Source organism: Oncorhynchus tshawytscha, linkage group LG23, assembly GCF_018296145.1.
Source record: "Oncorhynchus tshawytscha isolate Ot180627B linkage group LG23, Otsh_v2.0, whole genome shotgun sequence".
Taxonomy (NCBI): Eukaryota; Metazoa; Chordata; class Actinopteri; order Salmoniformes; family Salmonidae; genus Oncorhynchus; species Oncorhynchus tshawytscha.
Window position 1 is genome coordinate 26,059,772 of NC_056451.1, and position 70,832 is coordinate 26,130,603.

The 70,832-nt window shown below is 43.0% G+C and overlaps 1 protein-coding gene, 1 long non-coding RNA gene and 2 pseudogenes across 3 annotated transcripts; 1 reads left to right on the forward strand and 3 right to left on the reverse strand.

Moving 5' to 3' along the window:
* Window positions 1-1,887: 1,887 nt before the first annotated feature.
* LOC121840630 lies at window positions 1,888-4,757 on the forward strand. Of its 2 annotated transcripts, XR_006079747.1 has the most exons (4): window positions 1,888-2,219; window positions 2,494-2,554; window positions 2,702-2,734; window positions 3,161-4,757. It is a non-coding gene; the product is annotated as an uncharacterized LOC121840630 (long non-coding RNA). The 2 variants fall into 2 exon arrangements; XR_006079746.1 differs by having other exon boundaries at window positions 1,888-2,554.
* A 15,723-nt stretch (window positions 4,758-20,480) lies between these two features.
* On the reverse strand, window positions 20,481-24,455 carry LOC112236425 (annotated as a pseudogene).
* Window positions 24,456-34,624: 10,169 nt separating this feature from the next.
* LOC121838758 (L-rhamnose-binding lectin CSL1-like) lies at window positions 34,625-58,165 on the reverse strand. Its single transcript, XM_042305128.1, has 19 exons — window positions 58,025-58,165; window positions 56,115-56,208; window positions 55,752-55,787; window positions 53,926-53,979; window positions 53,707-53,842; window positions 53,378-53,487; window positions 53,197-53,241; window positions 51,264-51,402; window positions 50,965-51,065; window positions 40,839-40,891; window positions 39,872-39,974; window positions 39,513-39,548; window positions 37,865-37,918; window positions 37,649-37,784; window positions 37,320-37,429; window positions 37,141-37,185; window positions 35,447-35,585; window positions 35,089-35,196; window positions 34,625-35,015 (listed from the first exon to the last, which is right to left on the reverse strand). The coding sequence occupies exons 2-18, from the start codon at window positions 56,143-56,145 to the stop codon at window positions 35,091-35,093; spliced, it is 1,434 nt and encodes a 477-aa protein (XP_042161062.1). The 5' UTR covers window positions 56,146-56,208; window positions 58,025-58,165; the 3' UTR covers window positions 34,625-35,015; window positions 35,089-35,090.
* A 6,700-nt stretch (window positions 58,166-64,865) lies between these two features.
* LOC121838838 lies at window positions 64,866-69,545 on the reverse strand (annotated as a pseudogene).
* Window positions 69,546-70,832: the final 1,287 nt, after the last annotated feature.

Consider the following 70,832-nt stretch of genomic DNA (forward strand, 5'->3'; position numbering starts at 1 on the left):
ACACCAGCCAGCTGCTCTGCGCATGCTCTGAGGACGCGGCTGGGGATGTCGTCTGGGCCTGCAGCCTTGCGAGGGTTAACACGTTTAAATGTCTTACTCACGTCGTCTGCAGTGAAGGCGAGTCCGCAGGTTTTGGAAGCGGGCCAAGTCAGTGGCACTGTATTGTCCTCAAAGCGAGCAAAGGAGTTATTTAGTCTGTCTGGGAGCAAGATATCCTGGTCCGCGACGGGGCTGGTTTTCGTTTTGTAATCTGTGATTGACTGTAAACCCTGCCACATATCTCTTGTGTCTGAGCCGTTGAATTACAACTCTACTTTGTCTCTATACTAACGCTTAGCTTGTTTGATTGCCTTGCGGAGGGAATAGCTACACTGTTTGTATTCGGTTATGTTTCCGGTCACCTTGCCCTAGTGAAAAGAGAGTGGAGCTGAGGAACATGGTGGTGGAACAGAGAGTGGAGCTGAGGAACATGGTGGTGGACCAGGGAGTGGAGCTGAGGAATATGGTGGTGGAACAGAGAGAGGAGCTGAGGAACATGGTGGTGGACCAGGGAGTGGAGCTGAGGAACATGGTGGTAGACCAGGGAGTGGACCTGAGGAACATGGTGGTGGAACAGAGAGTGGAGCTGAGGAACATGGTGGTGGACCAGGGAGTGGACCTGAGGAACATGGTGGAGGAACAGAGAGAGGAGCTGAGGAACATGGTGGTGGAACAGAGAGTGGAGCTGAGGAACATGGTGATGGAACAGAGAGTGGAGCTGAGGAACATGGTGGAGGAACAGAGAGTGGAGCTGAGGAACATGGTGATGGAACAGAGAGTGGAGCTGAAGAACATGGTGGTGGAACAGAGAGTGGAGCTGAGGAACATGGTGGTGGAACAGAGAGTGGAGCTGAAGAACATGGGGGCCAGAGTGACAGCTAGTGACAGCCAGGTGGACAAATTGAAAGGAGAGTTGGAGGGGTTGAAGAGAGAGTATGCAGGTGAAGTTGCTGTACTAAATGACTGCGTAAAGGTATTTTATTTTTCCAACATGGTCCATATAAGTGTTGGCATCTGAACATGAAAGAGCATTTCCTGTAATTCCAGTCCACGCAGCTGAACTGTCAGCCATGGGGGCTAGACTGAACGCCAGTGAGAGCCAGGTGAAGGAGCTGAAAGGAGAGGTGGAGGAGCTGAAAGGAGAGGTGGAGGAGCTGAAAGGAGAGGTGGAGGAGCTGAAAGGAGAGGTGGAGGAGCTGAAAGGAGAGGTGGAGGAGCTGAAAGGAGAGATGGAGGAACTGAAAAGGTGGAGAGGTGGAGGAGCTGAAAGGAGAGGTGGAGGAGCTGCAGAAAGGTGGTGAACCAGAGTGGAGATGAGTCAGAGAGTGGACTGAAGTCCACGCAGCTGAACTGTCAGCCATGGGGGCTAGACTGAGCGCCAGTGAGAGCCAGGTGAAGGAGCTGAAAGGAGAGGTGGAGGAGCTGAAAGGAGAGGTGGAGGAGCTGAAAGGAGAGGTGGAGGAGCTGAAAGGAGAGGTGGAGGAGCTGAAAGGAGAGGTGGAGGAGCTGAAAGGAGAGGTGGAGGAGCTGAAAGGAGAGTTGGAGGAGCTGAAAGGAGAGGTGGAGGAGCTGAAAGGAGAGATGGAGGAACTGAAAGGAGAGGTGGAGGAGCTGAAAGGAGAGGTGGAGGAGCTGCAGAAAGGTGGTGAACCAGAGAGTGGAGATGAGTCACTAAGGACTGAAGTCCACGCAGCTGAACTGTCAGCCATGGGGGCTAGACTGAGCGCCAGTGAGAGCCAGGTGAAGGAGCTGAAAGGAGAGGTGGAGGAGCTGAAAGGAGAGGTGGAGGAGCTGAAGGTGGAGAGCTGAAAGGAGATGTGGAGGAGCTGAAAGGAGAGGTGGAGGAGCTGAAAGGAGAGGTGGAGGAGCTGAAAGGAGAGGTAGAGGAGCTGAAAGGAGAGGTGGAGGAGCTGAAAGGAGAGGTGGAGGAGCTGAAAGGAGAGGTGGAGGAGCTGCAGAAAGGTGGTGAACCAGAGAGTGGAGATGAGTCACTAAGACTGAACTGGACTTCCACACACCCAGAAGTTACCTCTGGCCTTATTACTTTGATGTAGAAAGAAGCTGTTTGTTTCATCAACACTTCATTTGCATTTTCTTTACATGACATTTTAGCACTAGATGGCAGATGGACAGCCAGTGAGAGCCAGGTGGAGGAGCTGAAGACAGAGAACAGAGGGAAAGTAAGACAGCTACATGTCATTTGATTACTTTCATCAACAAAGACATGGTTTGTTGAAGTCATCAACAGTTTATTTGTATTGTTACATGATATCCTTGACTTGGGACCAGAGTGACAGTCAGGGGAGGAGCTGAAGACAGAGAATGCATGAAAGACATGGATATTCATATACTTATAAAGGGATTTGAAGGCTTGTTTATGTGAACTATTTACAACAAGTTTTTGTGTTTTATTCAATATCGGTCAGAAAGTCTATATTTTTTATATTGTTGCAGTTTTGGGGGGTAGAGTGACAGCCACAGAGAGAGGTGGAGGACCTGAAAACAGTAAATTCAGGTAAGATGAACGCAGTCTTGCAGAACAAGACATGTTACTATTTTCTGTCATTTTCTTCATCATTTTATTAACGATGTTGTCATTGTTTATGTAATACATATTTTGTGTATGATGGTGAAAATCATTAACACTTTCCTGTGTTCACAGAGACACCAAAGGTGGCATTCTCTGCTGCTTTAGGTAGTACAGTGGGACCCTTCTGATCTACACCAATGTCATCACTAACATCAGCCAGGCCTACTGACCTCACCCTGATCTCAACCAATATCATCACTAACATCAGCCAGGCCTACTGACCTCACCCTGATCTCAACCAATATCATCACTAACATCAGCCAGGCCTACTGACATCACCCTGATCTCAACCAATGTCATCACTAACATCAGCCAGGCCTACTGACATCACCCTGATCTCAACCAATGTCATCACTAACATCAGCCAGGCCTACATTCCAGTTACAGGTAGTGCACACACATCAATCTACATGTATGAACACACATGTCCATAGGGACCAGATACAGACACTGAGTCCAACATCACTAGCAGGCTGCTCCAGTGTCTATGAAAGACTGAGTGTTTATCTCGCTCTGTTTCCTCTGATGCAGGTTGCTTCACAGCACCAGTGAGAGGACTCTACTTCTTCAGATTCACAAGCCATGGTGACAGCTCATCATCTTACGTGGGTGCAGCCTTGTACAGAAATGACCAGATAATGATTTAGGTGCATCAGTATAACTATGGATGGGATCAGGATGTATCCAGTGCTGTAACTCTAGAGCTGGAGGAGGTGGATTTGGTCTACCGCGCCTCTACTCTACTTACAGATTACATGATGACTCAAAAAAACACAACATCTTCAGTGGTCTTCCCTATGTAATGATGCAAAATGATGCCTGGACATGGGGTACTCTGAGCTCCGATTGTTTCTGTATACAAAAAAATGAAGTATTTTTGTCATTTACTGTCAGTGTTGAATTTCGTTTAGGAAAAGATCTGCTCATTTTAAAAATTCTACACATCTGATGAATGGTGTTGAGTAAGTGAGGGAAGAGGATTTTGAGTTTGCACTTTTGAAGAAAGAGAGAAAGAAATTTTTAAAAAGAAGGAAAGAGAGAGAGAGAGAGAGAGTTGGGGTGAGAGGGGGGATGAGAGAGAGGAAGGAGGTAGATTTGTAAGAGCTCAGCTGTGTCCTTCAGATGTAACTCTGTCCCTCTGTGGGGAGCAGCTGCACCATGGCACACACACAGGCCTGGGCTAGATTCAAGATTACAACGCTCTGCAATGTTTCTATTTTCTGTTTACCATAATACAGAGGAGGCTGCTGGGAGCAGCTAGAGGAGGACGGGTGCACTGGAATGGCTGGAATGGAATAAATGGAACGGAGTCAAACGTGTTGTTTCCATATGTTTGACATGTTTGATACCGTTCCATTAATACTGTACCATTTCAGCCATTACAAGGAGCCCTTCCTCCTATAGCTCCCCCCACCAGCCTCCTCTGCCGTAAAGCTTAGTAACATTTCGCTCTGTAGCACTATGGTTTAACTTAGACAACCTTACGAAAACCACCACTGACAGATGCTCATTCAGTAATAGCATACAGTAGGCCTGTATACAACACAAACACCATAATACACAGTTATGTTGTGACTTTTGGCTAATTAATATTCAAGATAATGTATTGATTAATTACTGGAATAATTAAATTAGCTGATTTATTTGGTTAATCCTATCCAAATTATTATTAGAGGGGCACCATTAAGGGTTGGATGTAGAGAAACCCTTTAATTAACTCTATCAGTAGTAGTTGTTAAACGTTATACCATTAATTGCTATATCAACAATATAATCCAGTCAATTTGACTATATTCTTATTCTGAATAGCCGATAAACTCTGGCGCCTGGAAGACTTGCTGATAATCCCACGTAACACGTGAGTCAGGAATGATGATTGGCTGAGAGTGTCAGTCTTTTCGTAACACGTGAGTCAGGAATGGTGATTGGCTGAGAGTGTCAGTCTTTTGACACTCAGAGTGGTAAAACGGGAAGAAAGAGTTTAGTTTTTACCTTGTGATAGGGCGTAAACTACTCCGTGAAAGGAAGGTCTGACCCCCTTTCACCCCATTTAATGCAGGCAGAGGGAATATCTGTTCTCCAACACTTACCACTGAAGGGCCTTTGTCAATAAAAACCTGTAAATGTTGGTCTGTGGGTGTGTGATTTCACTCGTGGGCTCTTGTTACACCAGTGACTAAAAGTGAGTTAAATATGAATGTAAGTGTGAGTGGAGCTGCCAAGACTGTAACCACCTGTTGTGAACTAACAGAGAGGTAGACAGATGGAGAGAACCGAGGGGAATAGAATCACCTGTAGCTAGCTGCATTGAAGCATTCGGATATCCCAAAGTCATGCGCTCGCCGTGCAGCTGTCCCCGGTTGGCCTTCAGGGGAAATGAATGTCTCATCACCCTTCCTCCTGGTTTATTCTGGCTGTTAAATGGATAGTAAGCAGCCTATGGCTCTGCTTCACTCAGGGACATGATAAAAGAAAGAGGAGCTATAGCACAGACAGTGGTATGGGGAGTTCTGGCACTGAGAATCGTCTTATTTTTGTGATTGGCTAGCTGTCTGAACTGCGGAAAGCTGAAACTTTACATTTTCCACAACGTCTATATCCAAGTTGCCAAACGTTTGTTATGGCATACTTTAAAATGGTATGTTATGACACCTTTTTTTTGAGTAGGCCTAACTTGTGTTTTATAACAATTTTTCAAATAATGATTTCCTGTTAAACTAGTCCACTGGGATTAACATAATCTAACAGTTTTTCATTAGAAGTAAATGTATACAACCTAGGTTGAACTGGGATGCAGGTTGTTGAAGCGGCCTTCGAATACGCTTGAGATTCTATTGCCGATTTAAATGGGCAGTTTTATCATATTCAATTGCTTGAAGATCCATCTTTCCCCTAATGCGATTCTGATCAATTTAACCCCTTACTGTCCCCTCACTATAGGTATCAACTTCAGCGGATTGCGATTCATAGCACACACTCTATACAATCTGTGGCTGCAGTGTCCTACCGTGCCTGGGTGTTGTGTGTGTGTGTGTGTGTGTGTGTGTGTGTGTGTGTGTGTGTGTGTGTGTGTGTGTGTGTGTGTGTGTGTGTGTGTGTGTGTGTGCGCGTGCGTGCGCGTGTATGGTTTATACAGGCATAGATATCCATTTCACTTAGCCTGCTGATTGTGTGTGAACAAACCCAAGGGAAGGTCTTCAGAGAAACAGTCTTCCCTCTGACGGAATCACACAACAGAACAGTTTATTTATTCAGTGTTCATGGGACTGCTTTCAATAAAGATTGAATGACAGAGCAGAAAATACCCTAATATACTGCAATAAGGACACATGTTGGTTTATAATAACAAAGAGGCATTTTCTATGTAACCTCCATTGTCCTCCAAGAGTGGCTGAAAACACAGTATCTCACACACAATATCATAGCTCAATAAGTCATTGTCACGTCCTGACCTTAGTTATCTTTGTTTTCTTTATTATTTTGGTTAGGTCAGACTGTGATGAGGGTGGTAAGTGTGTTTTTGTCTTGTCTTGTTTTTTTTGTATATCTATGGGGTTTTGGTTTGTCTAGGTAAATGTAGGTCTATGGTGGTCTGAATTGGTGCCCAATCAGAGGCAGATGTTTATCGTTGTCTCTGATTGGGGATCCTATTGAGGTTGCCATTTCCCATTTTGGTTTTGTGGGTTATTATCTATGTGTAGTTAGTTGCATGTCAGCACTCGTGTTTATAGAGTTTTGTTAGTTTGTTTAGCGTTCTTCGTTTCATAAAAGACGAATGTATTCATCTGACGCTGCGCCTTGGTCTCATCAATACGATGAACGTAACAGTCATCTATATTTCATTCGCAATGATCCCTTTTGGGGCACTGAGCACATTTTTAAGTCTTGTGAGCAGAATCCTGAACATTGTGAGAATTTTACAGTGAACACTGAGGATGTACCCTTACAGGTTTAGACAGTAGCCAATAGGCTAGTGTGGCTATTTGAGCATAATGTAGGCCTACCAACCAAACCAATGGAGCAAATCCCATAACATTATTACATAGAAATAGCTTTTGAGTTCTATGATATAGCCTACAGTATGTGGTGTTTAATGCAGGCCTACATTGCATGAGACTTCTAAAATATATTTTTACATTATCAAGGGCTTGACATGAATGAATGATTTTTACTTGGTCTGTAACACCATGTACCAAATAGGTGAGTGTAAATTGCATTGTATTGTATGATGCAAGAAAACACTTTACAAAATCAAATGTATTATTATTCCCATAAAGATTTAGACAATGGAGACCACCCCTCTGCCCATTGGCATAGATGCATATTCAAGCCTTTCTCGAAATACAACACTGCCCCTTTAATTAAGACTTAAGCTTTTTACATGACTGGCTTTCAAAAACATCTTGAAATGTAGTCTACACGTTTTGTGCTCTTGCAAGAAGTAGTAAAAACGAATACAACATAATAATAGAATATTGCACCATATCAAAGAAAAATAAATAACAATGTGCAAAACTGCAGCATCCCACTTAAAACATTAAACTGGTCCCTCTTTTCTCCCTCTTATTTATTGCCATGTTATAACCAGCAGCACACAGCAATGCTAACCAGATTTGGCTTTTATGAGAGATTTGCATTCAGAAATCCAAGCTGCCTCACTTTCGAGGAGCTGATGCGGTTTCTTCTCTCAGTAATTATTTGTACCGTTTTCGAGAAGACCCTCTCAGAGGGAACGGATGTGGCCACTATGCAGAGTCTCCCTGTCATGACTTTAGTAAGCCGTGGGTAGACAGAGGCCTTGTTCTTCCACCAGCTCAGACAACACAGTCTCACAATCAATTCGGGCTGCAACAGGATCTGCAGATCTTTCAGAAAGCATGTGTGTGCGCTTGAGCATTTAGGCCTATATTATTTTATTTATTTTTTCGTTCTTTGAATTATTTAATTATATTAATTTAAATATTTTGTTTATTCATATCTTTATTTTTATATATATATTTTTATAAATAGACTCAGCTCTTCTGATATGCGAGCTGGCTCCCAACGTTCACCTACAAGAGCCTGGTCTTAGAGCCGACTCGTTCGCGAACGACCCATCACTAATTGAAATACTGCTGGTGGTCTACCCCCACCAATATAATTATACTCCGTTGCGCTCTGGTTCTGCCTACAACAAAATCCCAGACTCAATCTTAAAAAGTCAGATTTGTTTTTCTTTGTTGCGTTGAAAAAGGCCTGATGTAATGTTGATTCAATCACAGAAAAAACGTTGATCTATAGTGCAAACTAATGGGGCGAACTCAGTGAAGTTCAATGTCTTGCATCTCTGCGCAGCATGGCATTTCTTCTGTGCTGCAGTCCTGGAGGAAGAGCGCGGCCGCGCACACACGCAGCTTAGAGGGAACATCGGTAATTAGCCTAATTAGCCTTTGGATCTTAGCCACATTTACACAAAGAGCATCCCACAGAACACCCTACCTGTATCTCACACATAACTAATGTTTAAGTAGAGATAACCTGAGGCTAGTGAGATACTCAAGGGCAGAGCTGGAGACCTGGAGCCTTTCTGGTCACAGGCAAGCTAGAACCTTCTTTTTACATTGGCCTATCTACAGTATGTTAAATTGGTACACTGGATCGTTTTTTAGAATGTTTAAAGGTCTTTCCTCCCCAAGATCAGAACAGAAGAAAGTTTAAAAGTATTTTCTCCTCAAGATCAGAATAGAAGAATGTTTAAAGGTGTGGTCTTTCCTCCTCAAGATCAGAACAGAAGAATGTTTAAAGGTGTGGTCTTTCCTCCTCAAGATCAGAACAGAAGAATGTTTAAAGCTGTGGTCTTTCCTCCTCAAGATCAGAATAGAAGAATGTTTAAAGCTGTGGTCTTTCCTCCTCAAGATCAGGAGAAAAACTCTCCAGGATCCAACATGTGGAAGAGGCCGTCAGGATATTCTTTATATATGCAGTGCTAAAAGACATGTAGTCTGGTTAGTGCGGACAGTGCTGCAGTGTGATATCCAGGACAGTTTGATATCCCAGGACAGTGTGATATCCCAGGACAGTGTGATATCCCAGGACAGTGTGATATCCCAGGACAGCGCTGCAGTGTGATATCCCAGGACATCGCTGCAGTGTGAAATCCCAGGACAGTGTGATATTCCAGGACAGTGTGATATCCCAGGACAGCGCTGCAGTGTGATATCCCAGTCCAGTGTGATATCCCAGGACAGCGCTGCAGTGTGATATCCCAGGACAGTGTGATATCCCAGGACAGTGCTGCAGTGTGATATCCCAGTCCAGTGTGATATCCCAGGACAGTGTGATATCCCAGGACAGCGCTGCAGTGTGATATCCCAGGACAGCGCTGCAGTGTGATATCCCAGTCCAGTGTGATATCCCAGGACAGTGTGATATCCCAGGGCAGCGCTGCAGTGTGATATCCCAGTCCAGTGTGATATCCCAGGACAGTGTGATATCCCAGTCCGAGCTGCAGCCAGGGCAGGGTGAGCTACCGCTGTCTCTGTTCTTTCAGTCAGCTCAGCATTTTCCTCCTCTGCCACAGCTGGACAGGCCAAGCAGAAGGTCAGGGGTCAGACAGACGGACATTCCAAAGGCAACTCTCCCCTCAGAACAGCTGTGTTTTGTCCCCCGGACAATGATACAGTATGTGTTTTCAATATGGCTAAGGCGGTACCATGTACAATCTAGGGGTCAGGAATGTCATTCGGAGCCCTGAAGAGTAATCAATATTATTCTTGAATGGTTCCATAGGGACTAGAGGCCATAGTATAGCAACAAGAGAGGATCTGGTCCATTAGATCATAAGACACATGCTACTGTAGTAGTGAACCACCATTCTGTGTGTTAAAGAGTATTGATGTGGACTGTTTCTATTCCATAAGGCCATATGATACAGGCTACTCAGCTACTGATCTGCCATTCTCTACCCTATAGAGTAAAGAGTATTGATGTTGGCTGGCTGTAAGATACAGACTAGTACAACTGTGGCTTTGAGCAATTAGCCATCCTCTTGCTTCTCCTCCCAGGGGTTATAATTGCACAGCAACCCTCTCGCTGGAGCGCCACAGAAATCGAACCGCAGCGGCCTTCCGCCAATGATCAAAGCCTGAGCCCACATCTTACCAGTCCCCGAAGAGAAGGAAAGAGATAACAAAGAGAGAAGAGAAGAGAAGACAGAAACAGAGTAAGGGAGGGAATCCACGCAGTTCATCTCCCATCTCGACAGCGCTGGCTGCTTTACATATGAAGCACCTTTCTCTTTTTAATTCCCATGACAGGAAACGGTTATCACAGGATGCCCAGAGGGAGAGCACAGACGAGAGAGGCCATATTCAAGATCCTTCAATATCCATCATTACACCCTGGTCACGGCTTTGGTCTTACCCATGTGAATACACACAATCTCTCAAACGCTTGCACACACACGTACACACGTACACACACACACACACACACACACACACACACACACACACACACACACACACACACACACACACACACTTCTACCCCTGAATGGATTAGATGTTGTCTAATTTCATTTATTTTTCAATAGGTCTTCTTTCTAGATGCTTCTAGGGTATGGTTGAGTTTCAGTGGTGGTCAGTGCCGTTTAAGATGAGGGAGGACCATTTTTTTTCTTATTTCTTTAACAGCATATTGGATGTCTGTCATTCGTATTCCATTCCCCCAGTTCAATGTTACAACGATAGGTTTAGGCCACAACTTGGTACTCAAATTTTCCCTACACCCATCATGAGGTTGCTACAACCTAGCCTATAAAATAAAGTTTACAACATAGGTGCACACAGGTCGAAAAAATTTGAGGTGACAGACAGTACCACATGGACAGACAGTGACACATTCAATAGCCCCTTGTATCTAACTGATATAGGGTGTAATCATTAGTCCAACCGTTGCAAACAAGAGTTTCTATTGAACATATTCAGGTATGTTTATCCCCGTTTTGTTCCGTTTAAGAAACCTTTCCAAGCCAAACCATATCATAACCGCTACACACAGCCTACATCGTTGTCACCAAATTAACCAAAGTAACGTCATAGTCAACATAGCTAATATAACTAATGTGTTAGTAAACCCACTTCAGTCATGCAGTAATGTTACAGTGTATAGTCATTAAGGAGTTTAGCACTTACACCGGTGGGCCCCGGTGGCAATACATTTGTAAAACCAAAAGCTTACCTTGACTTGGAAGAATTCTAGTGTTGGTTGGATAGTCATAGCCAGCTAGCTAACATAACATCTCTCTGTTTGAGCAGGGTGTTTCAGTAGGCTAAACTAGCTAGCTGCATTTTCTAGTTAAGTAAGTGAAACTGAAAGTGATTTTTAAAAATAAAATCTCTCCATCTCTCTCTTGCTTCTCCTTTGTTTTGGAAGAAATACATTTGTTCAAAACTGTTCAACTATTGTCTTTCTCTCTCTTTGAGTCAACTACTCAACTAGCTAGCTGTAGCTTGTGCTTTCAGTATTAGATTAATACTCTGATCCTTTGATTTGGTGGACAACATGTCATTTCATGCTACAAGAGCGCTGATAGGTTGGAGGACGTCCTCCGGAAGTTGTCATAATTGCTGTGTAAATCTATGGAAGATGGTGAGAACCATGAGCCTCCTAGGTTTTATATTGAAGTCAATGTACCCAGAGGAGGATGGAAGCTAGCTGTCCTCCCGCTACACCATGGTGCTACCCTACAGAGTGCTGTTGAGGCTACTGTAGACCTTCATTGCAAAATAGTCTGTTTTAATAAATTATTTGGTGATGTGGTTATATTTAGTATAGTTTTATCTAAAAAGGATAACGTTTTTTAATGTTTTACAATTTTTATGAAAGTCACTGAGGAGTATGGTCCTCCCTTCCTCCTCTAAGGAGCCTCCACTGTTGAGTTGGACTTCAACAAAAGGCTTTGACATGTTAATGCTTTAGAAGCGGTGTGTGTGATACAACATATGGTGGCGTTAGCCTGTGATCTGCAGGCTTGTAAATGAATCTATAGACAGAGGTTGTGGTTGTATCTATACACGCATGGCGTTGATGGTTCAAACTGTAATAATGTTGGATCTGCACTAGAGATGTGCAGTTTGCGAACGATTTGTTATTTTTACTGACTCCCAAGTCATGATTAGTTTTTCTAAATGAATTGTTTATTTTAGTAATTCATTTGACTTGCTGGCCGCAATGAGACCTACTGTCACGTCCTGACCATAGTTCCCTTTTTACGTCTCTGTTTTAGTTTGGTCAGGGCGTGAGTTGGGGTGGGCATTCTATGTTGTGTATTCTAAGTTTTGTATTTCTGTGTTTGGCTTGGTATGGTTCCCAATCAGAGGCGGCTGTCGATCGTTGTCTCTGATTGAGAACCATACTTAGGCAGCCTGTTTTCCCACTATGGGGAAACAGGAACACTGTAAGAACACTAAGAATGGCCCATGTTCTGAGTTCTGTCGCTGTACGTTTCAAAAGTGCTAAACAAATAGTTATATTGACTAACGTCATGTCCGTCCTAGCTCGATCATTAATGTCTTAATCGAAATTGCAGATTGCCTCTTATCCACTTGTTTAACTTATCCATAGTTTGTATATCTCAAATGTCAGTAGAAACCACATTTGTTTAACCAAGTCAGCCATATCAGCTATGTATTTTTAAAAGGCAGTAAATGAGGCTGAATGAACTGTTTTGCTGCCAGACAAGGCTCTGCTGATAGCCAGGTGTAGCAGTGGTAAGATGTTCGGACTGCTGTTGGGACAGCTTTATGTAGGCCTTAACAGTTTGTGGGCACCGTTTGTCACAGTTATAGTGCAATTCATGTATTGTTTAGTGTTGTGTTGTGTAGTGGCTTTGCTGGCATACATCCCACTTTCTTTCTTTTTTTGCTCCACCAAGATTTACATACTAAAATCACCCCTGCTGAGGGAGTTCTGTTAACCTGAGCTGCGGTGCACCAGTCTATGGTCAGTGAGAAGGGAGGAACGCCATTCTCAAATAGAACAGTAATCTGCACCGCTTGGTCATGTTGTCAACAAGGTGACATGGCGCATCATTCAGAAAAATATATTTCCATAAAATATAAGTTTGCATTGTCAAACTATTTTTCATTGGGAAGGCAGATCACTTTTGCATGTGACAACACAATCCTACCCATTACTTAATTTAGGCTACATCACTTTTGTTTTGAGCTAACTTCTAGGCTTTGACATGGCACTTGGCAAACAGTGGAAACTCCTCCCACCAGGGTAAACCATGCCAGATAATCGAATCCCCTCAGAAGTTGGATCCAAACAAAAATCACATAGGTTGAGTAGGTTTCTGTTTTCACATGCAAAAGTGATTGCTTTTGATTAAAACACTTGGCATGCCTTCCCAAAGAAAACTAGTTAGAAAAGGCAAACATATTTTATGGCAAAGAGATGTATGTTTCTGAAACGATGCACCATGCTGCCTTGTTGAGAACATGACTGAGCTGCGCAGATTAGGCTACTGTTCAGTTTTTGCCCGTTCACGTCATGGGCCATAGACCTGTACACCGCGACTCAGGTTAATAGAACTCCCTCCTTGAGATGTGTTCAAGCCTCAATTCCGAAGCGTCTCTATTCCGTTTGTTTTTGTAGTATCTGAGATCTACATCTGTTTATATTAGTTACTGTGCTGTTACTAAGCAGTAATGCATTACGGCAGTGTTACGTTACTACACCTAATAGGAAATGCACAATGCGCACTGGGGTGCCGGGAACTGTAGAGCACGAGGGGTTTTGACCAAACGAAAACTAACTGTACTCCCGTCTCCTGCCTGGTCATTTCTCCACAACACAAATATCACAGTGGCGACGAGGTGATTAAACTACATAAACGGACATTGCTTGAAGGGAAGAATGTTGATGTAAATAATTATGTAATTCGTCAGTTATTTTTTATTTTCTTTCGCCAGTAGAGAAGGCTAAGCACTGCTAGCACTGCTAGTACAGTATTCAGGAGCTGCCAAGTAGCAAGACTATTGGAGTCCAGAATAGCGACACTGCCCTCTGGTGGTTAAATTTAAAAAAAAAAAAAAAACTGTCATTGAACCCATTGAAATTCGGCGATCTCAGTGGAGAAATATTGTCAAGAAAAAAAAGGAAGAAGGAACGTAACACGGTGTGTACATTATTACAATTGAGTGCAGTGAATGAAGTAATTGCAGAAACTTCTGAAGTGAAGAATTAGATGAAAATTAAGGAATACAAGGAACACGGAAACTGAACAATTAACTGTGAAAATGGCAACCATTGGTGGAGTACCAGAGTTTGAGGCTACAAAAGAGGATTTTGATTCCTATTTGGAGCGTTTTGAGTGTTGGCTGGCTGCAAATTAAATCAAAGATGAAAAGAAAGCAGATGTATTTCTCAGTGTTTTGGGTCCAACTGAGTATGGATTGCTGAAAGGTCTCATTGAACCAATAAACGCAGTGGAGTTGAACTATGCAGAACTGACTGAAACTCTTTCAAGGTATTTCAAGCCTAAGCCAATTCTCATTGCAGAACGTTTCAGATATTACCAACGTCACCAGAGTCAAGGGGAAACCGTGGCTGACTACATCCTTGCTTTAAAAAGGCTGGCAAGTACATGTGAGTTTGCACGATTTCTTGATGATGCTCTCCGGGACAAGTTTGTATGTGGTCTCACAGGTGAAGCATATCACAGAAGGCTCCTGTCAGAGAAGGACCTGACCTTTAAGAAGGCCTGTGATATAGCACTTGGACTTGAGGTTGCCCACAGGGATACTATTGAGCTATCGGGACATGCAGAATGTCAGAAAGGTGTTCACAAGGTCAGTGATGCACGTGGTGAAAAAAGCTCACAAAAGTCAGACTTTTTTCAGTCCTGTCCTCAAGGTTACACAAGAACAAAGCAGCCCACATCTCAAAGGTCTAAGCCAAGTTGCTTCAGATGTGGGGGAGATAATCATCAGCACAGTGAATGTCGATTCCAAAAGGAAAAGTGCCACAATTGTGGAAAGGTTGGACATTTACAGAGAGTGTGTAAAGCCTCGAAACGCACAGCAAGAGAGCACAAAGTGTCAGACGCAGCACAAGAAGAGGAAGGTACAACTGAAACAGTAGTGGAACTGTTCACAGTGTACACAGCTCAACAACAAAAAGATTAAATCTATCTCAACATGGAGTTAGTGGGAAAACCAGTAAAAATGCAGCTGGACACCGGAGCGTCTGTATCTCTGGTTCCAGAGAGACTCTACAAAGAAGAACTGAAAGAGTGTCCTCTTCAGCCCGCGTCCATCCGCCTTTCTTTATACACTGGTGACACTATTCCTGTGTTAGGGCAGATCCAGGTACCAGTCCGGTATGAGGGAAAGGAGTGGACGCTACCGCTTTTCATTGTTAAAGGAGAAAAATCAGCCTTGCTAGGCAGAAACTGGCTACAAAAGATCAAGTTGAACTGGGGAGAAATCTTGAGTCTGAGAAATGACAAACCAGTGAGTCAGGCTACACTCACTAACATGCTGGAGACGCACAAAGAACTTTTCAAAGATGGCTACGGTGAAATACAAGACTTCACAGCAAAAGTCAGAGTGCAAGAAGGAACCAAGCCTATATTTCACAAACCACGTTCGGTTCCCTATGCTCTTAAGGAAGCAGTAGAGAAGGAACTGGAACGCCTAATAATAACATAATCACGAAAGTAGCGAGGAGCGACTGGGCCGCTCCGATTGTTGTAGTCCCAAAGAAAGACAAGACCGTCAGAATGTGCGGTGACTACAAGGTCACAGTAAATCACTGCATACTACCAGAGGAATATCCACTACCAAACGCTGAAGATCTGTTTGCCACTCTAGCTGGTGGGAAGGTTTTCAGTAAGCTGGACCTGGCATTCGCTTATCAGCAACTGAAGCTGGATCCGGAGTCAGAACAGTATCTGACCATCAATACACACAAGGGGCTATGGAATGGCCTATGGAATCTCGACAGCTCCAGCAATATTCCAACACACAATGGATCAGATCTTGGACGGTATAGACCATGTTGTGTGCTTCATGGACAACATCCTTGTGTCAGCACCAACCATTGGAGAGCACCTTGTAGTGCTGGACAAAGTGATGTCAAGACTTGAGGAAATATAGAGTGAGAATGAAACGCAGCAAGTGTGAGTTCCTCCAGGACTCAGTGGAGTATTTCGGATACAAGATTGATGCACAAGGCCTGCACCCAACCAACAGCAAGGTGGAAGCAATCGTAAACGCACAAGCACCCACAAATAACTCAGAGCTGAGGTCATTTTTGGGGCTCCTGAACTATTACGGAAAGTTTGTGGCAAACTTGTCCACATTGTTGCATCCGCGTCACCAACTGCTGCAGGCCGATACAAAGTGGAATTGGTCCCCACAATGCGAAGAAGCATTCAAGACTTGCAAACAGCGTCTGCTAAAGAGCAAGTGGCTTGCCCACTACAACACAGAGATGAAGCTGAGACTCGCGTGTGATGCATCTCCATACGGAGTAGGAGCCGTCATCTCACATGTTCTACCGTCAGGTGAAGAACACCCTATTGCATTTGCATCACGGACTCTGTCACCAAGTGAGAAAAATTATGCTCAAATGGAGATGAAGCCCTGAGCATAATATTTGGAGTGAAGAAGGTTCACAAATACCTCTACGGAAGGAAGTTCCAACTGCTGACAGATCACAAGCCTCTGTTGGCCATCCTTGGACCAAAATCAGCTATACCAACCCTTGCTGCACTTCAAATGCAACGTTGGGCTCAGATATTATTAGCCTACGACTACGAGATTGAGTACAGACGATCCAGTGATCACGCAAATGCCGATGCACTATCGAGACTACCGTGCAATAGTGACTCCGACAGTGTAAATGATAGAGCAGTCTTCCAGATCTCTCTCATTGATGAACTGCCCATATCTGCTTCTGACATAGGAGAGGAAACAAGGAAAGACCCAGTGCTTTCCAAAGTCTTGGACTTAACATTAGGTGGTTGGCCAACCTTCGTAAATGACGATAACCTTTGTCCATTCATCGACAAGAAAGACCAGTTGTCCACTGATCAAGGGTGTGTTCTGTGGGGATCAAGGGTGGTGGTACCTCACAAATTCCAGAGGAGACTGCTATCTGACCTGCATGAGGGACATCCAGGGAATCACTCGAATGAAAGCACTCGCTCGCAGTTATCTGTGGTGGCCTGGACTGGATCAGGACATTCAACAGCATGTAGGCCACTGCTCAACTTGTGAAGCTGTTCGCAACAAGCCTGCTGCTGCACCTCTTCATCCATGGTCCTGGGCTGCTACACCTTGGGAACGCATCCATGTGGATTACGCCGAAATTGACAAGCAACATTTCCTTGTTGTCGTCGATGTCCATTCCAAGTGGATGGAAGTGTTCCCTACTCAACTGAGCACAGCTGAGAAGACCATCAATCTTCTCAGACACCTGTTTGCATCCTTTGGACTAGTCAAGGAGCTAGATTTTGAAATGTTTCTCAAGAACAACGGAGTAAGGCACATCCTGTCACCACCTTACCATCCGGCATCAAACGGAGCAGCGGAGAGAGCCGTGCAAACCTTTAAGAAGGCCTGGACTAGACTCCAGGTTCAGTCTGTGCCCATCCACCAAAGGCTTCCCCGGTTCCTGTTTACTTACCGTAACACACCACACACAGTAACGGAATGTACACCAGCTGAACTGTTTCTGAAACGCCAACCACCTTCCCCGCCTGACATTGTTGAAACCAGACTTGTCAAGCACTGTGGCAAAGCACCAGCTACAGCAGAAGAAAGCTCATGACAGACACTCAAAGACTGTCAGAGAATTCAAAGAGGAAGAGAGGGTGATGGTACGTGATTTCAGACACCCTAAGCGCCTGTGGAACTCAGGTGTGATCTTGCAACGCAGAGGACCTTTGACTTACCAAGTCCAAATTGGTCATCGCCAGGTCAACGTTCATGTGGATCATCTACTACGGTCCAACGCCCCAGCAGAGACATGCCGAGAGAACAAGAACAATAACGACCCCCAGGACTATTCTCCTGACTGTGGACGTACGGGAGAGACAGCGCCTGACCTTCCACCCGAACCTGGCCCACCACAGGAAGCCCAGGAGGAGCGGAGATACCTATTCGACAGCGAAGGGCACCTCAACAGCTTGACCTGTGAGTTGAGCTGGTTAAGGAGGTAACGGACAGTAAAACAAACACTTTAATATGTCCTAGATAAAAGGAAAGAAAAAGGACATTACCTGGGTTAGTTATTAGGACACAAACTCCATCTTCGGGGAAGAATAATCCCTGGATTTGTGCTGGGCTCTGAAAAGTCTGCTTCAACCCAGTAGTTGAAAAATGTTTAAGAATGCATTGTTCAGATATTGCATTAGTAGTTACCCAACATATTTACCTTGTTCTCTGGGAGTTAAACACTATGGGGGAGGAGTGTAGTATCTGGGATCTACATCTGTTTATATTAGTTACTGTGCTGTTACTAAGCAGTAATGCATTACGGCAGTGTTACGTTACTACACCTAATAGGAAATGCACATGCACACTGGGGTGCCGGGAACTGTAGAGCACGAGGGGTTTTGACTAAACGAAAACTAACTGTACTCCCGTCTCCTGCCTGGACATTTCTCCACAACACAAATATTACGGTTTTGTTGTATTTAAAAGTGTGCCTTCTAGGCTAATAACAACTGTACCCAGGATCGGATCCACTCTTTGCTTCCGTTGAGATCTGTTGGCGGATTGGCGGATTGGGTTGTTTGACTGACTACAACCTTTTTGTATACGGTATTTCATTTGTTTTGGTGTGATGTATACCGTGATGATATGTGGTCAGTTGTAGTTGAAGACGTGTTGAGATTTGATATTCTTTATGGTTGTGTGTTAAAATAGTTTATATTTTGATTGAGACTGGGTTTACGCTACACTGGTATAAACGGAAAAACATTGCGTGACTAAGGTCACTTGAGTTCCCTGAACTCCTTTACCGGGCTGGACTCTTTTAGGCCCGAGGTACAGGACTTTTCTGGAGGAACCAGAGCTCATTCTTTGTTTTATTATGTGTGTGTGATCATTTATGTTGGTAATACAACCCATGCAAAATAGTTGTTTTGAAGTTATTTCCAATGTTTTAAGGGTTTATGAAAAGCGCATGTCCATCCTCACTTTAACATGAATCCTTTGTATTGGTGTAGACTTGTGGGGACTGAATCCCTCCCAAAACCAAATATTTTCTCAGGTAGGCACAACCTACCTGGTACCCCTATAAACAATAACCTCAAGTCAAAACCGTTACAATACGATCACATACGTCTCTCTATGTGTGGGAATACGTGGGAAGTTTTTTTCATGTATACATTGAATATTAATTTATCGTACAACATCCCTGTGATTCAGCCCAGGTTTGTGGGGGGAGACCTTACTATTCAAGCAGACTAGTCTGTCTCATGAAGATCTGTGAATGGAACAGTGACTTTTTGCTCTGTCCTCCTTGTGTGAGAGTCAATTAGAGCATTTCATTTTGGCCTGCTTTTGGCTAAATTAGTGTCACGTTTATGAATGTCTATTTTATTTTTGTCAAGTGTAAATATGAGCACCCCATTGCTTTTGCAACTGTAACTTTGCCCTTGAAGTCCTGCGTCCACGTGTATGTGTAGACTACCATCTTCTTTGGACGCCAGGTCCCGGTAAATTCTTAATAGCGCAAAGAATTGAACATTGTCTTCCTCTTCTGTTCATGTCGCTGGGTTGGACAGTGAGGTAGTGACAGATGCTACAGTAACTCAGGTCTCAGTGTGTGGAGACTTGCTGCTCTGGACCCATTTCTTGTACCAGAATGATGCTATGGGTGAAGAGATTCTCACCTTAACAGTAAAGGCTGCAGGCTCTACCAACAAAATACACAAGCACTCTGATACCCTGTAAACCATGATCCATTCTGTATCTCACACACGGAGTCAAACGTAAATGGTTGCTGTTCCTACAAAGTCCTGTACATTGTTAAACATGACCCGATAGCCAGCGAAGTAAGACAGGTGCGGGGGGGGGGTCTCATTTTGAAAGTGTGCTGCTTATTTGACTGTTACAGATGGAGCAGACCTTCACTGACTACCAGCCCCTCATATCACACTTGTACATAAGTTAGTGGTACTGATATTTGGTAGTCTGGGCCACATATAGACTTGACAGTACCTTGGCTTCGAGATTGCAGGCCTGCCTAAGACTAAAGCAAAGTAACTAGAGAGGTACTACTCTGTTTCAGCTGTGATTGGCAGCCTAGCTGTATGGATAAGAATGTGCGTTTTGTATGCTTTAGTATCCAAGACCTTTGAATCCTTCTTGATGTAATGCAATTTGTTTAAAAAAAATGTAATGTTTGTGTGATAGTAATACTGAACAAAACAGTCATGTTCATGCTATTTAATTCAGATCAACCACCTCAATTCAAAAAAATCAACATTATTTTGAAGAAATACTTTAGTACAAACCTATTATATCAGTGTTATTAGAAGAGTTTATTTTGGGTTTAATGTTTTATTTCTCCATGTGTCCTTCTGACCGCAAACTTTCCTACAAAGTGTTGATCGTAAAAACCTATGCCAAAATACAGAGTCAATGTGATTGACAAACCTTGACAAGAAAATTATAGATTTGACTCAATTTTGAGATTCATGAGGAATAGGAGAGAGGACAGGAAAGACACCCATCCGATGAAGATATCCCAGAAGCATCTGGTCTTCATGTTCAACAGAGAAGATCTCCTGCAAGACAAAAACAGTCAGCCTCGGCATTCTACTTCCCAGTCATGTGAGTGCGTTAGTGTGTCTGCCTCACGTTTAGCCACAGGTGTAAGCCACTACCAGGTACTTGTAGGTTCCTACACAGGGATCTCCATACAGAGAGTTGGACACCGGGACGTCACACTGTCTCTTCCCATCATAACTGTGTGTCAACAACAGGTACAGGTTAACATAACCTGTACTGTAGAAACATGACTGTAAACAGTACAGTAACGTGTTTACAGTTTTTTTGGATTGCTTACACACTAAAATTAAAAGTAGTACACTATTAGCAAAACCTTACACTCAAGAAGCAAAACATCAGCCCATATTTGCACAACTATAAGCACATTGTCAACCTCACACTTGTTGCAAAACTCTACACACAGTGATTTGCAAAACACTAAACACACTTAACATACATTACACACAAAAATCTATCATGAAGTCACATCCTTGCAATACCAAAGCACTGACTGTCAAATTACCACACCCTCCAACCTATTGGTTCAACACAGTCATCAGGTGTGCAAACACTCGTTTGCTTAATTGTAGACACATCAATCAGGTGTATTGGCACTATAGCAGGTGAGTTCATCGGCCTTCAAGCACAATGGAAAGAGTCAGAGAAAGAGGAGGAGGAGAACGAGGAGGACAAGAAGGACGAGGAGAACGAGGAGGACGAGGAGGAGGAAGAGGAAGACAAGAAGGTGCTCAAAGAGGACCGAATCTGACAAATGAGATCCGCGCAACACTGGTTGACCACGTTGTCAACCACGGCCTGATGCTGAGGGAGGCTGGACTGCGAGTACAGCCAAATCTAAGCCGATATACAGTGGCAAGTGTGATGAGAACATTTAGACTGGAAAATAGGTATTGTAAAAATATCATCATATCAAAAACATCTGCACAGTTTCAGTAACTGCTTACAGTACTGTATTCTATGCACTATCAGCACTTCTGTTACCTTTTCCTGTGAAATTACTGTACTATTGTATACTGTTTTTTTCTACATAGGATTGAGGGTCAGGAACAACAAGGGGGAAGGCCTCCTATGTTCACAGAACAGCAAGAGAGGGAGATATTAAACATGGTTTTGGCCAACAATGCTATAACACTCAAGCAGCTCCAAGCTAACATGGTCAATAACCACGCCATGTTCAACGACATCCATCAGGTCTCAACAGCAACACTGTCACGCATCCTAAAGAAAAAACATATTCAAATGAAGCAAATTTATCGAGTGCCTTTCGAGCGCAATTCCGAAAGGGTGAAACGACTGCGGCATGATAATGCAGAGGTATGTATTCACTTTAGCAGTGTGATCTTGCATACTGTCTCATAATCTTTTACTGTACTGTAATATGTATACTAGATCTACACTGAACTACACAATTTTGCCTGACACTGTTTTTCAGAGTTTTACGAATGGATGGAGAGGAGATCCAGCATCAGTTCATTTACGTAGATGAGGCTGGGTTCAACCTGACGAGAACACGAAGGAGGGGAAGAAACATCATTGGCCACAGGGCTATAGTCAATGTCCCAGGGCAACGTGGGGGTAATATAACACTCTGTGCAGCCATTACACAGAATGGGGTCCTCCACCGCCATGCCCATATGGGCCCTTACAACACAGCACTCATACTTACATTCTTGGACCAATTGCACAACATAACAGCAGCAAATCAAATCGATCATATGCAATACATTGTTGTCTGGGACAATGTGTCTTTCCACCGCTCTGGTCTGGTTCAGAACTGGTTTCAGCAACATCCACATTTCACCGTCCTATATCTTCCACCATACTCTCCATTCCTCAACCCTATAGAAGAGTTTTTCTCGGCATGGCGGTGGAAGGTATATGATCTCCGTCTCCAGGCTGAGGTACCCCTCATCCAAGCCATGGAGGAGGCCTGTGACCAGGTGGAGGTAGCAGCAATGCAAGGATGGATTCGTCATTCAAGACGTTTCTTTCCAAGGTGTCTTGCTAATGACAACATCAACCTGCGATGTTGATGAAATTCTCTGGCCAGATCCAGCTAGGCGAAGAGACAATGTCTAGTTATTTTTTATTTTGATCTTACAATATGTAAAGTGACGTTTGGTTACAGTATTATGAATCTCCATGTCAACATTTTGGGCGTGTTGAGAAATAAATGAGTTTCTTCAGTCTGCAACATTGGTCTTGTGTAGTGTTTGGTGAATTGACATTATATTTGTACTTTGTTGATAGTAGCCTACTCTAATCATAGGGAAGTAGAAGTGCTGAAAGTGTTTTAGGTTTATCACAGCAGAGTGTAACTCGTGCAAACAGAGCATAGTAATGTGAAACGTGTGTGTTTCATATGGTAACAAAGTGTGGTTTTTAAAAAGAAGTGTATAGTTTTTACAAGAGTGTTTAATTTTGCAAAGGATCTGTAGTGTTTTGCTAATTGGGTGTGTGGTTGTGCTAATTGTGTGTAGTGTTTTGAAAACACGGGCCCTGTTTTGAAAATCGTGCTTAAGCAATCAAAAAAAACTGTAAAATGGTACACTGCAGGTTTCAGTAACTCTGCCACCTTAATGCCAGTTGTGGATTGGATGAGGCACTTGGTGTTGGTTAGCGGGCCGATTAAAGGAACACACTAGCTGGTCACGGCGACCATAGTTGGCACTGTGGATCTGGATCGTACCTTCATCTGAGGAAGGAAGAGAGGTAAGGCCGGATGTCTGGTGTGTGCTAGTGATGGTAATATAAACCATATAATATATATCATATGACATAGAATACTGTACAGCCGAGTTGACGAGCTTTACCACATTCTAATAGAGCCTTCCCACATTCTAACAGAGAGTCAGAGCCTTACCACATTCTAGTAGAGCGTCAGAGCCTTCCCACATTCTAGTAGAGCGTCCAGAGCCTTCCCACATTCTAGTAGAGCGTCAGAGCCTTACCACATTCTAGTAGAGCATCAGAGCCTTACCCCATTCTAGTAGAGCGTCAGAGCTTTACCACATTCTAGTAGATCGTCAGAACCTTACCACATTCTAGTAGAGCGTCAGAGCCTTACCCCATTCTAGTAGAGCGTCAGAGCCTTTCCCCATTCTAGTAGAACGTCAGAGCCTTACCCCATTCTAGTAGAGCATCAGAGCCTTACCCCATTCTAGTAGAGCGTCAGAGCCTTTCCCCATTCTAGTAGAGCATCAGAGTCTTACCCCATTCTAGTAGAGCGTCAGAGCCTTTCCCCATTCTAGTAGAGCATCAGAGCCTTACCAAATTCTAGTTGAACATCAGAGCCTTCACACGTGATGCTGCGTGCTGCCAAGACAAACAAACAGGAATTACACACCACACTGGCCACTGCTGGGCAGACATAAATAAAAGACATACATTTTTATAGCAGACATTAGCCTAGTTTAGTATTTTGTATTATTATACATAGAAACAGACTGACTTGCTGGGAGGCAGGTGTAGGTGGTTTCCAGGTATTTGTAGATTCCAACACAGGGGTCAGAAGTACGGAAGACTTCAGTGTTCACTTCAAACACCTGTTTCAGGAGGTAAGATGAGCTATGGCTGGGATTTAATCAAACGCGTTGTCGACAAGCATGTGTCGCTTGACATTTAAAGCAGACTTCTGCAGTGTTTACTGGGAACGTCAGGACAATTGGCTTTTAAAAAAAAGGCACATTGATTAAACTGCAGCATGTCTTTATCAAATAAACACTGTGTGACTGAGTGTACCTCTGAGAGGAACTCCAGGGTGCCTGTCTTTGAACACTGTGTGTCGGTCAGCTGGTTGGCAGGTCGTCCTTCTCTGCAGGTGGTTCCGTCAGTCCTTCCATACAGAGCTCTCTCAATGAAGATCACTCCAGAATCTAGCAGGGCAAGAAAAACAATGTAAAGAAACAGACAGCACTATGGAGAGACCATCAGGATAGAATGTGTGTGTTCTTACCACAGATCAGGAACTGGACGTTTTCTCCATTGTCACAGGTGACCACTCTCGTCGCTGAGTGAGAAACAATTACCATCACATTAACTGAACAAAACATATAAAACGCAACAAATAATGTGTTGGTCCCATGTTTCATGAGCAAAAATAAAACAAAATCCCAGTAATTTTCCATATGCACAGAAAGTTCAACTGTTGTGCACAAATTTGTTTACATCCCGTTTAGTGAGCATTTCTCCTTTGCCAAGATAATCCATCTACCCACCTGATAAGTGTGGCGAATCAAGAAGTTGATTAAACAGCACGATCATTACACAGGTGCACCTTGTGCTGGGGACAATAAAAGACCACTCTAAAATGTGCAGTCACAACACAATGCCACAGATGTCTCATTTTGAGGATGTGTGCAATTGGCATGCTTACTGCAGTAGTGTCCACCAGAGCTGTTGCCAGAGAATATAATTTTAATTTCTCTACCACAAGCCACCTCCATTTTAGAGAATTTGGCAATACATCTACCCGGCCTCACAACTGCAGACCACATGTAATCACGCCAACACAGTACCTCCACATCCGGCTTCTTCACCTGTGGGATTGTCAGAGAGGGGAGGGGGGTGCTGAGGAGTATCTGTAATAGCCTGTAATAAAACCCTTGAGAGGAAAATATAATTATAATTGGCTGGGCCTGGCGCCAATGAGTGGGGGCCCACGGTGGGTCATGAAACTGCCCTTGCCCAGTCGTGAAATCCACTGGATAGGGCCTAATGAATTTATTTCAATTGACCGATTTCTTTATATGAACTGTAGCTCAGTAAAATCTTTGAAATTGTTGCATGGATATTTTTATTCAGTGTAGATGTGCACAAACATACACAATAACGTACCTGCAGCTAGTAATGTACTTCTGTTCACCTGACTTAGAATTCCTCACAAACAAATGTCGACCGCATTATCTACCAAGGGAATCCTCTTCGATTATAATCACAGCCGTATATATTCCCCCCCAAGCAGACACATCGATGGCCCTGAACAAACTTTATTTGACTCTTTGTAAACTGGAAACCACATATCCTGAGGTTGCATTCATTGTAGCTGGGGCTTTTAGCAAGGCATAACAAAACATTCCCAAACCAGAAACCATGGATTGATGGCAGCATTCGCGCGAAACTGAAAACGCGAACCACTGCTTTTAACCAGGGCAAGGTGACCAGAAACATGACCGAATACAAACAGTGTAGCTATTACCTCCGCAAGGCAATCAAACAAGCTAAGCGTCAGCATAGAGACAAAGTAGAGTTGCAATTCAACGGCTCAGACACGAGGTATGTGGCAGGGTCTATAGTCAATCAAGAATTACAAAAAGAAAACCAGCCCCGTCGCGGACCAGGATGTCTTGCTCCCAGACAGACTAATTAACTTCTTTGCTCGCTTTGAAGACAATACAGTGCCACTGACACGGTCCGCTACCAAAACCTGCGGACTCTCCTTCACTGCAGCCATGAGTAAAACATTTAAACGTGTTAACCCTCGCAAGGCTGCAGGCCCAGACGGCATCCCCAGCCGCGTCATCAGAGCATGCGCAGACCAGCTGGCTGGTGTGTTTATGGACATATTCAATCAATCCTTATCCCAGTCTGCTGTTCCCACATGCTTCAAGACGGCCACCATTGTTCCTGTTTCCAAGAAAGCTAAGGTAACTATGCTAAACGATTACTGCCCTGTAGCACTCACTTCCGTCATCATGAAGTGCTTTGAGAGACTAGTCAAGGACCATATCACCTCCACCCTACCTGATACCCTAGACCCACTCCAATTTGCTTACCGCCCCAATAGGTCCACAGACGACGCAATCGCAACCACACTGCACACTGCCCTAACCCATCTGGGCAAGAGGAATACCTATGTGAGAATGCTGTTCATCGACTACAGCTCGGCATTCAACACCATAGTACCCTCCAAGCTTGTCATCAAGCTCGAGACCCTGGGTCTCGACCCCGCCCTGTGCAACTGGGTACTGGACTTCCTGACGGGCCGCCCCCAGGTGGTGAGGGTAGGTAACAACATCTCTACCCCACTGATCCTCAACACTGGGGCCCCAAAAGGGTGCGTTCTGAGCCCTCTCCTGTACTCCCTGTTCACCCACGACTGCTCAATCATCAAGTTTGCGGACGACACTACAGTGGTAGGCTTGATTATCAACAACGACGAGGCTGCCTACAGGGAGGAGGTGAGGGCCCTCGGAGTGTGGTGTCAGGAAAGTAACCTCACACTCAACGTCAACAAAACAAAGGAGATGATTGTGGACTTCAGGAAACAGCAGAGGGAGCACCCACCTATCCACATCGACGGGACAGTAGTGGAGAGGGTAGTAAGTTTTAAGTTCCTCGGCAGACACATCACGGACAAACTGAATTGGTCCACCCACACAGACGGCGTTGTGAAGAAGGCGCAGCAGCGCCTCTTCAACCTCAGGAGGCTGAAGAAATTCGGCTTGTCACCAAAAGCACTCACAAACTTCTACAGATGCACAATCGAGAGCATCCTGTTGGGCTGTATCACTGCCTGGTACGGCAACTGCTCCGCTCACAACCGTAAGGCTCTCCAGAGGCTAGTGAGGTCTGCACAACGCATCACCGGGGGCAAACTACCTGCCCTCCAGGACAGCTACACCACCCGATGTCACAGGAAGGCCATAAAGATCATCAAGGACAACAACCACCCGAGCCACTGCCTGTTCACCCCGCTATCATCCAGAAGGCGAGGTCAGTACAGGTGCATCAAAGCAGGGACCGAGAGACTGAAAAACAGCTTCTATCTCAATGCCATCAGACTGTTAAACAGCCACCACTAACATTGAGTGGCTGCTGCCAACATACTGACTCAACTCCAACCACTTTAATAATGGAAATTGATGTAAAAAAAAATGTATCACTAGCCACTTTAAACAATGCCACTTAATATGTTTACATACCCTACATTACTCATCTCATATGTATATGTATACACTGAACTGTATCATCTACTGCATCTTGCCATCTTTATGTAATACATGTATCACTAGCCACTTTAAACTATGCCACTTTATGTTTATATACCCTATACCCTCATCTCACATGTATATACTGTATTAGATACCATCTACTGCATATTGCCTATGCCGTTCTCTACCATCACTCATTCACATATCTTTATGTACATATCCTTTATCCCTTTACACTTGTGTGTATAAGGTAGTAGTTGTGGAATTGTTAGGTTAGATTACTCATTGGTTATTACTGCATTGTCAGAACTAGAAGCACAAGCATTTCGCTACACTCGCATTAACATCTGCTAACCATGTGTATGTGACAAATAAAATTTGATTTGATAACCTATAATGCAGTATATACAGTTGAAGTCGGAAGTTTACATACACTTAGGTTGGAGTCATTAAAACTTGTTTTTCAACCACTCCACAAATTTCTTGTGAACAAACTATAGTTTTGGCAAATCGGTTAGGACATCTACTTTTTGCATGGCACAAGTAATTTTTCCAACAATTGTTTACAGACAGATTATTTCACTTATAATTCACCGTATAATAATTCCAGTGGATCAGAAGTTTACATACACTAAGTTGACTGTGCCTTTAAACAGCTTGGAAAATTCCAGAAAATGACGTTATGGCTTTAGAAGCTACTGACAGGCTAATTTACATCATTTGAGTCAACTGGAGGTGTACCTGTGGATGTATTCCAAGGCCTACCTTCAAACTCAGTGCCTCTTTGCTTGACATCATGGGAAAATCAAAAGAAATCAGCCAAGAACTCAGAAAAAATTTGTAGACCTCCACAAGTCTGGTTCATCCTTGGGAGCAATTTCCAAATGCCTGAAGGTACTACGTTCATCTGTACAAACAATAGTCCACAAGTATAAACACCATGGGACCACGCAGCCGTCATACAGCTCAGGATGGAGATGCGTTCTGTCTCCTAGAGATTAATGTACTTTGGTGTGAAAAGTGCAAATCAATCCCAGAACAACAGCAAAGGACCTTGTGAAGATGCTGGAGGAAACAGGTACAAAAGTATCTATATCCACAGTAAAACAAGTCCTATATCGACATAACCTGAAAGTCCGCTCAGCAAGGAAGAAGCCACTGCTCCAAAACAGCCATAAAAAGGCCAGACTATGATTTGCAAGTGCACATGGGGACAAAGATCATACTTTTTGGAGAAATGTCCTCTGGTCTGATGAAACAAAATAGAACTGTTTGGCCATAATGACCATCGTTGTGTTTGATGGAAAAAGGGGAGGCTTGCAAGCCAAAGAACACCATCCCAAGCGTGAAGCACGGGTGTGGCAGCATCATGTTGTGGGGGTGCTTTGCTGCAGGAGGGACTGGTGCACTTCACAAAATACATGGGATCATGAGGAAGGAAAATTATGTGGATATATTGAGGCAACATTTCAAGACATCAGTTAGGGAAAAAAAAGCTTGGTCGCAAATGGGTCTTCCAAATGGGTCTTCCAAATGAACAATGACCCCAAGCATACTTCCAAAGTTGTGGCAAAATGGCTTAAGGACAACAAAGTCAAAGTATTGGAGTGGCCATCACAAAGTCCTGACCTCAATCCTATAGAAAATGTGTGGGCAGAACTGAAAAAGCGAGTGCGAGCAAGGAGGCATACCAACCTGACTCAGTTACACTAGCTCTGTCAGGAGGAATGGGCCAAAATTCACCTAACTTATTGTGGGAAACTTGTGGAAGGCAACCTGAAAAGTTTGACCCAAGTTAAAATCTGTTATGGCAAGGGAACTCCACCCCCCCATTCAGCTGAAAAGGTGGCGCAGGGAATTCAAAGATATTCTTTAGAAATATTTAACTTTCACACATTAACAAGTCCAATACCACAAATGAAAGATTAAACATCTTGTTCATCTACCCATCATGTCCGATTTTTAAAATGTTTTACATCGAAAACACAACATATATTTATGTTAGACCACCACCAAATCAAAGGGAAAACGCAGCCATTTTTTCCAGCCAAAGATAGTCACAAAAGCAGGATTAGAGATAAAATGAATCACTAACCTTTTGAAAATCGTCATCAGATGACACTCATATGACATGCTACACAATACATTTATGTTTTGTTCGATAATATGCATATTTATATCCACAAATCTCGGTTTACATTGACGCCATGTTCAGAACTGCCTCCAAAATATCCGGAGGAATTATAGAAAGCTACGCCAGATAACAAAAATACTCATCATAAACTTTGACTAAAGATACATGTTCTACATATAATTAAAAATACACTGGTTCTTAATGCAACCGCTGTGTCAGATTTTTTTTAAACGTTACGGAAAAAGCCGAACATTGCAATAATCTGAGACAGCGCTCAGACGTAAAAGTATTTCTCTGCCATGTTGGAGTCAACAGAAATACGAAATTACAACATAAATATTCCCTTACCTTTGATGATCTTTCGTCAGAATGTAGTGCAAGGAGTCCTAGTTCCACAATAAATCGTTGTTTTGTACCATAATGTCCAATACTAGTGTCCAATTAGCTGCATTTGCTATCACTTTCAGCTCACGTGCCCAAAAACTGACTGCTGGTCCAGGACAACTCGCACGATAACTTCAAAAATATATATTCCAGGTCGAATAAACTGGTCAAACTAAGTAGAGAGTCAATCTTCAGGATGTTATTTTCATATATATCCAATAACGTTCCAATCGGATCATACGTTTTCAGCTGCAGCCAAATGGAACGGCGGTGGCACCCACAGAGAAATGCGCCACAGGAAAATGGCATTCTGTCGGGACACTGACTATTTCCCCTCCCATTCGGTCAAAGTTCACAGCAAATGCTCCATTCCACTTTCTACTGAATGAGGACATCTAGTGGAAGGCGTAGGAAGTGCTACCAGATCCATATCTTGTTGGGAAAGGAGGGGGCAATGAAGTCAAAGTTGCCCCACATTCAGAATTTCACTTCTTGTTTGGAAGATTGCCTGCCCTATGAGTTCTGTTATACTCACATACATAATTCAAACAGTTTTTAGAAACTTCAGAGTGTTTTCTATCCAATAGTAATAATAATATGCATATATTAGTAATCTAGGACAGAGTAGGATGCAGTTCACTATGGGCACGCAATTCAGCCAAAGTGAAAATACTGCCCCCTATCCTCAACAAGTTAATTAAACCATTTAAAGGCAACGCTACCAAATACTAATTGAGTGTATGTAATCTTCTGACCCACTGTGAATGCGACAAAATAAATAAAAGATGAAAGAAATCCTTCTCTCTACTATTATTCTGACATTTCACAATCTTAAAATAAAGTGGTGATCCTATCTGACCAAAGACAGGGTTTTACTAGGATTACATGTCAGGAATGGTGAAAAACTGAGTTTATATGTATTTGGCTAAGGTGTATGTAAACTTCCGACTTAAACTGCACATCTGAGATGAGTATTGCAAAAATATGTAAACAAAGTGACTTAAAAGAGGCCAGTGATGATTTCAAGACAATGTATATAGGGCAGCAGCCTCTAATGTGCTAGTGATGGCTATTTAACAGTCTGATGACCTTGTGATAGAAGCTGTTTTTCAGTCTCTCGGTCCCAGCTTTCGGGCACCTGTACTGACCTCGTCTTCTGGATGATAGCGGGATGAACAGGCAGTGGCTCTGGTGGTTGTTGTCCTTGATGATCAATTTTAGCCTTCCTGTGACATCAGGTGCTGTAGGTGTCCTGGAAGGCAGGTAGTTTGCCCCAGATGATGGGTTGGGCAGACTGCACCACCCTCTGGAGAGTGCTGCGGTTGCGGGTGGTGCAGTTGCCGTACCTGGAGGTGATACAGCCCGACAGGATCCTCTCAATTGTGCATCTGTAAAAGTTTGTGAGGGCCTTCAGCCTTCTGAGGTTGAATAGGTGCTATTGCACCTTCTTCACAACACTGTTTGTGTGGGTGAACCATTTCAGTTTGTCAGGGATGTGTACGCCGAGGAACTTGACGCATTTCACCTTCTCCACTGCAGTCCCGTCGATGTGGATCGGGGAGGGCTCCTTCTGCTGTTTCCTGAAGTCCACGATCAGCTCCTTTATTTTGTTGATGTTGGGTGAGAGGTTATTTTCCTGGCACCACACTCCCAGGGCACTCATCTCCTCCCTGTAGGCTGTCTCAGCATTGTTGGCTAGGGATGCCTTCTTACATCAGCCACAGAGAAGGAGAGCCCACAGTCCTTGATAGCGGGCCGCATCTGTGGCACTGTGTTATCCTCAAAGCGGGCGAAGAAGGTGTTTAGCTTGTCCGGAAGCAAGACGTTGGCATCCTCGACGTGGCTGGTTTTCCCTTTGTAGTCCATGACTGTCTGTAGGTCCTGCCACATACTGTACGTCTTGTGTCTGAGCCGTTGAATTGCGACTCCACTTTGTCTCTATACTGACGTTTTGCATGTTTGATTGCCTTACGGATGGAATAACCAAACTGTTTTGTATTCGACCATATTCAGAGTCACCTTACCATGGTTAAATGCGATGGTTTGCACTTTCAGTTTTGCGTGAATGCTACCATCTATCCATGGTTTCTGGTTAGGGTAGGTTTTAATAGTCACAGTGGGTACATCATCTTCTATACACTTCCTGATAAACTCAGTCACCAGTCATCAGTGTTTTCGTCTATGTTGTTCTCGGAGGCTACTCAAAACATATCCCAGTCTGCTTAATCATAGCAATCTTGAAGTGTGGATTCCGATTGGTCAGACCAGCGATGAATAGTCCCTGGCATGTGTACTTCCTGTTTGAGTTTCTGCCTATAGGAAGGGAGGAGCAAAATGGAGTCGTGATCAGATTTCCCGAAGGGAGGGCGGGGGAGGATTGTGTTGGCATCCCGGAAGTTGGAGTAGCAGTGGAAGTGTTTTAGCAGCATGAGTACTGCAGTCAATATGTTGATGGAACTTCAGTAGCATTTTCCTCAAATTTGCTTTGTTAAAATCCCCAGTTACGATAAATGTGGCCTCAGGATATGTGGTTTCCAGTTTGCATAAAGTCCAGTGAAGTTCTTTGAGGGCCGTCGTGGTATCGGCTTGAGGGGGAATATACACTGCTGTGACTACAACCAAAGAGAATTCTCTTGGGAGATAATACGGTCGGCACTTGATTGTGAGTTATTCTTGGTCGGGTAAACAAAAGGACTTGAGTTCACAATCACACCATGAGTAGTTAATTATGAAACATACACCCCCGCCCTTCTTCCCAGAGTGATATTTATTCCTGTCTGCGAGATGAACTGAGAACCCGACTGACTGTACGGACTCAGACAGTATATCCCGAGAGAGCCATGTTTCCGTGAAACAGAGTATGTTACAATCCCTGATATCTCTCTGGAAGGAAATCCTCGCCCTGAGCTCATCAAATTTATTATCCAGAAACTGAACATTAGCGAGTAATATACTCGGAAGCAGTGGGTGGTGTGCTTGCCTCCTGAGTCAGACTAGACGTCCACTCCGAGTACCTCTCCTCCGCAGGCGGTGTTTTGAGTCAGCCTCTGGAATCAGTTCAAATGCCCTGGGAGGTACAAACAAAGGATCCGATTCGGGAAAGTCATATTCCTGGTCATAATACTGGTGAGTTACCATTGCACTGATATCCAAAAGTTCTTCCCGGCTGTATATAATAACACACATTTTCTGGGCTAATAATGTAAGAAATAAAATTTCCTAAGAGCTAGAAGCACGGCAGCGGCATTTTATCGGCGCATCTAATGTTCTTGGTATTTCCTTTTGTGAGTTGGGGATGCATGAAGTGATGTTTGCCTTTTTACATTTAATAACTTACCGTCCAACATCCCTGTGTTTTGGCTTTGTAAGTATAGCCCAGGTTTGTGGAGGGAAACCTTTCTATTCAAGCAGACTTGTCTGTCTCATGAAGAGCTATGAATAGAAGTGACTGTTTGCACTATCCTCCTAGTTATGTGGGAGTCAATTTGAACATTTAATTTTGGCCTGATTTTGACTACATTCTGATCTAAAGTGTGATGTTTTGTCTACTGTAAATATGAGCACTGCTTTTGCAACTGTACTTGTAATTGAAAAGTGAAAGACTAAAGTTACATACATGGGATGCTTTAGTGAATTTCAGAATGTCTGGAATAGAAAAGGCAGAAATAAAACAATTCAATAAACATTCGCAGCCAGTCATCCAAAACATAGCCCTATGCAGTCGTTAAATTCCTATAGGTGGCAAAGGCTAAGGATGTGTGTTCAACAGGCAGACAAGTTTCAGACCATTTAAATCATTTTTGATTAGAACTTTAGTCCTTGAAGTCCTGCGTCCACGTGTATGTGTAGACTACCATCTTCTTTGGACGCCAGGTCCCGGTAAATTCTTACTGGACAACTGGAAAGAGAATGTGGTAAGTTGAAGTTGAACATTTTCTTCCTCTTGTTCATGCTGCTGGTTTGAAGTGACTACAATAACGCAGGTCTGTGTACAGTTCCTTCAGAGAGCATTCATATACTGATTTATTCCACACTGTTACAACCTGAATTAAAATCTTAACCATCTATATTTTCAATAATTCTATTGAAAATGAACAGAATTTAATTTACACAAGTATTCACAGCTGTAGTCGCTGCCAAAGGTGATTCTAAGAGCTTTGCCAACCTGGACCGTACAAATTCTGCACACTTAAATTCTTCAAGCTCTAAGTTGATCATAGCTAGACAGCCATTTAAGTCAACTTGGCCACTTGAACATTCAATGTAGTCTTGGGAAGCAATGCATGTATATTTGGCCTCGTTTTAGGTTATTGTGCTGCTGGAAGTGGAGTCTTCCAGTGTCTGTTGGAAAGCAGACAAACTGGTTTTCCTCTAGGATTATGCATGTGCTTTGCACTATGCCTTTTATTTTATCTTCAAAAACTCTAGTCCTTGCCAACGACAGGCAAACGCACATGCTTCAGCCACCACCAAGCTTGATAATATGAAGACTGGTATGCAGTCATTTTGTGTTTGCCCCAAACAAAACACTTCGTGTTCGGGATATTAAGTGAACTTCTTTGCTGCATGTTATGTGGTATTGCTGATACGGGCAGCGTAGCTGTATGCAGAATACTGCTTTTTGTAGCCTTAATGGTCCATGTATCCAAGACCTTCGAATTCTTCTTGGTGTGATGTAATTTGTGGATTAAAATAAAGACTAAATTATGTGAGTGGACATGTTTCATAATATTGAACAAAGGACACCAAGTCTATGCTGCTTAGTTTAATTCAGATCAAACAGCACAGCTCACAAGATCATTGTTTTGAAGAAATACTTGAGTACACAAAGTGCACTAAGTATTATGGTAACAAAGTTATTTGAAATAAAGTTCATTTTTTGGGGTTAATGTTTTATTTCTCCATTCATCCTCTTGACCGTGCCTTGCTGCAGCACCAGGGATAAGGATCCAGAGGGGCCTCATTTCAAAACATGTTACTACACACAAATTATGCCTATGACCAAATACACAATGTGATTTACAGATTTTACACTCAATTGAGATTTCAGAAGGAGGCGAGAGGACCGGAAAGAAAGACATCCACCCAATGAAGAGGAAGATATCCAAGAAGTCTCTGGTCTTTGTTCCTCAGAAGATTGCCTGCAAAACAAAAATGGTCAACCCCAGCATTCTATTCCCCAGTTGTGTGAGTGCATTAGTGTGTGTGCCTCACGTTTAGCCACAGGTGTAAGCCACATCCAGGTACTTGTAGGTTCCTACACAGGGATCTCCATACAGAGAGTTGGACGCCGGGACGTCACACTGGCTCTTCCCATTACACCTGTGTCAACGACAGGTACAGGTTAACACTACAGTCCAGGTTAACACTAGTCATGCATTTCTACAGGTACAGGTTAACACTAGTCATGTTTCTACAGTCCAGGTTAACACTACAGTACAGGTTAACACTAGTCATGTTTTTACAGTCCAGGTTAAAACTACAGTCATGTTTCTACAGTACAGGTTAACACTACAGTCATGCATTTCTACAGGTAGAAGTTAAAACTACAGTACACTGCAGGTTTCAGTACCTCTTTGCCACCTTACTGGTGGTTATGGATTGGCTGAGGCAGTTGGTGTTGGCTAGTTGGTTAGCTGGCCGATTAAAGGAACACACTAGCTGGTCACGGCGGCCATAGTTGGCACTGTGGATCTGGATCGTACCTTCATCTGAGGGAAAGGAGGAAGGAGAAAGGGGGATAAGGTAAGGCTGGATGTCTTTGGTGTACAAGTGATGGTAATAAACAGTGTATAATACTGCTCCACTATATCATCATATGAGATGTGACTACACTGTACAGCAGTGTTGACCAGCTTACAACATTCTAATAGAGCAGCATACTACCCTGCATCCCACTGCTGGCTTGCTTCTGAAACTAAGCAGGGTTGGTCCTTTTGAGTTCCTGGATGTGTGACCAGATGCTGCTGGAGGTGGTGTTGAAGGGCCAGTAGGAGGCACCCTTTGCTCTGGTCTAAAAAAGATCCCATAGCCTTGTGTAGGGTGCAGTCTTTCCGATGGGACGTTAAACGGGTGTCCTGACTATGGTCACTAAAGAGCCCATGGCACATATCGTAAGAGTAGGGGTGTTAACCCCGGTGTCCTGGCTAAATTCCCAAATCTGGCTCTCATACCGTCATGGTCACCTAATCATCCCCAGCTTACAATTGGCTCATTCAACCTCCTCTACCCTGTAACTTTTCCCCAGGTCATTGCTGTAAATGAGAATGTATTCAGTCAACTTAACTGGTAAAATAATGTATAAAAATAGAGCCCCACATTCTCGTAGGGCATCGGACGAGCCCCACATTCTCGTAGGGCAACGGAGCCTCACCACATTCTAGTAGAGCAACGGAGCCTCACCACATTCTAGTAGAGCAACGGAGCCTCACCACATTCTAGTAGAGCAACGGAGCCTCACCACATTCTAGTAGAGCAACAGAGCCTCACCACATTCTAGTAGAGCAACAGAGCCTCACCACATTCTAGTAGAGCAACAGAGCCTCACCACATTCTAGTAGAGCAACAGAGCCTCACCACATTCTAGTAGAGCAACAGAGCCTCACCACATTCTAGTAGAGCAACAGAGCCTCACCACATTCTAGTAGAGCAACAGAGCCTCACCACATTCTAGTAGAGCAACAGAGCATCACCACATTCTAGTAGAGCAACAGAGCCTCACCACATTCTAGTAGAGCATCAGAGCCTCACCACATTCTAGTTGAACATCAGAGCCTCACCACATTCTAGTTGAACATCAGAGCCTCACCACATTCTAGTTGAACATCAGAGCCTCACCACATTCTAGTTGAACATCAGAGCCTCACCACATTCTAGTTGAACATCAGAGCCTCACCACATTCTAGTAGAGCCTCACCACATTCTAGTAGAGCCTCACCACATTCTAGTAGAGCCTCACCACATTCTAGTAGAGCCTCACCACATTCTAGTAGAGCCTCACCACATTCTAGTAGAGCCTCACCACATTCTAGTAGAGCCTCACCACATTCTAGTAGAGCCTCACCACATTCTAGTAGAGCATCAGAGCCTCACCACATTCTAGTAGCGCATCAGAGCCTCACCACATTCTAGTAGGGCATCAGAGCCTCACCACATTCTAGTAGGGCATCAGAGCCTCACCACATTCTAGTAGGGCATCAGAGCCTCACCACATTCTAATAGAACATCAGAGCCTCACCACATTCTAATAGAACATCAGAGCCTCACCACATTCTAGTTGAACATCAGAGCCTTCACACGTGATGCTGCGTGCTGCCAAGACAAACAAACAGGAATTACACACCACACTGGCCACTGCTGGGCAGACAAATAAAATACATACATTTTCATAGCAGACATTAGCCTGGTTTAGTATTTTCTATTAATATACATAGAAACAGACTGACTTGCTGGGAGGCAGGTGTAGGTAGTTTCCAGGTATTTGTAGATTCCAACACAGGGGTCAGAAGTACGAAAGACTTCAGTGTTCACTTCACACACTTGTTTCCCATTGCACCTGGGGGATATCAGGAGGTAAGATGAGCTATGGCTGGGATTTAATCAAACGCGGTGTCAACAAGCATGCAGCGCTTGACATTTAAAGCAAACATTTGTAGTGTTTACTGTGAACATCAGGAAAATTGGCTTTAAAAAGGCACATTGATACTGCAATGTGCTTTTCAACAAAGTGCCTCTGAATCCCAGCATGTCTTTATCAAATAAATACTGACTGTACCTGTGTGAGAGGACCTCCAGGGTGCCCGTCTGTGAACACTGTGTGTTGGTCAGCTGGTTGGCAGGTCGTCCTTCTTTGCAGGTGGTTCCGTCAGTCCTTCCATACAGAGCTCTCTCAATCAAGATCACTCCAGAATCTAGCAGGGCAAGAAAAAGAATGTAAAGAAACAGACAGCACTATGGAGAGACCATCAGGATAGAATGTGTGTGTTCTTACCACAGATCAGGAACTGGACGTTTTCTCCATTGTCACAGGTGACCACTCTCGTCGCTGAGTGAGAAACAATCACATATACACTGAACAAAAATTAAAACGCAACAAATGTGTTGGTCCCATGTTTCATGAGCAGAAATAAAAATCCCAGACGTGTTCCATATGCAAAACAGCTTATTTCTCTTAAATGTTTTACAAATTTGTTTACATCCCTTTTAGTAAGCATTTCTCCTTTGCCAAGATAATGTAGCCACCTGACAGATGCGTCAAATCAAGAAGCTGATTAAACAGTATGCTCATTACACAGGTACACATACTGGGAACAATAAAATGTGCAGTTTTGTCACAAGACAATACCACAGATGTCTCAAGTTGAGGGAGCGTGCAATTTGCATGAATGTCTACCATAGCTGTCGCCACAGAATTTCATGTTCATTTATCTACCATAAGCAGCCGCCAACGCTGTTTTAGAGAATATGGTAATATGTCCAACCGGCCTCACAAACGCAAACCACGTGTACCACCAATCCGGGACCACCACATCCAGCTTCTTCACCTGCGAGATTGTCGAATATACCCTCCGACGAAACACATGCAAAGCGGCAATACAGAGTGAAGCCTTTAAACAGGTCAACATTCACAAGGCCGCAGGGCCAGACAGATTACCATTACGAGTATTCCGAGCATGCACTGACCAACTGGCAAATGTCTTCACTCACATTTTCAGCATGTCCCTGACTGAATCTTTAATACCAACATGTTTCATGCAGACCACCATAGTGCCCAAGAACACTAAGTTAACCTGCCTAAATGACTATCGACCCATAGCACTCACATCTGTAGCCATGAAGTGCTTTGAAAGGCTGAACACCCTTATCCCAGAAACCCAAGACCCACTCCAAAAAGCATACCGCGCAAACAGGTCCATAGATGCAATCTCGATTGCACTCCACACTGCCCTTTCCCACCTGGACAAAAGGAACACCTATGTGAGAATGCTATTCATTGACTACAGCTAAGCATTCAACACCAGAGTGCCCTCAAAGCTCATCACTAAGCTAAGGACCCTGGGACTAAACACCTCCCTCTGCACCTGGATCCTGCTCTTCCTGACAGGCCAACCCAGGTGGTAAGGGAAGCTTACAAAACATCCACCACACTGATCGTCAACGTGGGCCCTCAGTGGTGCAGTCCCCTCCTGTACTCCCAGTTTACTCATGACTGCACGGCCAGGCACGACTCCAACGCCATCATTAAGTTAGCTGATGACAACAGTGGTAGGCCTGATCACCAACAACGAGACAGCCTATAGGGAGGTCAGAGACCTGACCGTGTGGTGCAAGACAACAACCTCTCCCTCAACGTGATCAAGACAAAGGAGATAGTTGTGGACTACAGGAAAAGGAGGACTGAGCACGCCCCCATTCTCATCGACGGGGCTGTAGTGGAGCAGGTTGAGAACTTCAAGTTCCTTAGCATCCACATCACCAACAAAGTAACATGGCCCAAGCACACCAAGACTAAAAAGACTTGGCATGGGTCCTCAGATCCTCAAAAGGTTCTACAGTTGCACCATCGAGAGCACTGTGACGGGTTGCATAACTGCCTGGTAAAAAGAAAATGATGCGCTCACACACAATCACCAACGTACCTGCAGCTGGTAGTGTACAGCAAACTGCAGCCAGCACTGAAACACATCACACAGCTAGTTCAGCTTTTCTAACCTTGGTCAGTCTCATCGCAATTCTTTACAGAAGATTAGCAGCATATACAGTAAGTATATAAATAATGTACAGTATATAGTATGGTACTGCGTATAGACAGACATGGGACATCACCTAGTCCTCAGATAATACAGGATGCTGTATATTAGACCTGGGTCATACTGTTGATATTTGACTTCAATTACTTTCAATAAAAACTGATATAGAAACTTCTGGAAAATACTGGAATGTATATTTTAAACGCCCTCAAATACATATTTTGTTACAAGTCAGTCAGTATACTCACAGGTGAACGCAGTCAGTCTGACAAGGAGCATGATGCTGGGTACAGGTGTGGTAGTAGCTGGTTCAGTTGTAGTAGTAATAAGTAAGATGTTACAGATGGTCACCTGGACAAATACACCTAACATTTATTGATACTTGCAAAGAACAGATCCTTGTTTACAAAGCATCGACCAGGAACACAAAGCACAGCAGATTAGCAAATTAAAATTCATATAATGTTACAAATTCGCAAAAGTAATCAAATGTTACAATTCTAGATAGGAGGTAGGCAGCTAACGTCATATAGCTTGATAACGTTAGCTAGGCGTTACGTTTAGGAGCTAAGGGGTTAAGGTTAGCTAAAAGGGTTCACTAAAAGGGTTAGGGGATGTGTTAGCTAACATGCTAAGTAGTTGCAAAGTAGCCAGTAGTTGAAAATGTGTTATTAGCTAAAGTGTCAATGTTTCAAACTCGTCACCTTTGGGTTGCTAGAAATGTGCCTTATACACCCCTGACCAACCACCATGCTTACATTTTTGTCTTAAGTAACCATACCGAATCATTCTAAACTGAGTGTTCCGGATTTACTTTTACTACGTATAGTCTGAGACCAGGCTGCAATGCGATGATATGCATACAATGCTTTATTATAAAAGTGATACGCCTTCATGCGTTCCGGTACCTCAGAATTCCCCAGGTCACCCCCTTCTCGCGCTCACTTTTTGTTCCGGAACCTACCAATTAAGCACTGAATTTAACAACGTTTTCATGCGCAGGTCTTCCCATATTCACATAGATGACTACACCATATGTGATTGAATCGCAAGACAGCATTATATTGGTTTTTCATTTCAATAGTACAATCGCCAGTTACCATAGATTTACATAATTTACACCATTTGCTATGTCCTTTGTTGTTTCTTTATTGGACCAATTACACGTGTACACTTTGATTGTTTCAAGTTGTTTGTATTGTTTGCTTATCTCACCCTGAGCTGGCTTGTTTCTCCTGCGTCTCTGAAAGGAGCGTGTTCAGGTATTAATGATTATATATCCTATGGCAGACGTCCCTAATTACATTCAGCCGTGGGACCATTTTTCTTTACGGGAATTCTATTAATGCCCCTGGCCTGCGCCCCGGGTGAACCCGGTAAGCGTTGATTGCCTTCGTTTTGAACCAGGCCGCCTCCCGACATTGAGCTGGGTGCCCCAAATTTGGTCGGATGGAGAATTGTACACACCATGCTTACATCACTGGGCCCGTAATCATCCAATCAAACTTTATTGGTATGGTAATATTTACCTAATTTGTCAAATCCTAAAAGAGGGTAAGCAACCTTTTGTTGTTCAATGAACGGGGAGAATTACTGTCGGAAGATGGAGGAAACTGGGGTTTTGTTTGACACTACTAGTGAGTCGAGTGAAGCTAATAGTACAGAAAGTGAGAATGAGTGGGTTACAGTGGCGAAGAAAAAGGTAAACAAGAAAAGTAAAGCTATGTTGGAAAATAGGGAACCACTAGACTCGTTTTTGGTCCTAGTCAGGGTTTTGGATGAATGCTACTTGGGAAATCCGTTCAATGTCTCCAGGAAAATCTGGAATGTGTTGGAAGAAAGTGTGGAGTCGGTGAGAGTCACAAGAAGTGGTCTTATTTTTGTTTATGTCTGCGGAGCAGAAGAAGCTGTGTGTTGAGCAGTGGCGACCCGTCATTCAGGGCAGGTGGGGCTCTGAGACCAACATTTTTAGCAACAAATGTATAAATATTTTTTTGGGGGGGCTTGCCTGTTTTGCATGTTATTTTGGCATTAATACGTGTCACATGTCAGTTTGAAACAATGTAAAAAAAAAAAAATATATATATATATATATATATTGAGTTAATAAAGCTGCATACAAACATGGGCTGTGGTTCAAACTCAAAGTAGACAGCCCTCGGCTCTTGGGGAATCCCCGCTGCTTTGTTTGTCTTTGGTCCAAATGATTAGCCAAGCAAGGGAAGTTTGCAACGCAAGCCCCTCAGCCCTCGTTTTTTAATGGAGTTTGCGAGTGTACAATTATGTTCACTTCGGAGCCTGAAAAGCCCCATAATTCAATTTGTAAACTTGACCTAAACTTAAGCCTGAACTTAACCTCAACGTCAATATGGAGTCAACATACAAGTGTAAGTAAAAACGAATGTAATTAAGTTAGAAATTGTGCTACTAATGCACAAACACACGTTTTTGTTTGGTTAGCTTTTGGAAATTGTAGAAATAAAACATTTTCCTCCTTCAGAAGTAGCTAAGCAGGCTAATGTTAGTTAGCAAATTAATTTGCAAGCTATCATACAGTAGGTGTGTATTAATTATTATGTAGTTAATATAAGTAGACATGCAATCATATAAAGCACCCACAAGCTACCGGTGGCTGAAAACACAATCATTGCGGGATGAACAGCTGATGAATTTCTGGGCAGAGGCGGTCCATTTAAAAATCATTCCTTCCTCCCTAGCCCTTTGCCCTGCAAGTGTATACTCGTCAGACGTCATGATACCTCATCAGAACTGCCCACTTAATTTGAGGGCTGGGGGATAGGGTATGTCTTTTAAGTGTTTGGAATGCAGCCATGGTCTCGTTTTTTTGAGTAAGGCAACTCCAAAATGCAGGTGTTTCAGCCTAGCTCAGTGCTTTCTGTGGTGGTGTGGCTGGACAGCAGAAGATAGGAGCATTGTGCCGTGATTGACTCAGTGTTCTGTCACTCATGGGGTCTTACGCAATAGCCAAGCTTAAGTCCTTAGAAAGGGTAGACATCCAACATTTCAGCCAGTGTGCGGGGGCACTGGTTAGTCGGTACAGTATCTTTGATTGGACTGATCATATCAACATCTTACTTTCACAATCTTAATAGTGAAATAATGAAGAGAAATATAGATACAACATATCGGTGCTCATCGGCCATTGGACATAAACATTACACAACAATTTGGAGATCAAATCATTCGGTCATTCAACTCAGAATTGTAAATCTGTCATCTTTCTCTTTGATGACAAAATTTGTCCACAAGGACAGCTGCGCCACTTTCCTGTTCAAGCATATCACAAGTGAGTCCAAAAAGGTCTTATGCTGCTTCATAAATGATGTACTGTAGGATGCCAGAGAGATATCTATCTTGTAGCTAAGAAAGTAACACTAAGTGTATGTTGTGTAGTAAGCTGTTAGTAGGCCATGTGCCTCACCCTAATAATTTGGTATATTTTCACCAACGTGGTATTGTAAACACATTGTTCCTGGCCGTTGTGTGCTTGTTTACTAAATTGTTTTGTACAGCTCTGACAGTGCTACTGATAGTAGTGGTGGCGCTTGTTTTTTTTAAAGGCACTATATGAGGCTGAATTAACTGTTTCACTGCCCTACATGGCTCTGCTGAAAGCCAGGTGTAACAGTGGTAAGGTGTTGGGACTCTGCTGTTGGGACAGCTTTATGTAGGCCCTAACAGTTTGTGGGCACCGTTTGTCACCATCCTAGGGCAATTCATGTATTGTTTAGTGTTGTTGTGTAGTTGCTTTACTGGCATGCACCCACTTTAAGAAATAATCATTTTTGCTTCACTAAGATTTACATGCTAAAATCGCCACTGGTGTTAAGACTCAAAAAGATAAAATTGGAATGTTTCCTGCATGGATTTTCGTAGCAGGGAGGCTATCAAGGGGGTTATTTATTGGGTGGAGCAAGAAATAAAGGCAGAAGATATAACGGAAGACATAGATGGAGTTGTTGGTGCACGCCGATTGACCTGTATGGTGGACGGAGAAAAGAAGTTCACTTCATCCATGCTACTGTTCTTTGATGAAGAGTCTCTCCCTTCTCATATAAAGTTAGGATTCATGAGATACCCTGAAGAGCTTTTGTGCACAAGCCTCTTCAGTGGCATGAATGTAAAAGATCTGTCAAGTGTGTGCAGAAGGGAAGGATATCGTATACCAGATGAAGGGAAATGCAAGGCTAAGGAGTGTCCAGTCTCCTATCTGGAGGTGTTGAGAAAATTGGAAGGAACGAGTTTCGGGGAATAAGCAATGGTAGTAGAGCCACCAAGACCAGTGAAGGCTTCTCATCAACCAAGGGATAGTAAAATGCTACATGTTAAAAAGGTGGACTTAGTATTATTTATTGCAATGATCATAAACTGTACAGCACAAGCGAAGAAGAAGTCTAACAAAATTGGAGTCATTGGAGTCAGGGTGGTGAGGTCTGGCCACCTTATCACCGGGGTCAAACTACCTGCCCTCCAGGCCATCTACAGCACCCGATGTCACAGGAAGACCAAAAAGATCATCAAGGACAACAACCACCCGAGCCACTGCATTTTCACCCCGCTATCATCCAGAAGAGTAGGTCAGTACAGGTGCATCAAAGCTGGGACCAAGAGACAGAAAGAGTTTTTCTGTCTCAAGGCCATCAGACTGTTAAATAGCCATCACTAGCACATTAGAGGCTGCTGCCCTATATACATAGACTTGAAATCACTGGCCACTTTAATAATTGGAATACTAGTCACTTCAATATTGTTTGACGTTTTGCATTACTCATCTCGTGTGTGTGCGTGTATACTGTATTCTATCCTATTCTACTGTATCTTAGTCTATGCCGCTCTGACATTGCTCGTCCAAATATTTCTATATTCTTAATTCCATTCTTTCATTCCTTACTTTAGATTGTGGGTATTGTTAGATATTACTTGTTAGATTTAGAAACACAAGAAATTTCGCGACATCTGCAATAACATCTGCTAAATGTGTATGTGACAAATTTAATTTGACCGATTGGATTTCAAGGTAATTTTATGAGTCAACTAGTGTTATAACTGGAAGTCTACAGGAACAATTAGCATGCTAGCTGTTCCTGTTCATCCAACTCTGGGGAAGTAAATAAATAGCCTCATTGCCAAAATCTCAAACTATCCTTTTAGTTTGGAAGAAATTAGTCATTGGGGCTAATTACAAGGGGAGCCTTTTTTTGTTGTGGTTATTCTGTAAAATTCGTAGGTGGGACATTTTTAAATGGTCATTTTCCGGATGGAAAAACAGTTTGTCAACTTAAACGACCAAATCCAGATAGAAAGAATTCAGGAACAATATTGAACTTAATATATTTTGAATAATACCATCTTTGAGAAGGAACAATCCAATGAAAGGCGGTCAGGGCAAATCAGAAAAACAAAAAACAGGCATTCAGGGCACATGCTTCTTGATTGTGTTATGCTTGAGCAGAGGAACACAGCATTAGCCATGGCAGAATGCATAGAATTGCAGGATATTATCTTTAAAACTGCAACATTTTCTCTGCTCAATGAGAAAATGTGTAGAATTGCAGAAAATGTGCTTCATAAAAGCAACATTTTCTACTTTACCCTTCTAGCTATATGGCTGTTCAAGTTTATACTTCCTCTTCCAATGAACTGTGGGGAGGTCAAAATATACAGTATGATGGGGATCCCTGGGTTGCCGGTTTGCCTGAGTAGGGGGTCCTTGGGCACAAAGTTTGAAAACCCCTGTATAAAATGGTATAGGCTACTTTCAGTCATTAATTTCTTAGTCTCTCTTTCACTCCTCTCTCACGAGGACCTGAGCCCTAGAAGCATGCCTCAGGACTACCTGGCCTGATGACTCCTGGCTGTCCACCTGGTCGTGCTGCTGCTCCAGTTTCAACTGTTCTGCTTGTGACATCAGCTGACGTAAAAAGTGCTTTAGAAATAGATTTTGATAAATGTTTCAGGGTTATTTAATCAGCATTTATTAGTATCAAAATATTTGATTAACCTATTACTATAAATAGTTTTTGATGCGATATTGAATTTGGGTTCAGATTTTGTGACTTAGTAAGTAGTCTTGAACTCACCAAAATAAATCCTCTGGCTTCAACCTCATGATCAACTCTAAACTTAGATGATCTACTTACCTGGGTGAGTTTTAGTCCGAGTAATGTATGTGTGTGTGGAAGCTACATTGAAATGTTATAAAAATTTTGTATTACCAGTCACATTGCGACTAATGGAGAATGAGCAAATGATTACGTTAATATTCCCTTCTCCTGAGCAATGTAGCTTTCATCGGTTGCCTTTTTCCTTATCAATGATTTTAATTTGCTGTCAAAATCACCTCCATTAAGGACATTTACTGGAAGATCCTGATCAGACACAAGACAATGACACAGTGGATGGGAAATCTATTAAGACTTCATTTCTTAATGTTTTTTTACAATACAATTTGAACATGGATCAGTCACATTTTGCCTGATTTAAGTTACATATATCAATCAATGATTCAAATGGAAAACAGATTGTATTTTTGCCTTTGGGTTGTCCCCAAACTTTCTGGTTACACAGCTAGAATGAGATTAAGGATTAGACAGTGAAGTCATCAAATTGAAGATTATCCAGGAAGTATATCGGCATTGGAAGCCAAAATGAACTCCCAATGAATGGAGCTGACCGAAACAATGGAAACAGTTGGCTCCGATACTTACGGGTCTCGTTTATGACATCTCCGTCTAATCCCTCTTTCTCTCATTTTTTTATTTTTGAACCTTTAACTAGTCAAGTAGTTAATATTCTCCTCACATAAGTCAGGTGATATCAGAAGAGATTCAGGGGAAGAGCTTTCACTGATTCAGATGAACACCCACTTTCACAGTAATTGTCCTGTTACAAAATGTTGATTTATCACCATCTAATGTTCTTGGTATACCGTTTCCTTTTGAGTTGAAGGAGATGCATGAAATGATGTTTATTGCCGGTTTACATTGAATAATAATTTACCCTCCAATATCCCTGTGTTTTGGCTTTGTTATACCCCAGGTTGTGTTGAGGGAAGACTGTTGGAAAAGCATTCCAGATGAAGCCGGTTGAGAGAATCCCAAGAGTGTGCAACGCTGTCAAGGCAAAGGATTGCTACTTTTGAAGAATCTGAAATATATTTAATGTAAAACTTTTTTGGTTACATGATTCCATGGTGTTATTTCATAGTTTATATATCTTCACTATTATTCTACAATGTTGAAAATAGTAAAAATAAATACCCTTGAGTAGATGTGTCCAAACTTTTGAATGGTACTGTAGATTTGAGCAATAAGGCATGAGGTGTAGTATATGGCCAATATACCACAGCTAAGGGATGTTCTTATGTGCGACACAGTGCCTGAACACAATCTCACACAAATCATCAAGGAACCCACCAGGTACAACCCTAACTCTGTAAACAAGGGCACCCTCATAGACGTCATCCTGACCAACTGGCCCTCCAAATACACCTCCGCTGTCTTCAACCAGGATCTCAGCGATCACTGCCTCATTGCCTGTATCCGCTACGGAGCCGCAGTCAAACGACCACCCCTCATCACTGTCAAACGCTCCCTAAAACACTTCTGTGAGTAGGCCTTTCTAATCGACCTGGCCTGGGTATCCTGGAAGGACATTGACCTCATCCCGTCAGTTGAGGATGCCTGGTCATTCTTTAAAAGTAACTTCCTTACCATTTTAGATAAGCATGCTCCGTTCAAAAAATGCAGAACTAAGAACAGATACAGTCCTTGGTTCACCCCAGACCTGACTGCCCTCGACCAGCACAAAAACATCCTGTGGCGGACTGCAATAGCATCGAATAGTCCCCGGGATATGCAACTGTTCAGGGAAGTCCGGAACCAATACGCGCAGTCAGGAAAGCTAAGGCCAGCTTCTTCAGGCAGAAGTTTGCATCCTGTAGCTCCAACTCCAAAAAGTTCTGGGACACTGTGAAGTCCATGGAGAACAAGAGCACCTCCTCCCAGCTGCCCACTGCACTGAGGCTAGGTAACACGGTCACCACCGATAAATCCATGATTATCGAAAACTTCAATAAGCATTTCTCAACGGCTGGCCATGCCTTCCGCCTGGCTACTCCAACCTCGGCCAACAGCTCTGCCCCCCCGGCAGCTCCTCACCTAGGCCTCTCCAGGTTCTCCTTTACCCAAATCCAGATAGCAGATGTTCTGAAAGAGCTGCAAAACCTGGACCCGTACAAATCAGCTGGGCTTGACAATCTGGACCCCCTATTTCTGAAACTTTCCGCCGCCATTGTCACAACCCCTATTACCAGCCTGTTCAACCTCTCTTTCATATCGTCTGAGATCCCCAAGGATTGAAAGCTGCCGCAGTCATCCCCCTCTTCAAAGGGGGAGACACCCTGGACCCAAACTGTTACAGACCTATATCCATCCTGCCCTGCCTATCTAAGGTCTTCGAAAGCCAAGTCAACAAACAGGTCACTGACCATCTCGAATCCCACCGTACCTTCTCCGCTGTGCAATCTGGTTTCCGAGCCGGTCACGGGTGCACCTCAGCCACACTCAAGGTACTAAACGATATCATAACCGCCATCGATAAAAGACAGTACTGTGCAGCCGTCTTCATTGACCTTGCCAAGGCTTTCGACTCTGTCAATCACCATATTCTTATCGGCAGACTCAGTAGCCTCGGTTTTTCGGATGACTGCCTTGCCTGGTTCACCAATTACTTTGCAGACAGAGTTCAGCGTGTCAAATCGGAGGGCATGCTGTCCGGTCCTCTGGCAGTCTCTATGGGGGTGCCACAGGGTTCAATTCTCGGGCCGACTCTTTTCTCTGTATATATCAATGATGTTGCTCTTGCTGCGGGCGATTCCCTGATCCACCTCTACGCAGACGACACCATTCTATATACTTTCGGCCCGTCATTGGACACTGTGCTATCTAACCTCCAAACAAGCTTCAATGCCATACAACACTCCTTCCGTGGCCTCCAACTGCTCTTAAACGCTAGTAAAACCAAATGCATGCTTTTCAACCGATCGCTGCCTGCACCCGCATGCCCGACTAGCATCACCACCCTGGATGGTTCCGACCTTGAATATGTGGACATCTATAAGTACCTAGGTGTCTGGCTAGACTGCAAACTCTCCTTCCAGACTCATATCAAACATCTCCAATCGAAAATCAAATCAAGAGTCGGCTTTCTATTCCTCAACAAAGCCTCCTTCACTCACGCCGCCAAGCTAACCCTAGTAAAACTGACTATCCTTCCGATCCTCGACTTCGGCGATGTCATCTACAAAATGGCTTCCAACACTCTACTCAGCAAACTGGATGCAGTCTATCACAGTGCCATCCGTTTTGTCACTAAAGCACCTTATACCACCCACCACTGCGACCTGTATGCTCTAGTCGGCTGGCCCTCGTTACATATTCGTCGCCAGACCCACTGGCTCCAGGTCATCTACAAGTCCATGCTAGGTAAAGCTCCGCCTTATCTCAGTTCACTGGTCACGATGGCAACACCCATCCGTAGCACGCGCTCCAGCAGGTGTATCTCACTGATCATCCCTAAAGCCAACACCTCATTTGGCCGCCTTTCGTTCCAGTACTCTGCTGCCTGTGACTGGAACGAATTGCAAAAAAAAAAAAAAAAAAAAAGCTGAAGTTGGAGACTTATCTCCCTCACCAACTTCAAACATCAGCTATCTGAGCAGCTAACCGATCGCTGCTGCTGTACATAGTCTATTGGTAAATAGCCCACCCATTTTCACCTACCTCATCCCCATACTGTTTTTATTTATTTACTTGCTCTTTTGCACACCAATATCTCTACCTGTACATGACCATCTGATCATTTATCACTCGTGTTAATCTGCAAAATTGTAATTATTCGCCTACCTCCTGCCTTTTGCACACATTGTATATAGACTCCCCCCTTTGTTTTCTACTGTGTTATTGACTTGTTAATTGTTTATTCCATGTGTAACTCTGTGTTGTCTGCTCACACTGCTATGCTTTATCTTGGCCAGGTCGCAGTTGCAAATGAGAACTTGTTCTCAACTGGCCTACCTGGTTAAATATTTTTTTTTTTAAAACACAGCCCTTAGCCGTGTGGTATATTGGCCATATATCAAACTCCCGAGGTGCCTTACTGCTATTATAAACTAATTACCAACACAGTTATAGCAGTAAAAATAAATGTTGTCATACCCATGGTACACGGTCTGATATACCATGACTGTCAGCCAATCAGCCAATCATAAGTCGCACCAATCTACACATTTAATACATTTTTTGCAAATGTATTGAAAATGAAATATAGAAATATCTCATTTAGATAAGTATTCAAACCCCTGAGTCAATACATGTTAGAATCATCATTGTCAGTGATTACAGCTGTGAACCTTTCTGGGTCTAACAGCACACCTGACTGTACAAAACTTGCACATTATTTAAATTCTTCAAGCTCTGTCAAGTTGGTTGTTGACCATTACTAGACAGCCATTTAAGTCTTGCCTTATTTTCAAGTTGATTTAAGCCAAAACTAAGTAACTGCAGTGTATATTGTGTTTTAGGTTATTAAAATATGAAGACTGGTACTCGGGTTCTCTTTGCCTCAAACATAAACCATGTATCCAAGACCTTCAAATGTTTTAATCCTTCTTGGTGTAATATCATTTGTGGATTCAAATAAAGTATTTAGTGTGTAAGGACATGTTTCATAATTTGAACAAAAGACCAAGTCTTGTATTTATGCTGCTTAGTCAAATTCAGACCAACCACCACAGTGCTTAGTCAAATTCAGACCAACCACCACAGTTCTTAGTCAAAATCAGACCAACCACCACAGTTCTTAGTCAAAATCAGACCGACCACCACAGTTCAGAAAATCAACATTGTTTTGAAGAAATACTTTAGTACACAAAATATTATGTCAGTGTTATTTGAAGTATAGTTTATTTTTGGGGTTAATGTTAAATTTATCCATGCTTCCTCCTGACCGTGCATTGCTGCAGCACAGGAGGGGCCTCATTATGATTTTATCACACAAATTATGCCTGATGAAATACACAATCAATAGGATTTACACATTATGTCAATTCAAAGACTTTACACTCAATTGAGACTTCAGAGGAGAGAAGACAGGAAAGCAATACAAATCCACCCAATGAAGAGGAAGATATCCAAGTGGTCTCTCTGGTCTTTGTTCCTCAGAGAAGATCTCCTGCAAGACAAAAACGGTCAGCCCCAGTGTTCTACTTCCCAGTCTTGTGTGTGTGCATTACCGTATGCATGCGTGCCTCACATTTAGCCACAAGTGTAAGCCACATCCAGGTACTTGTAGGTTCCTACACAGGGATCTCCATACAGAGAGTTGGACGCCGGGACGTCACACTGGCTCTTCCCATTACACCTATGTCAACGACAGGTACAGGTTAACACTAGTCATGTTTCTACAGTCCAGGTTAACACTACAGTCATGTTTCTACAGTACAGGTTAACACTACAGTCATGTTTCTACAGTACAGGGTAACACTACAGTCATGTTTCTACAGTACAGGGTAACACTACAGTCATGCATTTCTAATAGTACACACTGAAGGTACAATACCTCTCTGCCACCTTACTGGTGGTTATGGATTGGCTGAGGCAGTTGATGTTGGCTAGTTGGTTAGCGGGCCGTTTAAAGGAACACACTAGCTGGTCACGGCGGCCATAGTTGGCACTGTAGATCTGGATCATTCCTTCATCTGAGGGAGATGAGGAGTGGTAAGACTGGATGTCTTTGGTGTGTTCTAGTGATGGTAATATAAGCTATATATATATATATATATATATAATAATAATAAAAAAAATATAGACAATCTAAAATATATACCCCATAACAGAAAATATTCCATTGGATGTAAACCGTTTAAATGGATAAGTGCTCTACTATGCTATTATATAATATACACTGCTCAAAAAAAATAAAGGGAACACTAAAATAACATCCTAGATCTGAATGAAATATTCTTATTAAATACTTTTTTCTTTACATTGTTGAATGTGCTGACAACAAAAATAACAAAAATGATCAATGGAAATCAAATTTATCAACCCATGGAGGTCTGGATTTGGAATCACACTCAAAATTAAAGTGGAAAACCACCCTACAGGCTGATCCAACTTTGATGTAATGTCCTTAAAACAAGTCAAAATGAGGCTCAGTAGTGTGTGTGTGGCCTCCACGTGCCTGTTTGACCTCCCTACAACGCTACAACGCCTGGGCATGCTCCTGATGAGGTGGCGGAATGTCTCCTGAGGGATCTCCTCCCAGACCTGGACTAAAGCTTCCGTCTGTGGTGCAACGTGGCTTTGGTGGATGGAGCGAGACATGATGTTCCAGATGTGCTCAATTGGATTCAGGTCTGGGGAACGGGTGGGCCAGTCCATAGCATCAATGCCTTCCTCTTGCAGGAACTGCTGACACACTCCAGCCACATGAGGTCTAGCATTGTCTTGCATTAGGAGGAACCCAGGGCCAACCGCACCAGCATATGGTCTCACAAGTGGTCTGAGGATCTCATCTCGGTACCTAATGGCAGTCAGGCTACCTCTGGCGAGCACATGGAGGGCTGTGCGGCCCCCAAAGAAATGCCACCCCACACCATGACTGACCCACAGCCAAACCGGTCATGCTGGAGGATGTTGCAGGCAGCAGAACGTTCTCCACTGCGTCTCCAGACTCTGTCACGTCTGTCACGTGCTCAGTGTGAACCTGCTGTCATCTGAAGAGCACAGGGCGCCAGTGGCGAATTTGCCAATCTTGTTGTTCTCTGGCAAATGCCAAACGTCCTGCACGGTGTTGGGCTGTAAGCACAGCCCCCACCTGTGGACGTTGGGCCCTCATACCACCCTGATGGAGTGTTTCTGACCATTTGAGCAGACACATGCACATTTGTGGCCTGCTGGAGGTCATTTTTCAGGGCTCTGGCAGTGCTCCTCCTGCTTCTCCTCGCACAAAGGCGGAGGTAGCGGTCCTGCTGCTGGGTTGTTGCCCTCCTACGGCCTCCTCCACGTCTCCTGATGTACTGGCCTGTCTCCTGGTAGCGCCTCCATGCACTGGACACTACGCTGACAGACACAGCAAACCTTCTTGCCACAGCTCGTTTTGATGAGCACTACCTGAGCCACTTGTGTGGGTTTTAGACTCCATCTCATGCTACCACTAGAGTGAAAGCACCGCCCGCATTCAAAAGTGACCAAAACATCAGCCAGGAAGCATAGGAACTGAGAAGTGGTCTGTGGTCACCACCTGCAGAACCACTCCTTTATTGGGAGTGTCTTGCTAATTGCCAATAATTTCCACCTGTTGTCTATTCCATTTGCACAACAGCATGTGACATTTGTCAATCAGTGTTGCTTCCTAAGTGGACAGTTTGATTTCACAGAAGTGTGATTGTTTAAGTGTTCCCTTTAATTTTTTTGAGCAATATATATATATATATTTATATCATCATATGAGAGGAGAATATATTGTATAGCAGTGTTGACAAGCTTACCACATTCTAGTTGAACATCAGAGCCTTCACACGTGATGCTGCGTGCTGCCAAGACAAACAAACAGGAATTACACACCACACTGGCCACTGCTGGGCAGACATAAATAAAAGACATACATTTTCATAGCAGACATTGGCCTGGTTTAGTATTTTGTATTATTATACATAGAAACAGACTAACTTGCTGGGAGGCAGGTGTAGGTGGTTTCCAGGTATTTGTAGATTCCAACACAGGGGTCAGAAGTACGAAAGACTTCAGTGTTCACTTCACACACTTGTTTCCCATTGCACCTGGGGGATATCAGGAGGTAAGATGAGCTATGGCTGGGATTTAATCAAACGCGGTGTCAACAAGCATGCAGCGCTTGACATTTAAAGCAAACATTTGCAGTGTTTACTGTGAACATCAGGAAAATTGGCTTTAAAAAGGCACATTGATACTGCAATGTGCTTTTCAACAAAGTGCCTCTGAATCCCAGCATGTCTTTATCAAATAAATACTGACTGTACCTGTGTGAGAGGACCTCCAGGGTGCCCGTCTGTGAACACTGTGTGTTGGTCAGCTGGTTGGCAGGTCGTCCTTCTTTGCAGGTGGTTCCGTCAGTCCTTCCATACAGAGCTCTCTCAATGAAGATCACTCCAGAATCTAGCAGGGCAAGAAAAATCAACATGTAAAGAAACAGACAGCACTATGGAGAGACCATCAGGATAGAATGTGTGTGTTCTTACCACAGATCAGGAACTGGACGTTTTCTCCATTGTCACAGGTGACCACTCTCGTCGCTGAGTGAGAAACAATCACATATACACTGAACAAAAAATAAAACGCAACAAATGTGTTGGTCCCATGTTTCATGAGCAGAAATAAAAAATCCCAGACGTGTTCCATATGCAAAACAGCTTATTTCTCTTAAATGTTTTACAAATTTGTTTACATCCCTTTTAGTAAGCATTTCTCCTTTGCCAAGATAATGTAGCCACCTGACAGATGCGTCAAATCAAGAAGCTGATTAAACAGTATGCTCATTACACAGGTACACATACTGGGAACAATAAAATGTGCAGTTTTGTCACAAGACAATACCACAGATGTCTCAAGTTGAGGGAGCGTGCAATTTGCATGAACGTCTACCATAGCTGTCGCCACAGAATTTCATGTTCATTTATCTACCATAAGCAGCCGCCAACGCTGTTTTAGAGAATATGGCAATATGTCCAACCGGCCTCACAAACGCAAACCACATGTACCACCAATCCGGGACCACCACATCCAGCTTCTTCACCTGCGAGATTGTCGGATATGCCATCCGACGAAACATCACATGCAAAGCGTCAATACAGAACTAAGATCAAATCGTACTACACCGGCTCCGACGCCCGTCGGATGTAGCAGGGCTTGCAAATGTTTACAGACTACAAAAAGGGAAGCACAGCCAAGAACTGCCCAGTGACAAGCCTGTTTAAAAACAGGTAACACAACATTCAGCTGTTCCAGATGAGGCCGGAGGGTGAAGCCTTTAAACAGGTCAACATTACCAGGGCCAGACAGATTACCTCAAACATGCGCTGACCAACTGGCAAATGTCTTCACTCACATTTTCAACATGTCCCTGACTGAATCTTTAATACCAACATGTTTCATGCAGACCACCATAGTGCCCAAGAACACTAAGTTAACCTGCCTAAATGACTATCGACCCATAGCACTCACATCTGTAGACATGAAGTGCTTTGAAAGGCTGAACACCCTTATCCCAGAAACCCAAGACCCACTCCAAAAAGCATACCGCGCAAACAGGTCCATAGATGCAATCTCGATTGCACTCCACACTGCCCTTTCCCACCTGGACAAAAGGAACACCTATGTGAGAATGCTATTCATTGACTACAGCTAAGCATTCAACACCAGAGTGCCCTCAAAGCTCATCACTAAGCTAAGGACCCTGGGACTAAACACCTCCCTCTGCACCTGGATCCTGCTCTTCCTGACAGGCCAACCCAGGTGGTAAGGGAAGCTTACAAAACATCCGCCACACTGATCATCAACACGTGGGCCCTCAGGGGTGCGTGCTCAGTCCCCTCCTATACTCCCCGTTTACTCATGACTGCACGGCCAAGCACGACTCCAACGCCATCATTAAGTTAGCTGATGACAACAGTGATGATCACCTGATCAGCCTGATCACCATCACCAACGAGACAGCCTATAGGGAGGTCAGAGACCTGACCGTGTGGTGCAAGACAACAACCTCTCCCTCAACGTGATCAAGACAAAGGAGATAGTTGTGGACTACAGGAAAAGGAGGACTGAGCACGCCCCCATTCTCATCGACGGGGCTGTAGTGGAGCAGGTTGAGAACTTCAAGTTCCTTAGCATCCACATCACCAACAAAGTAACATGGCCCAAGCACACCGAGACAGTCAGACTAAAAAGACTTGGCATGGGTCCTCAGATCCTCAAAAGGTTCTACAGTTGCACCATCGAGAGCACTGACGGGTTACATAACTGCCTGGTAAAAAGAAAATGATGCGCTCACACACAATCACCAACGTACCTGCAGCTGGTAGTGTACAGCAAACTGCAGCCAGCACTGAAACACATCACACAGCTAGTTCAGCTTTTCTAACCTTGGTCAGTCTCATCGCAATTCTTTACAGAAGATTAGTATACAGCATATACAGTAAGTATATAAATAATGTACAGTATGTAGTATGGTACTGCGTATAGACAGACATGGGACATCACCTAGTCCTCAGATAATACAGGATGCTGTATATTAGACCTGGGTCATACTGTTGATATTTGACTTCAATTACTTTCAATAAAAACTGATATAGAAACTTCTGGAAAATACTGGAATGTATATTTTAAACACCCTGAAATACATATTTTGTTACAAGTCAGTCAGTATACTCACAGGTGAACGCAGTCAGTCTGACAAGGAGCATGATGCTGGGTACAGGTGTGGTAGTAGCTGGTTCAGTTGTAGTAGTAACAAGTAAGATGGTCACCTGGACAAATACACCTAACATTTATTGATACTTGCAAAGAACAGATCCTTGTTTACAAAGCATCGACCAGGAACACAAAGCACAGCAGATTAGCAGTCAACTCGGCAACACAGAACTAAAATCTCAGGCCAGCTCAAACCACATGTACTGTGTGATGGTGCCGTCCTCCCGTTACGCAATCACCACAGCATGAAGCCCATTTTAGTTATCGTTGGGTTTTATTTTCTCTGGGTGTCAATCTACCTGTGATTGACACCCAGTACCTCTCCCAGAATTCAATTTTTATCTTCCCTTTTCCCAATGTGAATATTATAATAAAAATATATCAGTTAATTTGAGTTGCCTCATTGGCAATTCCCAATATTTAAAATACAATCACAGGAAAAGACAGGTTGGCTACCACAATATATTTGATCAGCTTCCAAATATTGTTGTACAATGTAAAAACGAGAGAGATGGTCTTTTGGCAGGAACATGTCGGACATCTCCGATGAGAGTACTGCCCATCATTGGGTGAGTCAGTGACACTGGTAACTATTTTCAGTGTCACTGACTTGCCGAATGATGCGCAGTACTCTTGCCCGGGGATGTCCGACATGTTGTGCCAAAACACCATCTCTAGACTAACTTCGTCCTCATATTGTAGCCTACAATATATTTATCTCCACACACCTAGGCCAAGGCTATTGATGGATTCAAGACAAGGTGGTTTTTATTGAGCTCAGAGTCTGTTTGTCAGTGTCAAAGTAGCCTGTCATTGTGATCATTTGTGCACTATTAAAGATTCTGCCAAAGTCAGTCATGTAAAATAATGCAGAATTGCATTCAATGTATTTATATAAAAGGCCACATTTTTCCCAGACCCTAGGCTACAAAAAAAGTTACCCCGTGTGTGTAGTTCTACTCTATGCCACTATACACATGCACAATCTGTTCTCAGAGCATTTTGTATTATTCTATACTTAAATCCATAAATCACATTTCATACAGTATGAATTAATTTGAGAACATCAACCCATTTTGTATGAAACATTACAAATTAAAATTCATATGTTACAAATTCGCAAAAGTAATCAAATGTTACAATTCTAGATAGGAGGTAGGCAGCTAACGTCATATAGCTTGATAACGTTAGCTAGGCGTTACGTTTAGGAGCTAAGGGGTTAAGGTTAGCTAAAAGGGTTCACTAAAAGGGTTAGGGGATGTGTTAGCTAACATGCTAAGTAGTTGCAAAGTAGCTAAAAAGTAGCCAGTAGTTGAAAATGTGTTATTAGCTAAAGTGTCAATGTTTCAAACTCGTCACCTTTGGGTTGCTAGAAATGTGCCTTATACACCCCTGACCAACCACCATGCTTACATTTTTGTCTTAAGTAACCATACCGAATCATTCTAAACTGAGTGTTCCGGATTTACTTTTACTACGTATAGTCTGAGACCAGGCTGCAATGCGATGATATGCATACAATGCTTTATTATAAAAGTGATACGCCTTCATGCGTTCCGGTACCTCAGAATTCCCCAGGTCACCCCCCCTTCTCGCGCTCACTTTTTGTTCCGGAACCTACCAATTAAGCACTGAATTTAACAACGTTTTCATGCGCAGGTCTTCCCATATTCACATAGATGACTACACCATATGTGATTGAATCGCAAGACAGCATTATATTGGTTTTTCATTTCAATAGTACAATCGCCAGTTACCATAGATTTACATAATTTACACCATTTGCTATGTCCTTTGTTGTTTCTTTATTGGACCAATTACACGTGTACACTTTGATTGTTTCAAGTTGTTTGTATTGTTTGCTTATCTCACCCTGAGCTGGCTTGTTTCTCCTGCGTCTCTGAAAGGAGCGTGCTCAGGTATTAATGATTATATATCCTATGGCAGACGTCCCTAATTACATTCAGCCGTGGGACGATTTTTCTTTACGGGAATTCTATTAATGCCCCTGGCCTGCGCCCCGGGTGAACCCGGTAAGCGTTGATTGCCTTCGTTTTGAACCAGGCCGCCTCCCGACATTGAGCTGGGTGCCCCAAATTTGGTCGGATGGAGAATTGTACACACCATGCTTACATCACTGGGCCCGTAATCATCCAATCAAACTTTATTGGTATGGTAATATTTACCTAATTTGTCAAATCCTAAAAGAGGGTTAGCAACCTTTTGTTGTTCAATGAACGGGGAGAATTACTGTCGGAAGATGGAGGAAACTGGGGTTTTGTTTGACACTACTAGTGAGTCGAGTGAAGCTAATAGTACAGAAAGTGAGAATGAGTGGGTTACAGTGGCGAAGAAAAAGGTAAACAAGAAAAGTAAAGCTATGTTGGAAAATAGGGAACCACTAGACTCGTTTTTGGTCCTAGTCAGGGTTTTGGATGAATGCTACTTGGGAAATCCGTTCAATGTCTCCAGGAAAATCTGGAATGTGTTGGAAGAAAGTGTGGAGTCGGTGAGAGTCACAAGAAGTGGTCTTATTTTTGTTTATGTCTGCGGAGCAGAAGAAGCTGTGTGTTGAGCAGTGGCGACCCGTCATTCAGGGCAGGTGGGGCTCTGAGACCAACATTTTTAGCAACAAATGTATAAATATTTTTTTGGGGGGGCTTGCCTGTTTTGCATGTTATTTTGGCATTAATACGTGTCACATGTCAGTTTGAAACAATGTAAAAATATATATATATATATATATTGAGTTAATAAAGCTGCATACAAACATGGGCTGTGGTTCAAACTCAAAGTAGACAGCCCTCGGCTCTTGGGGGAATCCCCGCTGCTTTGTTTGTCTTTGGTCCAAATGATTAGCCAAGCAAGGGAAGTTTGCAACGCAAGCCCCTCAGCCCTCGTTTTTTAATGGAGTTTGCGAGTGTACAATTATGTTCACTTCGGAGCCTGAAAAGCCCCATAATTCAATTTGTAAACTTGACCTAAACTTAAGCCTGAACTTAACCTCAACGTCAATATGGAGTCAACATACAAGTGTAAGTAAAAACGAATGTAATTAAGTTAGAAATTGTGCTACTAATGCACAAACACAAGTTTTTGTTTGGTTAGCTTTTGGAAATTGTAGAAATAAAACATTTTCCTCCTTCAGAAGTAGCTAAGCAGGCTAATGTTAGTTAGCAAATTAATTTGCAAGCTATCATACAGTAGGTGTGTATTAATTATTATGTAGTTAATATAAGTAGACATGCAATCATATAAAGCACCCACAAGCTACCGGTGGCTGAAAACACAATCATTGCGGGATGAACAGCTGATGAATTTCTGGGCAGAGGCGGTCCATTTAAAAATCATTCCTTCCTCCCTAGCCCTTTGCCCTGCAAGTGTATACTCGTCAGACGTCATGATACCTCATCAGAACTGCCCACTTAATTTGAGGGCTGGGGGATAGGGTATGTCTTTTAAGTGTTTGGAATGCAGCCATGGTCTCGTTTTTTTGAGTAAGGCAACTCCAAAATGCAGGTGTTTCAGCCTAGCTCAGTGCTTTCTGTGGTGGTGTGGCTGGACAGCAGAAGATAGGAGCATTGTGCCGTGATTGACTCAGTGTTCTGTCACTCATGGGGTCCTTACGCAATAGCCAAGCTTAAGTCCTTAGAAAGGGTAGACATCCAACATTTCAGCCAGTGTGCGGGGGCACTGGTTAGTCGGTACAGTATCTTTGATTGGACTGATCATATCAACATCTTACTTTCACAATCTTAATAGTGAAATAATGAAGAGAAATATAGATACAACATATCGGTGCTCATCGGCCATTGGACATAAACATTACACAACAATTTGGAGATCGCAAATTTAACAATGAGTGGTTTGTAAGGAATTGGTGACAGTGCTAACTGGGAAGTCGGGAATAAACAGCTCAAACTGGGAAAATATATTTTGAACGGTCATTCAACTCAGAATTGTAAATCTGTCATCTTTCTCTTTGATGACAAAATTTGTCCACAAGGACAGCTGCGCCACTTTCCTGTTCAAGCATATCACAAGTGAGTCCAAAAAGGTCTTATGCTGCTTCATAAATGATGTACTGTAGGATGCCAGAGAGATATCTATCTTGTAGCTAAGAAAGTAACACTAAGTGTATGTTGTGTAGTAAGCTGTTAGTAGGCCATGTGCCTCACCCTAATAATTTGGTATATTTTCACCAACGTGGCATTGTAAACACACCGGCCAGGAATAATGTGTTCTTGTTTACTAAATTGTTTTGTACAGCTCTGACAGTGCTACTGATAGTAGTGGTGGCGCTTGTTTTTTTTAAAGGCACTATATGAGGCTGAATTAACTGTTTCACTGCCCTACATGGCTCTGCTGAAAGCCAGGTGTAACAGTGGTAAGGTGTTGGGACTCTGCTGTTGGGTCAGCTTTATGTAGGCCCTAACAGTTTGTGGGCACCGTTTGTCACCATCCTAGGGCAATTCATGTATTGTTTAGTGCAGAAGGGAAGGATATCGTATACCAGATGAAGGGAAATGCTGCAAATGTGGAGGTGAACATGTGCCTGAATTCTTGGAGAATGAGGTGGCAAGGGTAAGGAGTGTCCAGTCTCCTATCTGGAGGTGTTGAGAAAATTGGAAGGAACGAGTGGCGGGGAATAAGCAATGGTAGTAGAGCCACCAAGACCAGTGAAGGCTTCTCATCAACCAAGGGATAGTAAAATGCTAGATGTTAAAAAGGTGGACTTAGTATTATTTATTGCAATGATCATAAACTGTACAGCACAAGCGAAGAAGAAGTCTAACAAAATTGGAGTCATTGGAGTCAGGGTGGTGAGGTCTGGCCACCTTATCACCGGGGTCAAACTACCTGCCCTCCAGGCCACCTACAGCACCCGATGTCACAGGAAGACCAAAAAGATCATCAAGGACAACAACCACCCGAGCCACTGCATTTTCACCCCGCTATCATCCAGAAGAGTAGGTCAGTACAGGTGCATCAAAGCTGGGACCAAGAGACAGAAAGAGTTTTTCTGTCTCAAGGCCATCAGACTGTTAAATAGCCATCACTAGCACATTAGAGGCTGCTGCCCTATATACATAGACTTGAAATCACTGGCCACTTTAATAATTGGAATACTAGTCACTTTAATATTGTTTGACGTTTTGCATTACTCATCTCGTGTGTGTGCGTGTATACTGTATTCTATCCTATTCTACTGCATCTTAGTCTATGCCGCTCTGACATTGCTCGTCCAAATATTTCTATATTCTTAATTCCATTCCCTTCCATTCCTTACTTTAGATTGTGGGTTATTGTTAGATATTACTTGTTAGATTTGACTGCACTGTTGGAACTAGAAACACAAGCATTTCACTACATCTGCAATAACATCTGCTAAATGTGTATGTGACAAATTTAATTTGACCTATTGGATTTCGAGGTAATTTTATGAGTCAACTAGTGTTATAACTGGAAGTCTACAGGAACAATTAGCATGCTAGCTGTTCCTGTTCATCCAACTCTGGGGAAGTAAATAAATAGCCTCATTGCCAAAATCTCAAACTATCCTTTTAGTTTGGAAGAAATTAGTCATTGGGGCTAATTACAAGGGGAGCCTTTTTTTGTTGTGGTTATTCTGTAAAATTCGTAGGTGGGACATTTTTAAATGGTCATTTTCCGGATGGAAAAACAGTTTGTCAAGTTAAACGACCAAATCCAGATAGAAAGAATTCAGGAACAATATTGAACTTAATATATTTTGAATAATACCATCTTTGAGAAGGAACAATCCAATGAAAGGCGGTCAGGGCGAATCAGAAAAACAAAAAACAGGCATTCAGGGCACATGCTTCTTGATTGTGTTATGCTTGAGCAGAGGAACACAGCATTAGCCATGGCAGAATGCATAGAATTGCAGGATATTATCTTTAAAACTGCAACATTTTCTCTGCTCAATGAGAAAATGTGTAGAATTGCAGAAAATGTGCTTCATAAAAGCAACATTTTCTACTTTACCCTTCTAGCTATATGGCTGTTCAAGTTTATACTTCCTCTTCCAATGAACTGTGGGGAGGTCAAAATATACAGTATGATGGGGATCCCTGGGTTGCCGGTTTGCCTGAGTAGGGGGTCCTTGGGCACAAAGTTTGAAAACCCCTGTATAAAATGGTATAGGCTACTTTCAGTCATTAATTTCTTAGTCTCTCTTTCACTCCTCTCTCACGAGGACCTGAGCCCTAGAAGCATGCCTCAGGACTACCTGGCCTGATGACTCCTGGCTGTCCACCTGGTCGTGCTGCTGCTCCAGTTTCAACTGTTCTGCTTGTGGCATAGCACATTGTGGCATAGCACATTGTGACATCAGCTGACGTAAAAAGTGCTTTAGAAATAGATTTTATTGAAAAACGTTTCAGGGTTATTTAATCAGCATTTATTAGTATCAATGAATATACTATTACTATAAATAGTTATTGATGCAATATTGAATTTGGGTTCAGATTTTGTGACTTAGTAAGTAGTCTTGAACTCACCAAAATAAATCCTCTGGCTTCAACCTCATGATCAACTCTAAACTTAGATGATCTACTTACCTGGGTGAGTTTTAGTCCGAGTAATGTATGTGTGTGTGGAAGCTACATTGAAATGTTATAAACTTTTTGTATTACCAGTCACATTGCGACTAATGGAGAATGAGCAAATGATTACGTTAATATTCCCTTCTCCTGAGCAATGTAGCTTTCATCGGTTGCAATTTATGATCCCTTTTTCCTTATCAATGATTTTAATTTGCTGTCAAAATCACCTCCATTAAGGACATTTACTGGAAGACCCTGATCAGACACAAGACAATGACACAGTGGATGGGAAATCTATCAAGACTTCATTTCTTAATGTGTTTTTACAATACAATTTGAACATGGATCAGTCACATTTTGCCTGATTTAAGTTACATAAATCAATCAATGATTCAAATGGAAAACAGATTGTATTTTTGCCTTTGGGTTGTCCCCAAACTTTCTGGTTACACAGCTAGAATGAGATTAAGGATTAGACAGCAAAGTCATCAAATTGAAGATTATCCAGGAAGTATATCGGCATTGGAAGCCAAATTGAACTCCCAATGAATGGAGCTGACTGAAACAATGGAAAGTTTGCTCCGATACTTACAGGTCTCGTTTTTGACATCTCCGTCTAATCCCTCTTTCTCTCATTTTTTATTTTTGAACATTTATTTAACTAGTCAAGTCAGTCAAGTCAGATTTAGGGGAAGAGCTTTCACTGATTCAGATGAACACCCACTTTCACAGTAATTGTCCTCGGTGATAAATCAACATTTTGTAACAATCTAATGTTCTTGGTATACCGTTTCCTTTTGTGAGTTGAAGGAGATGCATGAAATGATGTTTATTGCCAGTTTACATTGAATAATAATTTACCCTCCAATATCCCTGTGTTTTGGCTTTGTTATACCCCAGGTTTTGTGGAGGGAAGACTGTTGGAAAAGCATTCCAGATGAAGCCGGTTGAGAGAATCCCAAGAGTGTGCAACGCTGTCAAGGCAAAGGATGGCTACTTTTAAAGAATTTAAAATATTTTGATGTAACACTTTTTTGGTTACATGATTCCATGTGTTATTTCATAGTTTAGATATCTTCACTATTATTCTACAATGTTGAAAATAGTAAAAATACCCTTGAGTAGATGTGTCCAACCTTTTGAATGGTACTGTAGATTTGAGCAATAAGGCATGAGGTGTAGTATATGGCCAATATACCACAGCTAAGGGATGTTCTTATGTGGACACAGAGTGCCTGAACACAGCCCTTAGCCGTGTGGTATATTGGCCATATCAAACTCCCGAGGTGCCTTACTGCTATTATAAACTAATTACCAACATAGTTATAGCAGTAAAAATAAATGTTGTCATACCCATGGTACACGGTCTGATATACCATGACTGTCAGCCAATCATAAGTCGCACCCATCTACACATTTAATACATTTTTTGCAAATGTATTGAAATTGAAATATCTCATTTAGATAAGTATTCAAACCCCTGAGTCAATACATGTTAGAATCATCATTGTCAGTGATTACAGCTGTGAACCTTTCTGGGTCTAACAGCACACCTGGACTGTACAAAACTTGCACATTAAATTCTTCAAGCTCTGTCAAGTTGGTTGTTGACCATTACTAGACAGCCATTTAAGTCTTGCCTTATTTTCGAGTTGATTTAAGCCAAAACTAAGTAACTGCAGTGTATATTGTGTTTTAGGTTATTGTCCTGCTGAAAGGTGAATTTGTCTCCCAGTGTCTGTTGGAAGCAGACTAAACCAGGTTTTCCTCTAGGATTTTGCCTGTGTTTAGCTCTATTCCATTTGAATTTTTATCCTATTGCCGATAACAAGCATACCCACAACATGACGCAGCCACCAGCATGCTCAAAAATATGAAGACTGGTACTCGTGTTTTGTTTGCCCCAAACATAAACCATGTATCCAAGACCTTCAAATGTTTTAATCCTTCTTGGTGATATATCATTTGTGGATTCAAATAAAGTATAGGGTGTAAGGACATGTTTCATAATATTGAACAAAAGAACCCAAGTCTTGTCTTTATGCTGCTTAGTCAAAATCAGACCAACCACCACAGTTCAGAAAATCAACATTGTTTTGAAGAAATACTTTAGTACACAAAATGCACTAAGTATTATGTCAGTGTTATTTGAAGAATAGTTTATTTGGGGTTAATGTTTAATTTCTCCATGCTTCCTCCTGACCGTGCATTGCTGCAGCACCAGAAGGGCATCATTATGGTTGTATTACACACAAATTATGCCTGATGAAATACACAATCAATGGGATTTACACATTTTGAATTTACATCGATTTTACACTCAATTGAGACTTCAGAGGAGAGAAGACTGGAAAGAAATACAAATCCGCCCAATGAAGAGGAAGATATCCAAGTGGTCTCTCTGGTCTATGTTCCTCAGAGAAGATCTCCTGCAAGACAAAAACGGTCAGCCCCAGTGTTCTACTTCCCAGTCTTGTGTGTGTGCATTACCGTATGCATGCGTGCCTCACATTTAGCCACAGGTGTAAGCCACATCCAGGTACTTGTAGGTTCCTACACAGGGATCTCCATACAGAGAGTTGTACGCCGAGACGTCACACTGGCTCTTCCCATTACACCTGTGTCAATGACAGGTACAGGTTAACACTACACTACAGGTTAACACTACACTACAGGTTAACACTACACTACAGGTTAACACTACAGTACAGGTTAACACTACAGTACAGGTTAACACTACACTACAGGTTAACACTACACTACAGGTTAACACTATAGTACAGGTTAACACTATAGTACAGGTTAACACTAGTCATGTTTCTACAGTCCAGGTTAACACTAGTCCAGGTTAAAACTACAGTCATGTTTCTACAGTACAAGTTAACACTACAGTACACTGCAGGTTTCAGTACCTCTTTGCCACCTTACTGGTGGTTATGGATTGGCTGAGGCAGTTGGTGTTGGCTAGTTGGTTAGCTGGCCGATTAAAGGAACACACTAGCTGGTCACGGCGGCCATAGTTGGCACTGTGGATCTGGATCGTACCTTTATCTGAGGGAAAGTAGGAAGGAGAAAGGGGGATAAGGTAAGGCTGGATGTCTTTGGTGTACAAGTGATGGTAATAAACAGTGTATAATACTGCTCCACTATATCATCATATGAGATGTGACTACACTGTACAGCAGTGTTGACCAGCTTACAACATTCTAATAGAGCAGCATACTACCCTGCATCCCACTGCTGGCTTGCTTCTGAAACTAAGCAGGGTTGGTCCTTTTGAGTTCCTGGATGTGTGACCAGATGCTGCTGGAGGTGGTGTTGAAGGGCCAGTAGGAGGCACCCTTTGCTCTGGTCTAAAAAAAGATCCCATAGCCCTGTGTAGGGTGCAGTCTTTCCGATGGGACGTTAAACGGGTGTCCTGACTCTGGTCACTAAAGAGCCCATGGCACATATCGTAAGAGTAGGGGTGTTAACCCCGGTGTCCTGGCTAAATTCCCAAATCTGGCTCTCATACAGTCATGGTCACCTAATCATCCCCAGCTTCCAATTGGCTCATTCAACCTCCTCTACCCTGTAACTTTTCCCCAGGTCATTGCTGTAAATGAGAATGTATTCAGTCAACTTAACTGGTAAAATAATGTATAAAAATAGAGCCCCACATTCTCGTAGGGCATCGGACCCGCCCCACATTCTCGTAGGGCATCAGAGCCTCACCACATTCTAGTAGAGCATCAGAGCCTCACCACATTCTAGTAGAGCATCAGAGCCTCACCACATTCTAATAGAGCATCAGAGCCTCACCACATTCTAATAGAGCATCAGAGCCTCACCACATTCTAATAGAGCATCAGAGCCTCACCACATTCTAATAGAGCATCAGAGCCTCACCACATTCTAATAGAGCATCAGAGCCTCACCACATTCTAATAGAACATCAGAGCCTCACCACATTCTAGTTGAACATCAGAGCCTTCACACGTGATGCTGCGTGCTGCCAAGACAAACAAACAGGAATTACACACCACACTGGCCACTGCTGGGCAGACAAATAAAAGACATACATTTTCATTGCAGACATTGGCCTGGTTTAGTATTTTGTATTATTATACATAGAAACAGACTGACTTGCTGGGAGGCAGGTGTAGGTGGTTTCCAGGTATTTGTAGATTCCAACACAGGGGTCAGAAGTACGGAAAGACTTCAGTGTTCACTTCACACACTTGTTTCCCATTGCACCTGGGGGATATCAGGAGGTAAGATGAGCTATGGCTGGGATTTAATCAAACGCGGTGTCAACAAGCATGCAGCGCTTGACATTTAAAGCAAACATTTGCAGTGTTTACTGTGAACATCAGGAAAATTGGCTTTAAAAAGGCACATTGATACTGCAATGTGCTTTTCAACAAAGTGCCTCTGAATCCCAGCATGTCTTTATCAAATAAATACTGACTGTACCTGTGTGAGAGGACCTCCAGGGTGCCCGTCTGTGAACACTGTGTGTTGGTCAGCTGGTTGGCAGGTCGTCCTTCTTTGCAGGTGGTTCCGTCAGTCCTTCCATACAGAGCTCTCTCAATGAAGATCACTCCAGAATCTAGCAGGGCAAGAAAAATCAACATGTAAAGAAACAGACAGCACTATGGAGAGACCATCAGGATAGAATGTGTGTGTTCTTACCACAGATCAGGAACTGGACGTTTTCTCCATTGTCACAGGTGACCACTCTCGTCGCTGAGTGAGAAACAATCACATATACACTGAACAAAAAATAAAACGCAACAAATGTGTTGGTCCCATGTTTCATGAGCAGAAATAAAAAATCCCAGACGTGTTCCATATGCAAAACAGCTTATTTCTCTTAAATGTTTTACAAATTTGTTTACATCCCTTTTAGTAAGCATTTCTCCTTTGCCAAGATAATGTAGCCACCTGACAGATGCGTCAAATCAAGAAGCTGATTAAACAGTATGCTCATTACACAGGTACACATACTGGGAACAATAAAATGTGCAGTTTTGTCACAAGACAATACCACAGATGTCTCAAGTTGAGGGAGCGTGCAATTTGCATGAACGTCTACCATAGCTGTCGCCACAGAATTTCATGTTCATTTATCTACCATAAGCAGCCGCCAACGCTGTTTTAGAGAATATGGCAATATGTCCAACCGGCCTCACAAACGCAAACCACATGTACCACCAATCCGGGACCACCACATCCAGCTTCTTCACCTGCGAGATTGTCGAATATACCCTCCGACGAAACACATGCAAAGCGGCAATACAGAGTGAAGCCTTTAAACAGGTCAACATTCACAAGGCCGGAGGGCCAGACGGATTACCAGGACGAGTACTCAAACATGCGCTGACCAACTGGCAAATGTCTTCACTCACATTTTCAACATGTCCCTGACTGAATCTTTAATACCAACATGTTTCATGCAGACCACCATAGTGCCCAAGAACACTAAGTTAACCTGCCTAAATGACTATCGACCCATAGCACTCACATCTGTAGACATGAAGTGCTTTGAAAGGCTGAACACCCTTATCCCAGAAACCCAAGACACACTCCAAAAAGCATACCGCGCAAACAGGTCCATAGATGCAATCTCGATTGCACTCCACACTGCCCTTTCCCACCTGGACAAAAGGAACACCTATGTGAGAATGCTATTCATTGACTACAGCTAAGCATTCAACACCAGAGTGCCCTCAAAGCTCATCACTAAGCTAAGGACCCTGGGACTAAACACCTCCCTCTGCACCTGGATCCTGCTCTTCCTGACAGGCCAACCCAGGTGGTAAGGGAAGCTTACAAAACATCCGCCACACTGATCATCAACACGTGGGCCCTCAGGGGTGCGTGCTCAGTCCCCTCCTATACTCCCCGTTTACTCATGACTGCACGGCCAAGCACGACTCCAACGCCATCATTAAGTTAGCTGATGACAACAGTGGTAGGCCTGATCACCAACAACGAGACAGCCTATAGGGAGGTCAGAGACCTGACCGTGTGGTGCAAGACAACAACCTCTCCCTCAACGTGATCAAGACAAAGGAGATAGTTGTGGACTACAGGAAAAGGAGGACTGAGCACGCCCCCATTCTCATCGACGGGGCTGTAGTGGAGCAGGTTGAGAACTTCAAGTTCCTTAGCATCCACATCACCAACAAAGTAACATGGCCCAAGCACACCGAGACAGTCAGACTAAAAAGACTTGGCATGGGTCCTCAGATCCTCAAAAGGTTCTACAGTTGCACCATCGAGAGCACTGACGGGTTACATAACTGCCTGGTAAAAAGAAAATGATGCGCTCACACACAATCACCAACGTACCTGCAGCTGGTAGTGTACAGCAAACTGCAGCCAGCACTGAAACACATCACACAGCTAGTTCAGCTTTTCTAACCTTGGTCAGTCTCATCGCAATTCTTTACAGAAGATTAGCAGCATATACAGTAAGTATATAAATAATGTACAGTATATAGTATGGTACTGCGTATAGACAGACATGGGACATCACCTAGTCCTCAGATAATACAGGATGCTGTATATTAGACCTGGGTCATACTGTTGATATTTGACTTCAATTACTTTCAATAAAAACTGATATAGAAACTTCTGGAAAATACTGGAATGTATATTTTAAACGCCCTCAAATACGTATTTTGTTACAAGTCAGTCAGTATACTCACAGGTGAACGCAGTCAGTCTGACAAGGAGCATGATGCTGGGTACAGGTGTGGTAGTAGCTGGTTCAGTTGTAGTAGTAATAAGTAAGATGTTACAGATGGTCACCTGGACAAATACACCTAACATTTATTGATACTTGCAAAGAACAGATCCTTGTTTACAAAGCATCGACCAGGAACACAAAGCACAGCAGATTAGCAAATTAAAATTCATATAATGTTACAAATTCGCAAAAGTAATCAAATGTTACAATTCTAGATAGGAGGTAGGCAGCTAACGTCATATAGCTTGATAACGTTAGCTAGGCGTTACGTTTAGGAGCTAAGGGGTTAAGGTTAGCTAAAAGGGTTCACTAAAAGGGTTAGGGGATGTGTTAGCTAACATGCTAAGTAGTTGCAAAGTAGCTAAAAAGTAGCCAGTAGTTGAAAATGTGTTATTAGCTAAAGTGTCAATGTTTCAAACTCGTCACCTTTGGGTTGCTAGAAATGTGCCTTATACACCCACCCTGACCAACCACCATGCTTACATTTTTGTCTTAAGTAACCATACTGAAATCATTCTAAACTGAGTGTTCCGGATTTACTTTTACTACGTATAGTCTGAGACCAGGCTGCAATGCGATGATATGCATACAATGCTTTATTATAAAAGTGATACGCCTTCATGCGTTCCGGTACCTCAGAATTCCCCAGGTCACCCCCTTCTCGCGCTCACTTTTTGTTCCGGAACCTACCAATTAAGCACTGAATTTAACAACGTTTTCATGCGCAGGTCTTCCCATATTCACATAGATGACTACACCATATGTGATTGAATCGCAAGACAGCATTATATTGGTTTTTCATTTCAATAGTACAATCGCCAGTTACCATAGATTTACATAATTTACACCATTTGCTATGTCCTTTGTTGTTTCTTTATTGGACCAATTACACGTGTACACTTTGATTGTTTCAAGTTGTTTGTATTGTTTGCTTATCTCACCTGAGCTGGCTTGTTTCTCCTGCGTCTCTGAAAGGAGCGTGCTCAGGTATTAATGATTATATATCCTATGGCAGACGTCCCTAATTACATTCAGCCGTGGGACGATTTTTCTTTACGGGAATTCTATTAATGCCCCTGGCCTGCGCCCCGGGTGAACCCGGTAAGCGTTGATTGCCTTCGTTTTGAACCAGGCCGCCTCCCGACATTGAGCTGGGTGCCCCAAATTTGGTCGGATGGAGAATTGTACACACCATGCTTACATCACTGGGCCCGTAATCATCCAATCAAACTTTATTGGTATGGTAATATTTACCTAATTTGTCAAATCCTAAAAGAGGGTAAGCAACCTTTTGTTGTTCAATGAATGGGGAGAATTGCTGTCGGAAGATGGAGGAAACTGGGGTTTTGTTTGACACTACTAGTGAGTCGAGTGA

What these genes read in the sequence shown, in the direction of transcription:
- LOC121838758 (XM_042305128.1), bottom strand. Translation starts at nt 56,145, where the DNA reads ATGCTCCTTGTCAGACTGACTGCGTTCACCT. An exon ending in ACCAGTAAGGTGGCAGAGAG is followed by an intron (nt 51,066 to 51,263) that starts GTATTGTACCTT and finishes TCGTTGACATAG; the next exon opens with GTGTAATGGGAAGAGCCAGT. An exon ending in CTGGAGGTCCTCTCACACAG is followed by an intron (nt 37,430 to 37,648) that starts GTACAGTCAGTA and finishes GATATCCCCCAG; the next exon opens with GTGCAATGGGAAACAAGTGT.